This window comes from Artibeus jamaicensis, unplaced genomic scaffold, assembly GCF_021234435.1.
Source record: "Artibeus jamaicensis isolate MK-2021 breed Jamaican fruit bat unplaced genomic scaffold, CSHL_Jam_final scaffold_474, whole genome shotgun sequence".
Lineage (NCBI taxonomy): Eukaryota > Metazoa > Chordata > Mammalia > Chiroptera > Phyllostomidae > Artibeus > Artibeus jamaicensis.
The window spans coordinates 50107693-50177274 of record NW_026522046.1 but is presented as its reverse complement, the minus strand read 5'-3'; the positions used below and the strand labels follow the sequence as shown (position 1 = coordinate 50177274).

The 69582-nt window shown below is 52.8% G+C and overlaps 1 protein-coding gene across 6 annotated transcripts; it reads left to right on the top strand.

Annotated features, from left to right (window-relative positions):
- Nucleotides 1-32545: 32545 nt before the first annotated feature.
- BACH1 (BTB domain and CNC homolog 1) lies at nucleotides 32546-68912 on the top strand. 6 transcript variants are annotated; one of them, XM_053657698.1, is made up of 7 exons: nucleotides 32558-32635; nucleotides 49314-49456; nucleotides 50520-50643; nucleotides 52426-52719; nucleotides 55020-56351; nucleotides 57903-58109; nucleotides 65434-68912. In XM_053657698.1, exons 4-7 carry the CDS (start codon nucleotides 52486-52488, stop codon nucleotides 65887-65889), a joined length of 2229 nt encoding a protein of 742 aa, XP_053513673.1. In that variant the 5' UTR covers nucleotides 32558-32635; nucleotides 49314-49456; nucleotides 50520-50643; nucleotides 52426-52485; the 3' UTR covers nucleotides 65890-68912. The 6 variants fall into 6 exon arrangements, with proteins under 6 accessions (XP_053513674.1, XP_037017210.2, XP_053513673.1 ...); XM_053657699.1 differs by lacking the exons at nucleotides 49314-49456; nucleotides 50520-50643 and having other exon boundaries at nucleotides 32546-32635; nucleotides 65434-65664; nucleotides 66158-68912; XM_053657697.1 differs by lacking the exon at nucleotides 49314-49456 and having other exon boundaries at nucleotides 32564-32635.
- The last annotated feature ends 670 nt before the right edge of the window (nucleotides 68913-69582 follow it).

The following is a 69582-nucleotide window of genomic DNA, read 5'->3' as shown; positions in this document are numbered from 1 at the left end:
TTACTATTGAAAATGGAAGCACCGTGGACATGGCTGGTTCCCAGAGCTCAGCCACGTTGGCTTGTCCTGTCGTCACGGCTGCAAATGTGAATCCGTTAAAGGTGACGCGTTGCCCGGGGACCAGAGCGATTAGGCCCGGAGTGCTCCAAGCCTTTAACGCCCTGTTCCTGTGAGCCAGACTCTCGGGGGGCCTTGGAAACGGAGAGGGCCTGGAGCAGGGGCCCCAGGTCGAGTCTGCAGCCCGTCTGGGGGAGCCGAGCGTCCGCAAAGGGCTCCGTTCCGGAGTCTGTCCAGCAGGAAAGCGGAAAAGTGCTTCTGTGGTCCAACGATTCGGCGGCAGTGGCCTCCTGCCCTCTGGTGTGGTGGGAAACACCCGGATGGAGACCCAGGCAGCGGCCACGGTCCCTGACCGGCCCGCTCAGGGTGCCAGGCTTCTCCCCAGGTCCCCTCCCAAGGGGACAGGAGTGAGGACACAGAGCCAGGCAGGCCTAGGCCCTGCGCGGGCCTCCTCGGTAGTTTTGGTGGCCTGGACACTGGACCGCCAGCCTTGATTACCTGTGTCGGTGTCCAGAGTGCAGGGGCCACGTCGCTCTGTGTCCCTGCAGACTGCCCGGCAGGGGCAGGCGTCCCCATGCTGAGGGGTGCGCCCCAAAGGCGTGTGTCCCCATGGGACACACGGTCATCAGCACAGGCAGTCCCCCGCTCTGCTGCGGCTGCACCACACGCCCACTGCCAGCAGACAGATGTCGGCGAAACCTCGGCCACCGGCACCGCGTCCCGTTGGGTGCAAGTCGGTGGTTCACGTTCATTCCCAGCCAGTCTCCACGGCCCGAGCCACCCACACCAGGATCCGGGCTCAGGGCGGCTGCGTGCGGACCCTGTTTGCGCTCTCCAAACACCAAACTGTGGGGGCCGCCGGAAAGCCGCAGCCGTTTCCCAGACCAGAGGGCCGGGTCGCAACCCACTTTCCAGAGTGACAGCTGGGAGGGACGGGGACCACAGAGCTGCCGGGCCGTTCCCCTCCAGCCAGACAGCGCAGTCAGACGGGGACGACGGGCGCAGGGATGTGTTCACAAAGCCTGTGTTTTCCTCCTGGCATTTGCGGCTGTTTTCTGTAGGTCGCCGTTTCCTTAAATGTTGCAGCAAGACCACTGCGAAAGGCTGTGTCACGTTGCTACATCGGAGCGATGGAGTGTTACAAAGATGCAGTGACGTTGTGACCGGCAGGTGCTTTTGCAAAATGCTCCATGGCTAGGCCTACAATTTATTACTTCTAATTCGAATTCTGCGTGCATGAGAAATGCTTTAAGAAAGAGAAACTGCCCCGCGAAGTTTTATTTAAGGCTTTTAATAACTGTGAGGAGAGACGCTGATGCAGAGGACACACGGCAGCGAACAGTTACTAATGGAGACAGTTGTGCCTGAACAACAGTAAAGAAAACTACGAAAAGAAAGAACTGACTGCGTAGGCCGCCTCGTTCGCTACAACGTGTCTGTTCGTTGTGAAGAGAAATAGTTATTTTATAGGGCTATTGAGGGCTTTATCCGCCCCCCCCCCCCAGTTTTACATGACAATCAGTGTGTGTTGTGCAGCACTTAGCACAGTAGGTCTCTCCGGCATCCGGTGCCTCATACAGATACAATTTAAAAGTAAATCAATCAATAAAAACAACTGTCCCTGTGATGAGAGCTCTCGGCATCCCCTCGCTTCACAGCTGCCCCGCGCTCCACGGAGCGGCACTTGCTGGGGTCGTAGGGAGCACGAGACACCCTCGCACCCTGGGCTTCGCTTCCACTGCGCCCGGGTCTGTCGGAGTCAGGATTCCTGGAACGATGGTCACTGCGAATCGTGGGATGTGACGGCCCCGGGGACCGGGGGTTTCACGGAGGAAGCGACGGAGGCCCGGAGAAGCGTGTCCTGCTCAGAGGTCCTCAGAAGGAGCAGCGTGTGAAACCCGGGTTTTCGGAGTCAAGTTGTCTGTGCATTCCAGCAGCCCCAGCCGCTCTTCTAAAGGAAACACACACGTCTCCGCCCGAACCGGCGCGGCAGCCCGGACCGGAGGCTGAGCAGCCCCGAGGCTCCGCTTCTGCAGAACCGGAATGTGCTTCTGAGAGAGGGGTTTTCCTCAAAAAATACCTGTGAACACCTCACCGTAGAAGACACAGAGATGGCAAATCAGCTTGTGAGGAGATGTGCAAGCTCGCGGGTCACCACAGCCACGCACATTAAAACAGTGCGACACCGTGTGGCGTCTATCAGAAAGGCCGAACCCCAGACACGGGCAACACCAGGTGCTGACGAGAACCTGGGGCGACGGGCCTCCTGCTCAGGGCCGTGGGACCGCGGCACGGCGCGGGCACCTCCCGGGGGTGGCACTTTCTCGCGGATCCGACACACTCTACTCTACGGTCCAGCATCGTGTGCCTTCCAGCATCGTGTGCCTCGGTGTTTTCCGGAGGGAGGAGCAAACGTGCCGTCACGAAACCTGCACGTGGGGGTTTAGAGCAGCTTCGTGTGTAACTGCGAAACCTGGGGGCAAACCAGACGCCCCTCAGCGGGCGATGGGTCAGCTGCGGTACATCCTGACCGCGGAGTATGTGGTTCAGGGGTTAAAAAATTTAAATTAAAAAAGCTACCAAGGATGGAAACACATGGAGTCGACTTCAATGCGTATTACTCATGGAGAGAAGCCGACCCGAAAAGGCTGCCCACATACGATTCCGACGTTCTGGAAAAAGGCAGAACTAAGGAGCCGGTGAGAAGGTTCGTGGCGGCCGGAGTTCGGGGCCGGAGGGAGGGGTGGGTGGGCGCCGAGAGGTTCGAGGACAGGGCGTGGCTCGGCCTGATACCAGGGCGGTGGCCGCAGAGCCGCCTGGGGCTGCTCAGAGCCACGGGACATGCACCGAGGCCGGACCCTGGTGGACACTGTGTGGCCACGTATCCACGTAGGCTGATCGCTGGCACAAATGTCCAGTATATTAAAATGTGGTTTTAAAAATAAAGAGCATCAGAAATTACAAAGATATGTGCACTTCACATTTAAAGCTCACATTTTAAATTGTACAAGTGAGAAATGGGAATCAGTGTTTCATGTCTGACGAACTGGCCCACGTCGGGAGTCCACATGCTGAGGAAGGGGAGGAGGCGTCGGCGCGACCTTCGTGTTGACCTCGGGGGGGAGGTTCACGGTCTCCCAGCAGAAGCGCCCCGGGGTCTGCCTCCATCGCTGTTCCTTATAACTTGGCGCTTGTTGAGTTAATTTTAAAAATGCCAATGTTATTTTATGCAGCATCCAATTAGACATTTCCCCTTTACCAGATAATGGTTCTTGTTCAAAAACAAAAGTAATCATTCAATTATAATATACAAAGTCCAGCACAAATCACGCCCCTTCTTAATTACAAAATCATAAGCATGTAATTCTGTAACACACCACTATCACACTCAAGCACACCACACGACATGGGTGAAATGTGCAAATTAGAACTATAAATTATTACACCCAAATCGCTGCCCAGCAACCACACTCCACCAGGCGGGACCCTGCCTGATGGACCCTGTGTGTTATTAAATGAGTATTTTTCCCAATAGAATCTTTGTCCTTCGGTTACATGAACTTCTAATTGGGTAGTCAGCAAATTTTATGTGAGTTACCTTTCTCTTGTTATGTGAACAGACATTAAGTTCACTTGTTATCGTTTTTATTTTCAGTTTACTCACTACTAAGTAGAGTAACACTGGATTTTTACTCACAAGAGGAAGGGCTTATTTCCCCATTTTCATCGTAGTTCCCAAAGTGCTTTTTTTGGGTGATTTCATTTCTTCTTCCAAGAACGAAATGGGCTGCGCTTCCCTCAGCGAGTGTTCGGTGTCCTGTTCACCACGGCGCTTTCTTCAGTGTTGGGGGGGCAGCAAAGACAGTCGTCCCTTGGTCCCGTCCCAGGGCTGGGGAACCCAGCGCTCTATCCAAGCTCTTGAAACAGTGTAATTTCTACCTGTCTCTCCTCTGATAAAAAGGCAATTTGTAGGGAGTTTTTATTTTTTTAAAGGTTTTATTTATTTATTTTTAGAGAGAGGGGAATCGGGGGAGAATGAAGGGGAGAGAAACAGCAATGTCACTGACCAGTGGCCTCCCGCTTGTGTCCTTACTGGGGACTGAGACCCGGGCCCAGGCGCAGGGGCAGCTGGTGAGGTTTCGCTGACGCCCAGCAAACTGAGCTGCACAAATCAGGGAAGTGTGTAGAGAGCTTTCGAACTAAACCGTTCCGCCTGTGCTCGGACTAGAATTTCTGTTGATTGTCGTCTTTAACATCAACATTTCTAAGCTTTCACATTTTTTCTGTAATCTGACTTGTCCAGTGAAGAACAAAATAAAGAAATCAGAGCTTGTTTTTTTTTTAATAAAAAAAAACAGTATTAATGATGCATACATTCAAAAAATTATTCAGTGGTAACATCTACTTTTCCTTAGTTTTTATGTAATGAGATTGAAGATGTTTTGGTATCTTATTATAGTTGGTGTTCTCAGAAATTTTTACCTTTGAACAATCAAAATTCATCCAGAAAATGATACTTAAAGGTTGTATGATTGGGGTTCAGCATAAGGATCTGTTTGAAAATGATTTCCGGCCTTTTCGAATGCTGCCTTTTTCCATTATGAAAGTCCCATATTTTCATTAGACATATTTACAATGTGCATTAAAGTGTACAAACAGGCGAGAAAACATTTTACAAAAGGCCCGTGTCTGGGTGGACCCCAGCAGCTCGGCCCACAGAGTCTCTGCAATTGCTGAAGAACGAGCTCAGGAGCCCAGTGGCACCGTGTGCAGCGAGCGGGTTGGTGAGAAACGCTCACTTCACACCTGTTTTCTCGCCTTGGTCACGCACGGCCCCTTCCCCCGCAAGGACTGGAAGGGGCCTGGTCTCTAAGGGAGCCCCGCCCAGCCCCGCCCTCCCCACCTGGGGCTGCTCTGCGCGTGGCTGGCGTGTGTCCTCTTTGGAGGGTCCAGCCTCTGTCTGCTTCGTCCCTGAGACTCGCTCTGTCCCTCACCCTCAGCTCCCACCTGGAGAACCACCTCCTGGCCACCCTGGGGACGCTGGGCAGTCACCACACTGGGCCTTTGTGAACGGCCTGTTTACCAGACTCTGCTCCGACTCTCACCAGTGTGTGTGGTCTCGGCAGAGATGGCGGTGGACACCAGGTGTTTGGTGGCGCCCTGGAGCAGGTGATGGCCAGGTCTGTGGGTCGGGGGGCAGTTCAGCCACAACCCCCCCCACACACGGCAGCCTTTGGCTGCAGCCAAAGTGGGGGGGCGCGTGAGTGAGAGTGGGTGTGAGCTGAGTGTGCACACGTATGCCCGTGCATGTGAGTGTGTGCCGGTGGGTGGTCATTGTGCACGTTCAAGAATTCCGAGGGAGAAAGTCCTGGCCGTGCAGGACGCTGCTTGAGATGGGATGTCACATCAGCCGTTCATGACAGAGCTGCCACTGTCACTGGCCAGGACTTGCTCTTTCCTGCCCCGCCCCATTTGCTTGCTTCCGTAAAGCCACCCGCCACGTGTGTGCCGCCCACGGGGAGGCCTGTGGCCGGGCCTCGTGGGCGTCTGCACTGCCCCCCTGCTGCTGAGAGAGGGAGTGTGGGAGCAGGCCCTTCCCTGGGCGAGGCCTGAGGGGACAGCGGGGATGGGGCACTCATGTCCTGGTGAGACAGCAGTCGGGACTGCCAGCCAGACCACGCCCGGCTTCCTGACTCACAGTGAGATAAAAGCCTGGGGTGTTGGGGCCGCGGCTTCGGGGAAGTTTGTTACACAACAGGGGAAAAGGAAGGCGCTGCTCCTGCCCCAGATGCCTTCGTTCCCGTGGTTTCCCCCGCAGCGTTCGCGTGCTGAACGGGAGAGGTCGTTTCTAACTACACCGTCTCCAGGGTTGGCCCCCGGTTTTCTCGTCTACTTAATCTTCCACATACACTTAGTATCATTTTGTCAAGTATCTCCCAAAGTCTTCCTTGTTTTTGAATTGATTTTTTTGAAGGCTGAATCGATCATTTTATAGCTTCTAGGTTGTCCGTATAGAAATATTTACTCAACTTTTCTTTTATGTCTCCTCAGTAAAATTGTAATGCTTTCTTCATGTCTGTTCTGCATATTTACTCTTAAGATGATTCCTAATCATTTGTTTTTGTTTTGCTATTATACTTTTTTCATCTTTTTCTGTTATTATGATTTGTGTATAAGACAGCGATTCATATTGATAAGTGACATTTTTGAGCAGCTGTTTTACTCAGTCTCCTTATGCAACCCTATAATCTTGGAATAATGAGAACTGTGCCTCTTGGTCCTTGCCAGTGTGTGGACTCCTTACTTATTTGTATCATTGGATTGCGTTGGATTTTACTTGCAGGACAATTAATTACAGTAGTGGTGGCAGCACTTATGTTTGCTTGTGAAATTTGAATGGAGAGTTGAAACATTCAGTCTTAAATTTGATGCTGTCTTTTGAAGTGATTAAATATGAGAACTGATCCATTTTGCTTTGTCTCAGGAATAGATGTTTGACTTTACGTCATTTTTTCCTGCACTTACTGAGATGTTTACTTGATTTTCTCATGTGAACTAATACAGGTGTTACAGCAGACTCTGTAACATCAAGAATGCAGTTAGTGAGGAACTAATATTCCACAGGAGCCAGATTCGCTTCTATGCACAGCTCTGTGACAAGTGTCACCACACAGAGCTGTGTCCTTCATTGACGATGAAGTGGGAGCCTTGGGCCGGACACCATGACATCAGCGTCACTTCAGTGCCTCTGTGCTCTTGCGTGGGGCCCATTTTCCCAGCGCTCGTGTTGTGAACTCAAGAAATGGCACAAATGATGCAAACCATCCGCCTATTTGGCAAAATTGCCTATAAGAAGATTTATACAGAGACTTATAAATAAAAATTCTTACTATGTATATTGCTTCTTTTTAACTCTGAAAAGATACCCCGTTAAAAATATTCTTGCCTATTGAACGAATCAGACGAGGTCGGGCGTGTTCAGGGTGGTACGGCCGTAGGCTTGTTAAAGGTTTCCAAGGAAACTGAGTCTTAAGCAGAGACTAACTTGTGACGACAAGTGGCCTTTGAGTGGCAGGTGCTGCTCTTCACCCAAGCGGGGTGCCCGGGGCTCCTCCTGCAGTGGGAAGTCCCTGTAAGTGCTTAAAGGAGGGTCCCCAGTGACGTGACCTGAACATGAAACTTCTGGGTCAGTAATCCCTTCCTCCCCAGCTGCGCCGCGTTGGCCGTCTGCTTCCATCGTCCTGGGCAGAGTCTCCTGTCCCCTGGGGACTCGGTCGGACTCTCTCAGGTTTTGCAAATTCTCGGAGACCCTCCAACCATTGAGGGGTGTGGTTTTTGTTCACTTTCCTTGAATCTGCGTGAATTTGGGACTGCTTAGATTCTCAGAGAACCGCAGAAAGAGCGCTGTGACGTCTCAGGTGAGGTCACACGGGATCAGGTGGCAGTTATTTGGGGGCTTCTGGAACTGTAGCTGGTTCGACCAGCCGCAGCTGTGCTGTGAGAAGCCCCACGCGGAGGCCATACTGCAGTGTGCTGGTCGGAAGCGGGGCCCTCCAGGCCAGGTGTCGGACACCGGCAGCGGGTCCCCGAGGACACCAGCCTCTTCCCCTCGAGCCCCAGACGCTGTGAGCAGGCTTGCAAGGAGACCCCGGCGTGTCTTCTCCACGTGTCCCCACTCCTGCTGCCCTGGGTCCCGCAGGTTTGGGACCACAAGGGGGGCGCCGAGCCTGGTCTCCGTGCCCGACGTGGGCAGATGCGCCGCCTGCCAGCACTGTGACAGGCCACCGTCCTGGTGATGCGCTGGTGTTGCTTGAACGGCTGGCGAGGCCGTCCCTCCTGCCCCCTGCTGACCGCTGGCTGCTGCGTTCTGGCCGAGACTCGAGGTGCTGTGGTGCACTGGAGTCCCGGGGTGGGGGGGCTCCCACCCGGACTAGCGCAGCCTTCCTCGGACTGCACCTCGGCACCAGTAACTTTTCTTAGAGCCTGTGACCCAAACCACCAGCTTTACATGCGGCCGTCCACGGAATCACCCACAGCTTAGGAATCACTGGGTGAGCTTTTTTCTCCCCAGTGTTACCCCCGGTCCACGGTTTGGCTTTCGGGATTTCCTCCTGTTACTCGTATTTTTCGGAGCAAAACACCGACGATCGGGCAGGCTGCCTCACTGGCCCAAAGCTGCGTGCGGAGTTGGCGAGTGGCAAAGTCAGGACCGTGGGGCTTCTGTCGGCTGTCACCTCTGTCCCACTGCCTCTGAGAATGTCAGCGTCCCTCACAAAAGTCACAGTTTTGTAATAGCTCAGTGAGCGCCTAATGAAAGTTGTTTTTAAAAATACTTTGTTACTTAAATTGCAACATGGGCAAAACTCAGTTCTGGGATTTCCCGAAGGAAGGGACCTTCATGAAATGTTTCTTCCTGTGCCGTTTCTCTTAGGGCCAAATTTCTTTAAATTTCTCGTTCCTACTCACGATGTCTGTAAAATAGGAAGGAAGAAACCATCACCCCACCTTCCCCAGGACTTAAGAGTAAAAGGCTTTAGAATGTGACGTGGAAGAGAAAGTGTAGACTTGGGAATCAGACCACGGCTCTAAACCTGACTTTGACACTGAAGACCTGCTACTTTGGGGAAGGGTCCGGAACAGGTCCCTCTGTGGGTCGTGTGTGGTCATCACAGTGGCCGTATGCTGTGAAGAGCCCGGGTCTGGGAGCACAGGGCCCAGGAGACGTCGGTCTTACATAGAGTGGTGCCGTGCCTGGTGTCCACAGACGTGGGACACCCCAAGTGGGCGTGGCTCAGTAGGAACTTGGGACACGATTCCTGCCCCCGCCTGACTTTGCCCCTCTCCTCTCCGAACCGGTCCTGACTCCGAAACTGCGCCACCTGGGCAGCACGCCCCACCTGCTCTTGTTGGGTTTCCTTTGCTTCATCACTGGCAGGAAAATCTTATTCTTTGAGATTTCCTCCGGGACATGATTACTTTCAGTAACTACAACTTAACCAATTTTCAAGGATTTCCTCTTTTATCCTCTTTTTTTTTCATTCCTAAGGATTTCCTCATGCATCTTCTTTTTTTTTTTTCATTCTTAAATGCGTTCCTTTGTTTTGGGCTTTTCTTTGCATGCTTTTGAAGAATTATTTTTTAAACTATATCTCTCGTGTGTGTGTGTGTGTGTGTGTGTGTGTGTGTTGTCGATCACAAACATCTCACCTGTGTGTCACTGTTTGGGGCAGTCCTGCTTCATTTCGTCGGTAAGGTGACAACCAGCTACGTCCCCACGTCTGGGGCCAGCTCAGGTCCGGCCTCTCCTGTCCCTCGCGCCAGTGGCAGGTCTGCCTCCTGCCGGCCATCCCCAGATTCTCGGTGTCCTTACCCGGGAGTCTTTTCCTGCAGAGAAGCCTGGTCATATCTGCTCTGTGCCCTTCAAGGTCATCCTCAGAGTCTCGTAGTGTGAGGTGGTCCTGCCTGTCCCTCCAGCCGTTGCCTGTCCTCTGTGTCCTGGTCACACTGCCAGCTTGAGAGTCACCTGAAGGCCTTTGCCCGTCCCCTGCCCTGCACTTGGCTGGTCTGCCTTGGGAAGCTGGTTCTCCCCTGTCGGTCCTTTCTGCCTGTGCCCCCCGGGGAGGGCCCAGGACATGGCTGAGACAGAGCTTTCTCGGGCGCCTGGGTCTGCAGCCTGCCACAGGCTGCTCTTTGAAAGTGGTGGCCCTCGACCTTTTTGGCACCAGGGATACTGACTTCGCAAAAGACACTTTTTCCACAGACCGAGGAGGGGGGTGGTTTCGGGGTGATTCAAACACGTGACGTTTACCGTGTACTTCATTTCTATTATCAGTACATTGTGATGTATAATGAAACACACAACTCACTGTAACACAGAAGCAGGGGGAGCCCTGAGCTTGTTCTCCTGCAGCTGGATGGTCCCCTTTGAGGGGGTGGGGACAGTGACAGCCAGAGTGTGCTGTTAGTGTCCGGTCCACTCCGTAATCTTGTCTTGGTTGCTGTCACTGCAGAACACCCTTCTTCACAGGGACAGGATGTTGGGAGTGGAGGTGGGTTTCCTGTGCTTTAGTGGCCGTCCCAGGACGTTCGGCCTTGACCGTAACCCAAACGTACGAGATCAGAGGTCGTCTCAAACACCCTTTTAAGGCCACCGTCACTTGCGATCTCTAGCAGATGACCCTCTGCACAGAGCAGACTCACCTGGCGTATTCCCAGATGGGTCTTCTCTGTTGGGGGAGGTAGGTGCTCACGCACCAGCTGGGACAAAGGCCCCGGCTCGACTCCCTTGCAGTCTCTGCTCGTGCCTGAAACGTGTCGAAACCCCTCTGTTCTCTCATCGCCCCCACAACTCCAGTTTGGCTTTGACTGCGCCCCTTTATCTGCCGGCTTGAACGCAGTTGTCGTTCTTCCCTGAAGTGGCAGATTGAGGTCGTTGAGCCGGGTGAACATGTCACAGGAGTGAGTTTTGCGACCCATTCTGTGCCACTGAAATGTGCTGCCAGCGAGGACGGGTTTTCTGAAGTCTCTGGGGCGGCTCCCGTGACTCAGACACTGGCCGGCGATCTGCCCCTAGAAGCTGCCCCTCCTGTGCGTGAGGAGGACGTGGGTGCCCGGCATCTGTCTCCTCTCAGCGCTGCGCGGACGGACACACGTGAGCCCGGGGCAGGTGCTTTCCTGTGGGCGATGGTTCCAGTCGCGTCCTGCAAAATGCTGAGTCCAGGCGACGTTTCTCCGTGAGCCAGCCCTTCTCTGTGGGTGGCAGACTGCGCAGACTCACCTTCAGGAGCGACCTCTCCGCCCGGAGCAGGGAAGCCAGAAAGCCACGCAGTCCCAGCAGCCGCTTCGCCCCACAGGCACCAACACAAAGTGACCGTTCAGCCCCCCTGTGGTGTGACTGCCCAGAGACTCGGGTAGCTCTGCAGCCGCGCTGTGGGCTGGCAGCCAGAGTCCTCGTGCGCGTCCTCCAGAAAACCTGTCGCAGGGAAGCCAGCCTGGCTGCCTGGTTGTCAGCGTGGGGGACGGGCCAGCCTGGGCCCCGTCCCGCGGTGACTCATCAGTCCTCCCTAATCCCTAACACGCGTGCCTCAGGCTCCTCTGCGGTTCCATCAGTTCGTCTTGTTCTGCTGCGAGCCAAAAGATGGGCCAGTACCACCTTTGGAACTGCAGCCTCTCCTGAAACTTTGCGACAAATGTCCTTAGCAGCAGGAGCAACTAACTGTCCACCAGCAGTAAGGGGCTGCGTCACGTCCGCAATGCGGTCACCCACTGAGAGTGAAGCCCTCGGTGCAGGCACCTCTGAGGCAGCGGTGGCCTTCGGTGGTGGCTTCTGGTCCCCCGTCCATGTTTCCTGCTTCTGAGCAACTCCAGGGGCCTGTCCTTTAATGCACGGCTTGTCTCCGTGCAGCGAAGCAGTTTCGAAGGCTTCGTGGCCTTGCTGGGTGGCTGGTCGCCACACAGTGTACAAAGTGGGCTTGGAGAAGGTGGGTCACCTGCTGCAATGGACCCGGAATCTAAGTAGGACTCTGGTGTTTTTCTTTTAAATGAGCTTTCTTTTTGTTGGCAGTCTCAGAGTCTTCTGCTGGCATCATTTTTTTAAATAACAAGATTCTTGTTCACATTTTAATAATAAATTGTTTCAAATTGTTTCTGGGTCTTCCCCCTTCCCAAAGAAGCCCCGCAGGGGCATCTGTGGTTTGCTCACTGTGGCGGGGGGCTCACCCTTGGGCTGCCCAAACTGTGAGTGAGACGAGAGCGCAGCGTGGGAAAGAGGCGCCGGTGGGCGTGGTAAATGAAGTAACGGTGGACCGTGCCAGACTAACTGAGTGTCAGATTCTGACTTAAAGCCGCCACCCGATGCAGCTCAACTGTCACCTGTCACTCACTGAGGGTCTGATGTGAGTCTGCAGGCAGCTGGTTCCCTGTGGTCCCTCTGGGGCCCGACCTCCCTGCTAGCGACAGGCCGTGTTTGCACGGCGCCCCAGCACCCGCGTCCCTGCACCCGCGTCCCCGCCTCAGCTGCACCTCGGGTCCTCGGGCGTTGGAGGCTTACCGGGAGCCACAACCTGGATCCCGCAGCTGGGCAGCTCCCAGCGGCCTTTGCGCTCCTGTGCCACGCTGAAGCCACCGACAGGAGGCGGGGCCGAGGCGGTGAGGCGGGCGGCGGGCAGCAGCTGCAAACACAGGCGGAGCTTCCCCGGATCTGTGCCCCCTGCTGGCCTGCTCATGGGTGGCCTGGCACCGGCCCATGGCCCCGGGGTTGGGGACCCCCGTTTTACAGGACATGCCCGACTTCCCCAGTCCTGTGTTCGTACACCCAAGCCCCCCCCACTGCATTTTGTATATGTCGTGGTTGTGACGAATCTCTTCATGCCATTGAGGTGTGGGGGAGGGCTATTTAGGAATGGGACCCATTTATTTTATTTTATTATTTTTATTTAACAAACTTTTAATGTATTTAAAATGTATTCCATTGATTATGGTATTACAGTTGTCCTGACTTTTCCCCCCTTTGCCCCCCTTCCACCCAGCACCCCCCACTCCCTTGAGCACCACCCCCACCATCGTCCATGTCCATGGGTCCTGTGTGTAAGTTCTTTGGCTGCTCCATTTCCTGTGCTGTAGTCTGCATCCCACGGCTGTTCTGTAACTGCCTGTTTGTACTTCCTAACCCCTCACCCCCGCACCCATCTCCCCCACACCCCCTCCCATCTGGCAACCATCAAAATGCTCTCTGGATCCAGGATTCTGTCTCTGCTCTTCTTGTTTGTGTACTTTGTTTTTTAGATTCAATTATCGATAGATATGTATGTATGCCAGTTTATTGTTCATAGTTTTGATTTTCTTTTTTTCTTAAATAAATCTCTTTAACATTTCATATAATAAGTGCTTGGTAATGATGAACTTCTTTAATTTGACCTTATCTGGGAAGCACTTTTTCTGCCCTTCAATTATAAATGATAGGTTTGCTGGATAGAGCAATCTTGGATGTAGCTCCCTGCTTTTCGTGACTTTGAATATTTCTTGCCAGTCCCTTCTGTCCTGCAAAGTTTCCTTAGAGAAATCGTCTGACAGTCCTATGGGAAGTCGTTTGCAGGCAACTAACTTCTTTACCCCTTGCTGCTTTTAAGATTTTCTATCTTTAACCTTTGGCATTTTAACCCTTGGAGAAGGCCTCTTTCCATCCGTCTTGTGTGGGACTCTCTGTGCTTCCTGGACTTGCATGTCTATTTCCTTCACCAAATTAGGGAAGTTTTCCTTCATTACTTTTTCAGATAGATTTCCAACTTCTTGCTCTTTCCCTTTTCCCTCTGGCTCCCCTATGATTCGAATGCTGGATTGTTTAAAATTCCACAGGCTACTTACACTATCCTCATTATTTTGGATTCTTTTTTCTGCTTCTTCTGATTGACTGTTTTTTGCTTCCTTATGTTCCAAATCATTGATTTGATTCCCAGCTTCATCCACTCTACTGTTCTTTCCCTGCAAATTGTTCTTTATTTCAGTTAGTGTGTCCTTCATTGCTGACTGAGTCTTCTTTATGCTGCTGAGGTCCTCACTAAGCTCCTTGAGCATCCTTATATCTAGTGTTTTGAACTCTGTATCTGACAGATTACTTAGCTCCATTTTGTTTAGCTCTTTTTCTGGAGTTTTGATCTGTTCTTTCATTTGGGCCATGTTTCTTTGTCTCCTCATTTTGGCAGCCTCCCTGGGTTTGTTTCTATGTATCGGGTAGAGCTGCTCTGACTCCGCGTTTTGATAGTGCGGCCTAATGTAGTCGGCGTCCTGTGGGGTCCAGCGGCACAGCCTCCCCTGTCACCCAAGCTGGATACTCGGGGTGTGTCCTTGGTGTGGGCTGCACACACCCTCCTCTTGTAGTTGAGCCTTGGTTGCTGTTGGCAGGTCAATGGGAGGGATTTACCCAGGCCAGTCAGAGGCAAGGACTGGCTGTGAGCACTGACTACCAACCTCCGCCCCTGTGGAGGGTCAGCTGTGCAGGGGCAGGTGGTGATGCTCCGATGTGGTCTCTGTTTGTCCACTGGTGCACTGACCCTGGGGTTTCTAGGGTGGTGGGGGCCAAGGTCAGCCCCCACCTGTGTTTTACCCAGGGCCACCCTGCTTGAACTATAAAACAATCTGAGACGGCTGCTGCTTGTGCTGGGCTTGGCGATTCCTAGGCAAAGCCAAGCTGTGAGTCTAGGTTGGCTGCTGTCGGTTCTGGGACTGGGGCTCGCTGAGGCTGGCTGCTGCTTGTTTGAGAGGATTTAGGAAGTTGTGAAGCTTGAGCCAAGACCATTCATATGGAAAAGCAGCTTGGGTGGGCCTGTAAATTGGGTGGGACAGAGTCTCTGGGGATCTCCAAGGCGTGTCAAACAGCGTTAGCGAGGTTGATGGAATCTCAGATATGGCACCAGTCTGCTGGCTCCGTGGCTCAGTCTGGATGGATGTAGTTTTTTTTAATTCTGTAGTTGGACTTTCATTCAACTCGGTTTCCGATGGTTCCGAGTGATGGTTGTTCTATATTTTAGTTGTAATTTTGATGTGGTTGTGAAAAGAGGCAAGACCTGTGTACACATGCTGCCATCTTCAGGAATGGGATCCATTTTAAAACTGTGTGATGTGTTAGAAGTATGTGTCATCTCTACCAGGCTGTGTGGTGGACCCCAGACCTTGCCCAGCCGAGAGCCCGTGGCAGTGCAGCCTTGCACAGAAGCCACTCCTCTTGCCGGCGAGAGGCCGCCCCTGCAGGAGGAGCTGAGCTCTGTGACCCGGAGGAGGCGTGGGTGAGGAGCGTGCAGCCCAGGGCCGAGGGCAGGGAGGGAAGGGAGTTTTGGCTTCTCCTGTTCTCTTTGCTGCGTCATTGCGACTTGTCGCCACGTCTGCACTTCAAGGTTTCTAAGTGAAGAAACTGGGGCTTGGGAAAGCTCAGGACTTGTTCTCAAAAGTGGGGGGCACAGGCAGCCTCAGAACCAGGTCAGCCAGATGCTGGAGCCCGTTCCTCCTCGTGCCCCGAGTTCCTGCTGACTCTGCGCCTCAGCGCAGGCCAGGCTCAGGGCGGTGGGGGCCCCAGAGGAGAGCTCGGCCGTTCCTCTCCCCACTCCAGGCTCTGTGTTTGACCAACTCGGCCATCGAGCCAGGATTCGTGTTATGTTTACCCATGTACCAATGTGCACGTTGCCTGTGCGATGCCTTCACAAGTGCATTGCCGTCCCTGTCCTGGGCAAGTGCTATGTGCTTGCATTAAAGCAAATTCCTGTGAATGAAACCATTATCTTTCCTGAAGTTTCATTACACGATTGAAAATCTGTTCCTTCAATGTTCTGACCAGGAGATTTAACACACAGCATGTTTAAACAGCAATAAAAGTACAAGCAACTTTTTAAGAGGGAAATTTAATAATTTTGACTAACCCATCGAAAGCTCCTGCGAGTCAACCCTAGATATTCGAGTCTGAGACGAAGCTGAAACATCTAGAGTGGCTTTCAGCCCCGCGGCACGTGGGGGTGGCCTCGGGGAGCTTTGCGGCCAGAGCCGCAGGCAAGGACGGGGCCACGGTCCCACGGCAGAGCCCCCGGCTGGCGGGCTGGGTCTCGCTGACCAGGACGAAAATACTCAATATGTGCCAAAGGGAGACAAGGGCACCAGCCTTAAAAAACCGGTGCCCTCGCCTGTCTGCCTCCATCGAGAGTCCTGCCTCCGTCCCCACAGCGGCTTGTCCCCAGGGAGCGGGGGCTGCCCCCTGTGCCCCTGTCTCCTCTTCTCCCCTCGTCTCTGGTCGGCAGCAGCCTCGCCCCTCCTGAGATGGACCAAATGTGGCCTCCATCGTATCCATTCCACACGGGGTCCCACAGAAGGAAGGCCATCGAGTGTGGTTGGCGGGGTAGGTGGACGTCTCGTGCCAGATGGACAGCAATTTCGACACTGGAGCGTCACGCGGTGTGCTTGAGTGAGGTACTGCCGCGGTGCAGGACGACATGCGGATGCTGTTGTAATGAAAGGTTTGGTACAGATCACCAGCTCCTAGAAGACGGCGGCACTCGGGCGGGAGCCTGTGTGACACGCATGGATGGCACACCGCACAGTGACTGGACGGCGACACGGTCCACACACGGGACACGGACGGGGATACGCACGGAAGCGCCGTGGGCCATCAGCAGTGCTCTGACGCCTTCCTTTGCAGGACTGGTACAGCTTCGGAGCTGCGTGGAGATTCGGAGAGGACCTGGTGCTGCGGCTCAGTCAGTGCTCAGACCGCTGCAGCCTCCAGCTCAGAATACGCGGTGACCCTCTGTGCCCCACGCCTGTGTAGGTGTCACCATGGTGATTTCTTTCGTCCTTTGACGGATCCGTGAGTCATGGTTCCTTTTGCAGACAAGGTCATGGAAGAGGAGACAGTAGGTCACACAGTGTCACACCGCTCAGGAGTGGCCCTGTGAGCCCCTCTCTTCCCTCCCCCCGACACCAGGGCACGTCCGCACGGCGGATTCCTGGTGAGACGTGCCGTCCACACCCTGTGTCTTTGTGCACACACACCACTGAGCGCATCGCTCTGGAGCAGCCACAGCTGACGGTGTCGAGGTCACTGGGAACACAGAGTGACTTGGAGACAAGGCCTCCGCCCCGTGGACTCTGGGACGGGGGCTTCCAGGGAGGTCGGCCCGCGGCCTCTGTGCCCTGCGAGCAGCTGCCAGCGCCCTTGGTGTCACGTCTCAGAGCTGCTGCCTGATCATTTCAGACGTGGTTTTTCCTCTGACTCAGATTGTGTTGTTCCTCCAAGACAGGGCAATATTTCTCGTTGACTTTTTAGGACGGTAGCAGTTTTTCATTAAAAAAGAAAACAAGTCTTGAGTGTGTGCTGTTTACGTGGCACTCGTGGGAGACTATGGAGTTGCTGTCACATTAGAACACAGACGGAGAATTCCACTGGAAGGACCGAGTCCACGAGAAACTGCGGCCTGTGTGTGCTGGGCAGTGGGGGACTTTGCAACGGCCAAGCCTGGGGGGACGGACCCAGCGGCCTGTCCGTGGGACAGCGGGTTGCGGAGCTGCCGTCCACTCACAGGGTTTGACGCTCTCCGGCAAAGCACCTCGACACTCACAACTGGGCGAATCTTATACCTACCGGACCACGTGGGAAACACTAAGTGGCAAGAGATTATCCTCAGCATACTATCTTTTTTTTAAAAAAATGAAGCCATTTTTTAAAAAACATAAATGAAGTATTTATGTTTCAGGAATGCAGATAAAAATTTTAAAAATACTCATTGAATTTAATATAATTTTTTAAACTCTAAATGTCCTATGTAATCCTTCCAAAGTATCAGATTTCAATCCAAGTTCATGCTCACCAGTCCCCACAATGGTCCCTGATGACCCGGGGCTCCCGTGTCCCTGCCCCACTGTGACCAGGGGCAGCTGTGCGCCCACAGGATGTCGCACGGCAAGCGCGTGGGACTCCTGAGGCCACGCCCGGAAAGCAGCATGGGGCCCGCCTTGCTCCCTCCTGGACGACTCCCTGTGTCACTGTCACGGGGATGTCCAGGCAGCTCGGAAGAGGGACCTGCAAAGCCTCCTGAGGACAACAGCAGTAGGTGAATGGTCATCTCAGAGAGGGTCCGAATCCCATCCGGCCTGCAGGTGACCGTGGCCCTCATGACGTCGGGACTACAGCCTCGGGAGTGGCTCTCGGCCGGAGCCACCAAACCAGCGGCTCCGAAGCCTGACCTGTGGCCACTGCGGACGGCGAATGCCGTGGCCCCTCTGAGCTGCCACCTCTGCCACCGCTGGGCTACACCGCAGCACCTGCCCGACGCAAAGCCAGCTGGTTATTGTTCCTTTAACTCCAGGCTTCCAATGGTTGGCTCCCCCCCCCATAGATTTTAGAGAGAGAGGAAGGGAGGGAGGGGAGAAGGGAGGGAGGAAGTGAGAGAGAGAGAAAGAAACAGTGATGTGAGAGAAAAACATCCACTGGTTGCTTTCTCATAAACACCCCAACTGGGGATTGAACCTGGGTATGTGCCCTGACTGGGAATCGAACCTGCAACCCTGGGATCGATGGGACGATGCTCTAACCCACTGAGCCACACTGGCCAGGGCTGGTTATTCACTTTCTTTATACCAAGAACCTTGCTCACATTTTCAGAATAAATTGTTTCAGAATAACTTATTGCTCTGTTATGTTTCTTTATTTAAAAAAGACATAACACTATATTGAACGTTATAATTCCAACTAGTGATTATAACAGGAATGAATTTTTCAAAAACTAATTCAAGCCAAAGAAATCAGAAGACTTTTTAGTATATAATTCCACTTACAAGAAGTTAAAAAAAGGCAAAACTAATTTGTGGTGTTAGGTTTCAGTATAGAGAGTGGTTATCTTTTGGGGACTCAGGCAATTATTGGGGAGTCCTATCCATAGATTTAGATGTGGTTATGTGGGTGTGTGCCCTTCGTTAAATGCTTTAAGTTTTAGACTTGATGTGTCCATTTTTCTGTATGTATGCTTTATTTGAAGACAAGGTTTGTATTAAATTAAAAGAAATGACGAAGGCCTGAAGCAGGGTGAATAGAGAGCGGGGAGAAAAGCGCCTGAAATTGAGAATGTTTCAGAGGCAAATCGACAGGATGTGGTGGCTGGTCGGGAGGAAGCGGAGGCACCGCCGGTGGGCACAGGTGGCCTGGAAGGAGGTGGTGGACACCGTGCGTGGAGGCTGAAGAGCAGACACGGGGGAGCCTGGCTCTGGTGGGAGCGAGAAGAGATGAGATTCGGAGATGAGAGACTCTGGGACCGTGGCTTTGCCCAGGGGAGGCTGGAAGTAAGGACCTGGAGCTCAGGGGTGGGCGAGGGGGCAGAGGTGGCGTCGCCTTGGTTCTGACAGAAGCACTCGGGGCCTCCTTCGGAGGGACGATGATGCCCCACACGGTGGTCTGGCAGGCGGACGTGTCCTTCAGGGCTTCTGGCTGCTCCTCCTCACGCCACCTCATCTGTTCGGCATCAGTTGGAAGAAGGGTTCCTGCTTCACCCGATTCCCCCCGGAAAGCTCTGGCTGCTCATTTCGAGTGTGTGTTTTGGGGCGTTATCCCCGGACCCTGGGCACGCCCACGGCCGTGTGGTCGGTCCGTTCTAACTGTGTGCCACTGGGGGGCAGGCTGCCTGCCCTGTGCGTGGGGCTGGTCGGGCTCCTTGCACGTGCACGTCTGTGGTCTTCCCCGCTCTGGAAAATTATTCAGGCGTTACAGCTTCAAATACTGTCCTGTCTCCTCCCTTCCTTCGGGGGCTCCAGCCACAGGTGTCAGGCTGCTGGGCCAGCCCCCGGCGGCTGACGCTCTGTTGTGTTCTGTTTACGGTTTTTCATTTGGGTAGTTTCTATCACTGTGTCTTCAAATGAACTAATCCTTCCCTCTACAGCACCTGGTAGAGGCGTCCGATATCGTGCTGTCTCTGGGCCACACGGGAAGAAGAGTTGTCTCGGGCCACCCATTAAATCCACAAACACTAATGAGAACTGATGAGCAAAAAGAAAAAGGTTCTGAGTAAATTTACGATTGTGTGTCCATAGCCATCCTGGGTCACAGGTGGACCGTGGGTTGGACACCCCTGGATCTATTAATTCCATCCAACTGATGAAATTCTCATTTAAAATACGGTACTTCCCTAAAAGTTGGATTTATATCTTTTTACTGTATCCCGCTTCTCTACTTAAAATGTTTATTTTTTCCTCTACCTTCTTGGACATCTAAAAGATAGTTATAATACTAGTACAATACCCTTCCCTGCTAATTCTGTCATTTGTGCACCTATCATTTCTTGATCTGTTTCTATTGATTGGTTTTTCTCTTTATTATAGATCGACATGTTTTTCTGCTTCTTCGTATACCTGGTAATATTTGATTGGATGACACTCGTTGTGAATTTTACCTTGTTGGGGTGCTGGGTCTTTTTGTAATTCTCCTAAATATTCTTAAATTTTATTGGGATGAAGTTATGAAGACAGGCTGATTCTCCCAGGGCTTTGAAGCTTTCCAAAATGAGACTAGAGCAGCCTTTGGGTCAGAACTTACTCTGCCTGCTACCGAGGCAGCAGCCTTTCAGGAGCTCTGCCCAGTGTTCCACAAACTCAAGAGATTTCACCTCTGGTTCCTGGGGCCCGGGATCAACCCAGCCGCACCCGAGTGCCGGCCTTTGCTCCCCTTGCCCCTCTCAGGGATTTTCTGCCAGCGTCTCCCTCACAGGCACCAACAGCGCTCGGCTGACCGCTAGCTCTTGTGGGGACCCTGCAGACTTCTGGGTTCTCTTTGTGTGTCGCCCCCTTTCCGCAGCCCCCAGCCCCAGCCCCGCTCCCCGCCTCTGCTTGGCCACGGGGCGTCACCTGGGCTCACGCCGCCCAGGGCACAGGTGGGGCTCATCGTCTCGTGTGTCTTCCCCCCCTTGGGGAGCACGGTCCTGCGTCGTCAGCTCCTGAAACAGTGGTTCTCTATCATTTTCTTAGGTTCGGGCCGTTCCTGGTGGGCGGCTCGTGTCTTGCTGTGTACAGTGCACACCCACACTTTTGTTAGCGTGCCCTTGCTATGTAAGCGTTATGCCCGTGTATGGTGCACATCCCTGTTTTTCCCTCAGAAATTTGGGCAAAAATGCACATTGGACACGGCAAAATACAGCAAGTACCGTCCCCGTTACTGTGTCTTGATCATACACAGAAATCTAGACGTCGTCTCCGGCAACATTTTTGTTCCTTTCTGCTTCTGAAAAAAGGTGTGTTCAGAGAACCGGTCGGTTCCCACCAGCAGCCTCGTAAAGCCTGCATATTTCTGTTTGTGAACAAGCAGCCAACAGGCCGCACCTGCGTGACTCTCTTCCCTGAGGATGCAGAAGACGCATACCTGGCGTTTCTCACGTGTCCTATCACTGGATTCCATCTGGGTGACTACTGCTGTTTCGGGACAGAGGGTTGGCGCTCGCCCTTTTCACTTTTTATGCCTCTTCCGCAGCTGCCGATACTGATCTGTTCACTCTGCTGGCTGGCAGGCGGCAGCGGCCAGTCACGGCTGGATTGGAGTCCTGGCCCAATGACATTCCTTGAGCCCTTAATGCCTGGCCGGACACTGTCTTCGGGGCTTTTGCAAGGACATTTCACTGACCTCTCAGGACACCCTTCCCACTCGCAACGCTGGCATCGTGGGGACGAGCTGTGAAGTGGTGGCCAGCATCAAGGCCAGAGCACCTGAGTGGAAGGCTGGCCTCACCCCTCGCTAACCTCGTTTATTGGGGATGCTCCTCCGCCTTCGCCGGCCTTGGGTTCTTCGTCTGGGACGGGAGGACTGGGCGGCTGTGCAGACGTGAGAAAGAGCGGAGGAGGAGAGTGGCACAGTGCTGGGTGCACAGAAGCAGCCGTGCAGGGTGAACCCTGAGAATAAAAGGGATGTTGCTTTAGGACGTTCAGACATCTGGGGACTTGATCAATGGAAACGTACCTCATGGACCTTCTACTTGAGGGGGCAGTTGTAACGGGTCGGGCCCCCACCCCCTGGTGGCGAGCTTTGAAATGCTGTGGGGCCCCCTGTGTCGGGCGATGCTCCCATGAGCTGGACACCCAGGTGGACCTGTTCACGGAGCCGGGGCACTGGGCCTCGGTGGGCACAGGCTCAGGACTCGCTGGTGGCTTTGCCGAGGCACCAGGACTCTAGCGCACGTCTCGGGCCCTTCCCTGCAGCCTCCTCTCGCCCTCCGCTTTGCCTGCGTTCAGACTTGCATGGGGCCCATGACTCCGCCAGTCTCTCCTGGCTCCGTCCCGACTTCCTCCCGAGCAGGCACTCCTGTTCGCACCGCACTGCGTGTCCGGTCCTGTCTTGGTGTCTGCCGTGCACAGAGCCTGGAGCAACACCCTCGAACTCATGTTTGGCTCACGCTGCCAGTCATGCTGATCTCACGGTGCACGGAGCGTTTCCGGCGCCCACTCTCGGGGAGACTGATGGTGGCTGCCAGGGTCCCCCCTCCAAGTCTGTCTCCATCCCGCCAGCGGCTCCTTCCAACTCCATCCACTTAATCCCCCCCCCCTCGTTTTAACACCGGAGCCCCTCCGCCCACTCCCCTGGCTTTCCCTCCGGCCAGTTATTTGGGAGCACGCTTCACTTGCCCCTTTTCTCTTTCTCCTGCAAATCTGGAACTGCCCTCCTTCAGCCACGTCCCCGGGGGTCTCGGCGCTCGCTCCGCTCTCAGCTGCAGCTCCTGTGAATTCGGGTTCTGAAGTCCTCTATACAACCGTGCGACCCACAGTGCAATTTCCCTGTCCCTTTGATTCCTTCGTATAACCCCACATTCTGTGTCTGCTTCCTTGAACTTAAACACTCGTTTAGTGTAATGCTGGGGAAATAACCCCCTTCTTTGGCCCTCTGGTTCCCCGTCGCGAAACGGGTGGGGGGCCTGCAGGCCCCCTGCTTCTCCAGGGTCCGTGTTATGCTGCTTCCCTTCTACAAAGACCCACGTTAGCACCTGGTCTCGCTAAGTGAAAGGAGGCCCGAGCAGGTCTTGTTTTTGTGAGAAAAGGCAAAGCCAAAAAGAGCGGTCAGTGTCTCAGCAGCTGTTCCCGAGGCCCCGCAGCCTGAGCGGCAGAGTGGCCGCCAGGCTCCTTCCACAGGAACCTCGCTCAGCGTCACCCTGGGCGGTGTCCGGAGCCTCTGGGCCTCGTCCCCACTTACTCCGTGTGCCCGAGCAAAGGCGTCCGACGCCGACTGCTGCTCAGCTGTCCCCGCTGCAGCTGACGGAGCCTGGCCCAGGAAGCTCTGCCTGTGGGTAAAGGGGGGAAGTCTGCACCCACTTGGCTGCCGTGAAGACTAAACACGCCAGCTCCGCAGTGAGCTCCCGCCCTGCTCCCCGCACGGAGTCCCTACTGGTTCGTCCCCCACTGGGTCAACTGGAAACCCACGATGGCTCTGCTTGTGTGACAGGAAACGACACACTCCCGAGACCGGAAACAGTCACGGGGGGCGGGGCAGGCTCAGAGAAGTGGGCGCGGCCCAAACCAGAGGTGGCCCCGAGGACCAAGCACTTTGTAAAGCAGCCGAAAAGGTACGTCTGCCTCTGTCTGGGGTCCGGTTTCCCAGAAGTGGGCCCCGAGACAAGGATGCGTTGCGGGTCATTTATCCCTCATTACTTCCTCCCGGAGACGTCGGGAGGAAGGGAAGAGGAGGAACAGAGAAGAAGGAAACGGGGAAGGGAAACGCCAAGCAAGGGGGCGGCACTGGGCGGACCCCACAGGGACTTGGAGAGGGCGGGACGGGCGTCGGACCAACCCGCACCGGGGGACCCGCTTCCGCACCCTGTGCCCCGCCATCGACTGTGACCCAGGGTGGCCTGGCCCCGGCGCTCCTGGTCTGCAGGTCAGTGAGCTGGGGGAGCCCTGTGATGCTGGCCACTGGGAGCAAAGCCCGTGGGAGCTGGAGCGAGCCTGGGGGTGGTGTGAGGGGTCGGCAGGGCCTGGGCAGCCACCCACGTTATCCTCTCCACCCAGCCTGTTGCCTGTGAAGTTGCTGCTGCCGGAAGCTGCTCGTCTGGGAGCACAGGTCCGTTCTCTACTCTGAAAACCAGAGTCCAGCCAGCGAGCCACTGAGATTTAAATTGAATTCGGATGCAGAGCTGCCAGACGGCGTCCTGTTCACGGGTGACTAGTGTCCCCATCAATAACCACAAACCTACATCTAAATCCTCGGCTCCACCTTCTTGCTGTTTCACTCGACTTTCTGTTCTTGACTCCGAACCAGCAGATTGTGGTGGGCGGGACCTGATCTCCCCTCTCTGTAGCTCTTATCTGTCTGTGTGTCTAACACGTTCTTGGCTTCCCTCATAATACAGCCGATCCTTCTGTGACTTGTTCTACCTACTGTTCTAAATGCTGTCTGGGCGACCTGACAAAAAAATTATGGAAGAACAAATCAAAGCCCCAGAGCCAATACTTTTAAGCGACCAAGAGACAGCCAACCTATCAGATGCACAGTTCAAAACACTGGTGATCAGGATGCTCACAGAACTGGTTGATTTTGGTCACAAATTAGATGAAAAAATGAAGGCTACACTAAGTGAAATGAAGCAAAATGCACAGGGAACCAATAGTGATGGAAAGAAAACTAAGACTGAAATTAATAGAGTGGATCAAAAGGAAGAAAGAAACAACCAAACAGAAAAGAATGAAGAAACAAGAATTCAAAAAAAAAAAAATGAGGAGAACCTTAGGAACCTCCAGGACATCTTTAAACTTTTCAACATCTGAATTATAAGGGTATCAGAAGGAGAAGAGGAAGAACAACAAGTGGACAACTTATTTGAACAAATAATAAAGGAGAACTTCCCCAATCTGGCAAAAGAAATAGACTTCCAGGGAGTCCAGGAAGCTCAGAGAGTCCCAAAGAAGGTGGACCCAAAGAGGAACACATCAAGGCACGTCATCATTATATTAGCCAAGATTAAAATGAAGGAGAGAATCCTAGAAGCAGCAAGAGATAAGGGGACAATCACCTACAAAGGAGTTCCCATCAGATTGTCAGCTGATTTTTCAAAAGAGACCTTACAGGCAAGAAGGGGCTGGAAAGAAGTATTCCAAGTCATGAAATGCAAGGTCCTACATTCAAGATTGCTCTACCCAGCAAAGCTTTCATTTAGAATGGAAGGGCAGATAAAGTGCTTCTCAGATTGGCCCTTCCATCAAGGGCTGATCAAGTTCAAGAGTTTCCCTTCTTGAACAAGAAGATCAAGTTCAAGGAGTTCATCATCACCAAGCCCTTATTATATGAAATGTTAAAGGGACTTTTCTAAGAAAAAGAAGATAAAAAATATGAACAGTGGAAAGACAGCAAACTCACAGTTATTAACAACCACACCTAAAACAAAAGCAAACTAGGTGGACACCTAAAACAGGAGCGGAGCCACAGAAATGGAGATCACATGGAGGGTTAGCAACAGGGGAGTGGGAGGAGGAGGAAGGGGGAGAAGGTACAGAGAATAAGTAGCATAGACGGTAGGTAGAAAGTAGATGGGGGGAGGGCAAGATTAGTATGGGAAATATAGAAGCTAAAGAACTTATGACACATAGACATGAACTAAAGGGGGGGAGGTGGGTGGGAGGAGGTGTGCAGGGTGGAGGGGAATAAAGGGGGGGAAATGGGACAACTGTAATGGCATAATCAATAAAATACATTATAAAAATTAAAAAAAATAAATGTTCTCTGAACACGGGCTCATTTCCTGCCTACTGTCATGGTAGCAGTGAGTGTGAGTGCAGGCACAAGTGGGGTTCAGGGGTCTCGTTCTGGGGTCCTTCCACTTCCTCACAGATGATTCCCCTCTACCCGAGTGAACCAGTGATACTCAGGACGAATAAACATGTGGTGCCTGAATGTGTTGGTTCGGAGAGTAGGCCGCCCACCAAGCTTCTCCGGCCCCACAATCCCACCCTGCAGGGCCCGAGTTCTGCCACCAGGACCGTCCCAGGCGATCGTGGTGCAGAAATATCTCCTGCAAGTCACACTTCATGATTTTTATAGAAATGACCACAGATCATACTTTAAAAAGGATATAACTGCACACTGTGCAATGTGAAGCTTTTAAACATACTTATAAATCAATGTAAGAGAACAATATCGAAATTCATGGATTCGAGTTTATTTACTTGTATTAACTTGTGGGATCTTCAGGGCAACTTTCAGGCGGAAGAAAGGGCTCTCGGTCAAGGGCTCTTGGCCCGAAAACTCAGCTTCCTCGTTTTGAAAAGGGGGTTATTTCTATTTCATCTACCTTAGGGAGTGGTCTGAAATGAAATGATGGCCGTGACGTTGGTTTGTAAATCATCAGGTATTAAATGTACACAAGAGCAAGGTTAATGGTGCGTAGATGTGTCTGAATCCTTCCTTGTACTTTTGTGGCATTTGCAGTACTTTATTTTTCTGCTGAAAGTGGTGAATTTATACTTCTTAGAGTATTATTTTTAATATCATACTTAAGGATGGACTTTCAATACAAACCTCACTGAATAGATAGCACTTGTTTTCAAAGACTGTGCCAGCTCTTGGCCATTGTCTGAATGAGACAGACCGTGGGCGCCCGGCAGTCTGTCCGGGTGCCTCTCGGGCCCTCACACTCTCCCGGCCGCTCCCTCCTCCAGACACTGCTGTCCATTGTCCTGTCCAACTGCACTTGAACCTGACTGGTAGGTTTCCATGAGCTCATTCTTGTCATAGCGAAGGAAGTTGTCCATAATGTGGCATAATGTGTTTGGCCTTTAAAACCACCTTTATGTTAACAGGGAATTTCAGAACATGCAAAACCTTCACACCCCAGACACTGACCTCCAGGGCACGTCAGGTTCCCACCAGAGAAGGAGGACAAAAGTCCATCTGCCTGGATGCGGAACAGAAACGTTTTAAGTGGATCTTGTAATTAAAACGAGAGAGGCAGGCATGCTTGTGTTTTCCTCCCTTCTGTGGTGCGGGTTGTGCAGACGGTTTAGAGCTTGCCTTCTCATCGCCAGGGGTGACTCCAGTTGCGCTGGAGCTGGTTTCGGGAGCCCGAGGGGCCACGTAGAGACAGGCACCCAGTGTCTGTCCTGTTTCCCTGAAGGGATTTGAAAAGATTTCCAAATGCACTTCTCCCGGAAACCTTTTTAAGCCTGGAGGCAAATTTCTATTCTTCTATTCAGTTTAATATGATGCTTTTAGAACTTTATTAATATTACTTTGAACGCTTTAAGAGCTCTCCTATGTAAAAGGAGGCTTTTACGTAGATAAAATTTGCAACTTATTTGTATAAAAAACATTCCCTTTTACGAAATATCATTGGCCGCTTTCTCATTCCCGCAGCTGCACTGCACGGATGCCGTGCTCCCAGGGGCTCTGCCGGTTTCAGTTCATGCGACCTGTTCATTATGTGCAGGTTTTGACTATTATAAAGTGCATGATAAAAGGGAAGAGTTTAAATTTTCAGAATGATCCCAAATAATTTCTCATGTGCTCCTCGTGTTTTTTTGGCGCTCAAACCCATGACATTGTTCCCAAAGACTGAAGCTGCCTTTCCTCCCTCCTTGGCGCCTGTCCCAGGTTTCCAGAGGTTCGCTTCCTGGAATGTTATGGGAGCGTTTTCAGGGGCTTACCTGCGTCTCTGTTTTCGTATTTGCAACCCCGCTTTGCCTGAGAAGGCAGTCCTGAAGTCAATAGTAACATTCTCCACAGTCTCGTTATAGGATCTCCTGATTGCCCGCTGCGACTTGCGACACCGTCACGCTGCTCTTCACAGCGAGTCGTCTGCCCGCTCTGGGGTCCCACGTAGAGGCCGCGTGTCTGCACAGCAGCCCGTTTGCGCCCACACAGCCAGAATGCGGGGCTGCAGGGTCCTCGTGCATGCGCCTTTAAACCCAAGGGCAGCGCGGCCTGTCATGGCCTGGGGTGAAGAGGGGTGTCAGCTAAGAGTGTTCCTGGCCTCTGTGCTGGAGACGCAGCTCTGGAAGCTTGACCGTGGGAGAGAAGAGGCCCCCGGCCCTGAGGGGTGGCCGGCTGCTCTGCGGCCAGCCTCTGCTTCCAGCCCAGGGCTGAGAGGAGAGCACTCCACCTCCCCTCATTCCAGGCGAGAGGGCAGAGAGCAAGCACTCGCGGCAGCGGATTTGGTCTTTTTTTAATCAGGAAAGGCACAGCTTCCCTGGAAGTTCCATGAAGGGCATATTTGCTACATCTGGTTGACCAGAACCAGGTCACATGGCGAAGGGAGGAGGAGGGGGTGTTTTATGCGAGAAAGGAACAGGGGGAATGGACATGCGGTCGCCAATGAGCAGTCTGTCAAAAGGGGATCTAGGAAGAGGGAAGTCCCTGCTGTCACAATGGACAGTCTGTGAAGTGGGCGCCACCCAGACCAGCCACCTCGGGCGGTACCCATCGAGCTCACCTCGAACTCGCAGGGACAGAGACAGCTGTGGGCACATCCATGGCGCCCCATCTTTCGGATGCGTGTGCACCGGAGGCTGCAGAGGCAGGCAGAGTGTGCAAACATAACGTATCAGTTTACCCTGTGAATACTGCCGGCAGGTGCACCAAACGCCAGTGCCCAGGCCCCGAATGATGTCTCCCCGGGGGCCAATGCAAGCATGAAGCCAGAGGAGAGGGACGTGAGCGGTGGGGTGGGGGGCGCATCTGGTGGAACTGAGCCACAGAAGGCTGTGGCTCCCCTCACATCCTGCAGGTCAGGGCACTGGGAGCAAAACGCTACGCCCTCAGCCAAGGCGCCTTCACCCCTGGGCAGTGCCAGGCACGCCTTGCTTGGGTTGGTGTCTCTGACTGACTTCATAGGCCTCAGACGTTGATGAACAGCCCTGTTCTAACCTCACATGTGCTAATATGTTCACTCTGGTCACCCCCAAGTCTTGACCTGGTCGATCAGCCAGGGAACCGGCAGGTAGCATGTGGGCCACTTGGCGGGGTGAGGGCGCTGCCCTGGGGCTGACCCCAGTGTTGCTGGTGGAGGTCTCTCGAAGGAGCTGGGGTCCTTGATAGACCAGCGTAGCCACAGCCAACCTGTGACTGGGCAGGGTGACAGCTGTGGTCCGCTGACACCTCCCATCACTCCAATACACCCCAAGTGACGGAACAGGAAAAACCGTCCACGCTGGGCCTAGAAGCCTGCCTCGAGTGGCCCCATGCAGAGCAGGAAGGGCTGGCCAGGGACTCCGCAGTGGCTGGGGTGCAAATGCAGCCTCCCCGGGGGATGGGTCTTGTTCTTTATGGTAGCATGCGAATCTCTGCTGACCAGTGGGTCTGAGTTTATAGCTTTCAAATGTCAGAGGTCAGCCACTGTGCTATTTCCAAAGCATGTCCTGCATGGGTCGGCTCAGTCCAGGCAATGGGCTGTTGGGCTGGGCCATGGCCTATACCCCTTTTTCTTCTCTGGGGTTTGAATACCTCCTCCTCTCACTGGGGTTGCTCGAGCCTGACCCTCCAGTTCACCTGTCACTGACTTACCGGGTTTCCTTTTTTACCTGGATGCTAGGGACCTAAAGCTAGTTCTGCAGCTCCCTTTTGTCAAGGTGTGTATTTTGTGGCATGCATTTTTAGCTTCTTCCTGGCTCCATTGTATTTTCTTTCCATTATTTTGTTTTCTTTTATTCCCTCTTTCAATTTATATGCACATTTCTCATATTGAAGTGCAAGTACATTTTCTCAACCTTGGCTTTGTTGACACCATGGGCCAGAGAGTTCTTTGTTGTGAGTAGGGAACAAGGTATCTTTATTCACAGTGTTTTAACTGTGGAGATGTCCTGTGCATTGTAGAATGTTAGCACCTTTGGCCTCTACCCACCTGCACACCCCCGACCCCATATCAATACCAGTATCTCCTGGGGGTAAGTTCAGCAAAAGGAGGGAAATCTGGGGTACAGCTAACCTGTAACTGAGGAATGTCTCAAGTGTCATCTCAGATCAAGGAGATCGATACAGGTTTGCAATTACACAGTGATTTCACATATTCTCTTTTATTTATCTGAACTTTCCTCTAAGCCCTGATCATTGGGGGTTGTAGTTCTTTTTACAAATTTAATTACATTTTCAAACTCTATTCCATCGTCAGATATTTTAACCAAAACACCCTGAAACTTAGTGGCTTAAAACGACAATCATTTATTATGTCGGGATTCTGAGTTGAGGGGTGTGGCTGGGCTGGAGTCACGCATGAGCTCGCCTAGATGAGCACAGCCTGGAGGGCTCATGCCCACGACGCATGTGACACTGACCATGGCTGGTTGCTTTCCGGGGCGTCATGGGCGTCGGTGGGAGAGGCGACGGGCGTTCCCCTGCCGGGCTTCTCACTGTGTGGTGGCAGTTTCTGAGAGGGGGAGTTCCAAGACAGATGTTTTGGGAAAGAAGTGGAAGATGCCAGTCTCCTGAAAGGCTAGACCCAGAACTGCCACAGCGTCCCTTCTACTGTCCTCTTGTCACAGGGCCAGACCCATTTGAGGGGTGGAAACCAAACTCCCCCCCTCAGTGGGACGGTGACAGAATTTTGCGGCCACCTGCGGCCCCTGTGGCTCCAGCTGATTCAGAAGTACCTCCCCATTTGGGCCCTAAGTTGAGCCACTTTGGTTGTTGTTAAATCTGGTATCTGAGCAGCACGTCCGTCCTGCTGAGTTCTTCTGCTCTGACACTGTCCTCTGCCTTTCCTTTTTCTGCTGCTTAAAAAAAAAAAAATCTCAGACTGTGGACATCTCAAGCCTGAGGCTACAGTCCCTTCACCTTATCTTTTATTTAGGTGTCAGGCAAACATAATGGCCAGTTTGCCCATCTGCTCCTTTTCATGTTCAAATAAAATAGGTTCACTTTGTACAAAAATCTTGTGGCCTGGGGGCAGGGGTAATCCCTATCACCTTTGAAGGAAGGTATGTCGATCGGCCGTTTTGTTTTTCAAGTTGGTGAGACTGACTCTTATTCTATCTTGACACCCCTCCACCACCAGTTTAAAGCTAATTTTTATCCTCCCGTCCCCAATTTTGTTGATTGAATTCTTGAATGAACATTTAAAGACAAAAGGAGCCAAGGCCACTGGAGTTGGACTGAGCTCTCTAGAATTAGCTTGTGAAAACAAACCCACGATGTAGACACCTTTACACCGTCCATTCAGCCCATGGGATAAAGTCCAAACTCTAGGCAGGTGGGTGGGGCCCTTCCCGTTCTGACTTGGTTTTATTTCACTGTCTAGTTTCATTTTCCTCCTTGGCCTTATGACACGAGTTCTAACTGGGGACCTCTCCGGTGTGGCCTAAAGACCATCTGCGTCACTGCTACAGCTGCACATCCTTGGGTCCCAACCGGACCTACTAAGTCAGACTCTTTGGCAGGGCCCAGGAATCTGCATTTCACAAGCATCCCAGGGTATGGAATACATTAACGTTTGAGAGTCACTCCTAACTCTCAACGCCTTGGTATTGTAAGACTTCTCACACTACGACACATCGGGTAGAATGTATCGCCACCATCACCCAGGGGTACCCGGCCCATGGCTCGCACACAGCCCGGGATGGCTGTACATGTGGCCCAACGGAAAATTGTAAGTTTACTTAAAACATTATATTTTTGTGATTATGTGTCACAATGTATTTAATGTATGGGCCAAGACAACTCTTCTTCCAGTGTGGCACAGAGATGCCAAAAGGTTGGACACCCCGACTCCTCCCAAAAAGGAGGGTCTGTTCTTTTAGAAGAAACAGGCCACCGGTGGGTGGAAGGAGAATAAAGCCTCAAGAGCTCACTGTGTATAAGGCTCCAGTCCTTTCAGGACCTGTGCCCAGCTGCCCCCCCCTTCCTCACTGAATATGTCTGCGCCCCACCACGAACGCAGGCAGCCTAGAATGCCCCCGTCTCCCTGGACTGCTGGACCCCATTCCTTCTACTTAAGTTCCAATGCAGACATCACCTCCCACCTGCATGGAGGTCACAGGGATGCCCACCGGGTGCACCCCCATACAATTTTACTCATGTCATTTTCTTGTGTATTTTGGATGTAACTCAAATGTCCCCAAATGTCGGAACCTGTGAGTGCAAACACAGCTACATTCGTGATAACCCTCGACTCTCATCTTGGTCGCCTTCGGCCCCACCACAACCCCCTCCCCGGAGCTCTTGTGTTCAGGACTAAGTCCCAATATTCTGAAGCTGCTGCTGTTCAGCCACCAATCCCCACCGTCCCACTCCCGTCTCTTTCTCCCCCTGAACTCCAAAGTCAAGGGCCAGATCCCTTTGTAACGTCCTGCAGACCCCAGTCAGCTTGGTGGCTCAGAGTTTGCCACGGGCACATCTCTTCGTAGAGACACGACCCTTTGGACTGCAGAAGTGCTGAGTGGCTCCTAAACGTAACTTTAAAACTGTCACCAAGTGAATAAGCGGCAGAAGACGAAAGCAGAGCAGGACGCTGGCATGGGCTCCGGAAAGCCTCAGTGGAGGGAAACCTTGTGTCTCAGCAAGGGGTCGCGGTGCTACCGAACGCCGGGCACCGGGACGCTCTCCCACCTGCGGGTGGCAGTTTCCGGCGAACCTGGGCGCCCCGCCCCCGCCTCGGGGACAAGACCGGGCTGCCGGTCTCCTCCTTCCCGCCCCCAGCAGGGAAGGAGGCTTCCCCGTGTGGCCGGAGCTTTCAGCAGCCGACTGAGCGGACCCTGTCACCGCCTCCGGAGTCCTACTCCGACCCCGCGCCGCGCGTCCCCGACCCGCGACCTCGGTGTGAGCGTCAGTCCGCACAGCTACAAACACCCGGAGGTCTGCGAGCAGTAGGCGGCCTGGCCCTCGCAGCTGTGGGGCGGGGCGAGGTCAAGGGAGGCGGCCTGGGGGCGGGGCCTAGGCGCCGCGGGAAGGGCGGGCCGGGGTCTCGCGAGGAGGCCCTGGGGGCGGGGCCTCGGGAAGTGGGCGGGGCCGGCGCCGGGGGTGTCGGCGGCCGCGGGGGCTGAGGGGGCGGAGAGGGAGGGGAGGGACCGGGCGGCCGGCCGCGGGGAGGCGGTGAGTCACCTGACCGCTGCCCGCCCGGTTCGCTGGCCGCAGTCAGTCGGGCCGCGCCGCGCCTCGGCTCTGGTGAGTGGTTCGGCCGCCCCGCGCCCTTTCCCTGAGGGTCCCGGCGGCGACGCGCGGTGGGGGCTGCAGGCCTGTGCGGGGCGGCGGCGCGGAGTGGCCGGGCGGAGGGCGCGTCGCCTGGCCGCGGGGGTGGTGGCGGCCCCGGTTCCTGGAAGTGGCAGTGTCCGCCGGAAGGTGCGACTCGCCGGCCTGCGGTCGTTGACCGGCCGGCGCCGACCTTCTCCCGGGTCGGGCGGGGTGGTTACCGGGCGGAGGCTGCGCTCTGGGGCGCCGCCGCCCAGCCCGCCTGCGGGTCACCGGGCCCGGCCTGGCCGCGGGGATTCCGAGCACCGCCCGCGGCCCTGCGGACTCCGCGCGGTCCTCCTGCCCCTCCCGGTACCGCCGCGCGGTGTGTGCGGCGCGGGGCGGCAGCAGGAGTGTCTCTCGGGCCGGGCTCCGCCGCGACGGTCCGGCGGAGCGGGGCGCGCGGCGTGGGGCGGACACCACGCGAGCCGTGGCTGGCGCGGTCGCTGGGTGCAGCCGTGCGGGGAGCCTGGTGCGGGGGCTCGGGCGGCCCGGCGGTAGTGACTGGGAAAAGGAACAAAGACTCTTTGTGCGGAAGCTGCTGTTGGAGAAGGGTGTCTGGCCGGGATCGGGGCCCTGCGGGGCGGGTCCGCGACTCTCACCGGCCCCTGCGGCCTCCCGAGGGTCTGCTCCCACGCCGGGGCGCGTCTCGGGGTCGTGCGGGGGCCGGCGGAGGCCTGCGGGCTTCCTGCGGGTGCGCGGCCGGGGCCGGCCGGAGGCACTTCTGCCTCGGATGGAAGAAACCGCGGCGGAGAGACGCGCAGTGACTCGGCCTCGCGTCGGAGGGTCCTAGTTTCGGGGTTGCATCGCGTGGCGTACTGTTGCTGTTCTCCACCTCGGGCTGTGGCGGTGGTTCGCCGCGGTTCGCTCTGTGGGTTGGGCAACAAGGTAGCATGACTCGTTAAAAAAGTTGGGCTGCTGAGTCATTTGTCCCAGCTCGCGAGGGGACCGGGAACAGCTGGTGCGGGCCCTGGGTCCGGGCCTGCGCTCCGGAGGGGATCCACTTCTGGGGGTGGAAGGGGGCCCAGCCGAGTGCCTGTTTGACGCAGGCAGTCGTGGGTGAAGTGCAGGGTCGCCCCGAGGAGGCGGTCAGGTAGCGCCCAGGTGGTGTGTGCTCCGCGGGCAGGTGCGTCCCGGGTGAAGGCGTGTTGGTGGCGGGGTCGCTCACGGGAGAGCCACCGAGAGCGGTGTCGTTGCAGCATCTCTCCTGTGCTTGATTTTTTTGTTTCCCTTCTGTGTTTTTTTCGTTGTGTGGCTTATCCATTTCCAAAAGTGAACTTCATTTGTTCTTCGTAAGGATTCTTTATGAGAGCGCGGGAGACTTCTCCTTGCTGCTCGGCCCCGCTGCCCACGCGCTCGCTGCCTGGTGGCAGGACCGCGCGCGGGGAGCGGGAGTCGTCTGGGCGCAGGTACCAGGTCTCTTTGAGTCCAGCCAAGGAAGAGCTTCCAGTGGAAAGCAGACCCGTATCTGTGCCTTGTCTCAGTTGTGGTGCGAGTGTCGTTCCATTTGTGACCCTTGCTTTGTGCTTTGAAATAGGTCCGCTGCTTACCAGCCCATTGCTGACAAAGTTCAGGAACGGGAAATGGGGGGCGGCATCTGGCCCTGACCTGTGGTCAGAAGGGTGACGGAGTAGTTCTCGGGTGGTAGTTTATTTACATTCGTATTTGAAAAAATGGTTAGGGAAGTTTTGTTGTTCTAAGTTTGGGACTAGAAAAGATTAGAAGTCTCGTTTTTTAAAATAAAAAATTAGGGTCTCTAAGGTGGGGTGCAAACTTACTCATTTAGAAGAAAATGTGAAAACGTTGATTTTTAACATTTAACTTTTATGTAAAATAAGAAAGACATTAACTTCAGTCACCGAACGTGCATGCCTCGTCGGTGCGTTATCCTCTCGTCTTTCGGGCCCAGGGACAGTTTACTGACCACTGCCAGTACCAGCACTGTTTCAGAAAAGCCCCTGATTTCCTGACTTGTTCAAAATGTTCTTAACTTTCACTTAAGTTTTAGTTCATGTGTTGTCGTATTCTTTTTATACTTTAAAGATTAGAAGCTTGAGTGTAGATTTCTTATTATATTGTTGATGTGGGGAATGGAAGTACCAAAAAGATAGATTTGCCCATTACATTGGATACCGTGTATTTTGAATTTGGAGACAAACCAGGAGGTTGACTTGTTTAATGTGTATGACCCGACATGTAGTGACACATGAAAGGGTGCAGCGGGCACACCTGAAGATACCTACACATTGGAGTGTGCTTTAGATATAAAATTCTCTTAAAATTTCTCTGATTGTCACTCCTTGCAAGTCTGCCTCTTTGGGGCCAAGCGCACACCCCCTCTAGCAGTGATTAACAAGAACAAATTGAGCAAATCCCTTGGCAAGTGGCATTTCCCTCCTTAGGAGAATGAATGTGCTTTTTAGTCAGAAAATCAGCCTTCTGGGCAGCTGGGGGTGTGGGGGTGATTCGTACTTAGGAGTCAGTGCAGCCTCCTGGGCCGGAGGCCAGCTCCCTGTGCCTGGTCTGTGAGACATGATGCTGGAGATGAGGAGTGCCGAGCCCGTTCGAGTGACCAGTGTTCGGAGTCTCTCCACGGTGCTGATTCAAGGTGTTCAGGAATCTTAGAATCTTCTGAGTAATACTCTGTGAATGTGGTAATTGCTCTAGCCCTACAACTTGCATTTCCCAAGGGTTCTACTAGATGGAGGGTGTGTTTTATGAGGTGGAATCAGTGGTTTTTGAAACAATTTTGATTTTAAAAATATGCTGAATATAGTAATCTACCGGAGCCCAAGATGTGGTAAGTTGAGCACTGTTTGCCAAATGCGGGCCCTTCGAGAGAGTAGGTATTTCAGGACTGCAGACAAAATGCAGACTCACACCGGTGTGGAACCCGGGCGTTGGGCGCCTCGGTGCAGAGCAGAACTGAAGCCCTGGGTGTGCCCACACAGTGCGCAGGTGCGCAGTGAGCAGAGTGGCTACATGTGGGAGGTTGCAGCTAGACTGACTGAGGTCAGGTTCTGGCTTGGTCAGCAGCTTTGAAGCCCTGGACAAGCTGCTTCACTTACTTGTGCCTCATCTGGAAAATGGGGATGTGATAATGCAGTCTGTACTGTAGAGATTGCTTGCAAACAAAATGCATTGTTACGTGTTACATGGTTAGAGCATCCATACATATCAGGTGTTGTTACCTGTCCCTCAGAATCAAGGACGGGTTTGGTGGCACAGCCAGGCTCTGCAGCCTCCTTGTGCAGGATGGATGAGGGGGGAGGTGGAGACAGCAGGTGGTGAGCTACTGGGGAAACCGCTCAGGTGGATGGTTTAAGTCAGACAGCCAAGCTCCCAGGGCCAGGAGGACTCAGGCAGCCACAGCCAGGTGTGCTGGAGCCGGTCAGCACCAGTTCGCTGGAATTGGTTTTTGAAGGAAAAACACACTTGCCGCCTGCCTTTGGTCGGCTCCCCACACGAAGGTCCAGGACGCTGTGGTTGGGCAGGCTCGACCGCTCCACCCCCGTCTCTCCCATCAGGATAGACCTCACTCCTGAGCAGTTTGCGGGGAGCGTCTGGGCTGTGAGGGTGCCTGCCAGTACTTCTGAGTTTTGCCTGTTCTCTACATGATGTATCTGTGCTAGCGAAGGGCAGTCATCTGTGATAAAGTTTCATCCTATGGCTTCTTGCACCTGTTGGTGATTGAGAAAGGTTGTGTCAATCGTTTTAGCTACCCTTCCTCTGCGAGGGTGAGTTTCTTGGCCCTGAGCAGGTCCTCCATCGTAGATCCTGGGGTCCAGTCCACGTGCCGTGGCGGCGTGTTCGGGAAGGCACTGGCGGCTGCACTGGCTGTACAGTGTGGGCTCATTTTAGTTCTGTATTTTTGAAACTTTGGAATTTTTTAAAGTGGAGGGGAGAACATTATGTGTTGTATCTATTAAGCAGTGTTAAACGTGTACCGAGTTGAAATTCTAACTTGATCAGTTAGAATTCTGCTTTATGTTTTCATCGTTGGTATAAACATGGAGGAAGCAGCTGAATTTAAATCATTCTTTTAGTTCATCTCCTGAGATGGAGAGAAGATTTGTGACTTTTTTTTTAAACCTGTAATTGACCTGGAGTCGAATTGAACAAAATGTGATTTGGATTGTCTGGGTGTTAAACGTCTTGTGCATCTAATACTTTTCCTTGAGTGTCATTGCTCCTTAGAACAGGCCCTCATTTTGTGTGGGTCAGAGGCAGTTTGGAGAATATTGACAGGATGGTAGAAACAGTCCCTGAGCAAAGATAAGCAGCAGAGCCGCAGCGGTAGCCAGTGTCCTGGTTGCTGCTGCCTGGCCGCCATTCCTTCATCGGCACTGGCACTGTCTGGAAGGTGTTGCCGTAAGGCAGCCAAAGCTGTGCGCGAGTCATGCTCTTTTAAAAATAAATTTAAATCGTTTTCTTAGTGCCTTAGGAAACTCATTCAAAAGAATTTTTTTGTAATAAATATTCCCAACTTGTGTCTGACAAAGTTATTTTTACTTGTGTATTTGTCATTTTTTGCCTTGGGTCAGTTATAGTGGGTAGTTTCACTCCACGTCCCTGTCCCCATTAAAGGGGAATTGCACTAAAGAATGTTTTATATGGGGGCCATTTTTTCAGTTCCTTTTGACAATGCCCCCCCCCCCCCAAGATTTCAGACTAGCCAGAATAGTTAGGGAAATGTCTTGTTCTCTCTCCGCCCCCACGTTTTTCTCCCTGTTTTTTTATACTTTCTTTTGACTTGTCTCCATCATCTCAGATCCAGCGTGGATGTTTTTGGCTCACAGAGGCAATTGCGTATGGAGTGGGGACAGCCGTCCACTCAAGTCCGTGTGCTGGCGCCTTCACATCCATGATGCTTCATTCCCCTTCTAGGGTGTGCCGGCTTCTTCTGGGAATCAGGGAAATCAGTGAAGAGAACTTGTTATAAAACATGTAGCTATAAAAAATTGATTAGTATAAAAACTTTAGTCCTGGCTGGTGTGGCTCAGTGGGTTGAGCACTAGCCTGGGAACCAAAGGGTCACGGGTTCCATTCCCAGTCGGGCACATGCCTGTCTCGTGGGCTGGGTCCCTAGTAGGGGGCACACACAAGGCAACCACACATTGATGTTTCTCTCCTTCTTTCTCCTTTCCTTCTCTCTAAAAATTAAAAAATATAATCTTTCAAAAAAGATGTATTAATCTTTAAATAAATTTTTTAGGTTGTAATTTTTGGTTGTCATTTTGTAGTAAGTGTTTTGATTAAGATCAGTAATTTCATTACTGTGTATTTTGCACTTAAATATTATTTTAAAAATGTGAAGTGCTTATTAAATCTTTGCCCAGGACACTTTTCATTTTCAAGGTACCTAAGATCTCCTATTTACTCTGTTTTTCTGACAAGTGTTCCCAGCATGGTTTAGGACTCTCTTCAAGGTAGAATTTATCACTTGAATTAGAAGGAGAAGTAATAAGTAAAAAAGCCGTTTTTTAAAAAATATATTTATTTATTTTTAGAGAGAGGGAGAGGAAGGGAGAAAAGGAGAGAAACATCATTGTGTGGTTGCCTCTCATGTGCCCCCTACTGGGGACCTGGCCTGTAACACAGGCATGTGCCCTGACTGGGAATCAAACCAGCAGCCACTTGGTTTGCAGGCTGGCACTCAGTCCACTGAGCCACACCAGTCAGAGGGAGCCATTGGCCCTGTTAGTCACTTTTTCCACATTAGCAAAAGACTTTTGAAGTAGAAATCATTTTGCCCAGATGGCTAGCGCTGCGCCTGTCACCCGAGAAATCAGAGGAAATGCCCGTAAGATACAATTTTTCATTTTTAAAAAACGTGTTTTGCCTCAGTGCATGTCTGTGGTTCTGGCCTGTCTTGTTGTCTATGTCCCATGGCAGGAGTTCGGGGACCCCTTTCTCCCTGGAGCAGGTGGGGAGCTTTGCTCAAGGGGCAGGTCAGGGAGCTCGGGGTCAGCCCCCCCCCCGCTGCGGGTGGCAGTGTGGCACGTGCTCCAGCTTCTGTGGTGTGGACTCTGAGCGGCTCTAACCCCAGGAAGAAGTATGGAGTGATTGTGCTTTTAGGTTTCAAGGCACTTGGGTCTCCTCTTCCAGTGCCCGCTGCCCCTCCCCAACTTCCTCACAGACACAGGCAGCTTTCGGTGTGTGGAGATGGCAGGCTCGCTGACTTTGTTTCAACATGTGCGGTCACACTTGATTTGTGAGACAAATATGTCTCCCTTTATATGCCAGGAACTGCCGTAGATAGAGGTGAACTGGGCTTTTCAGAAGGTACAGTCTGATGCAGACCGCTGCTCTCGTGTGTGGGGTGTGCCTCGGGACCAGAGAAGGTGAACTTGGGAAAGCCTCTGGAACGTCACTGATAAATGCCTAGTTGAGTTGGGGAGGCTGCTCGTTCTGACCAGCCTCTTGGGAAGCTTAGCAGCGGGGAGGAGTAGAGAAGGGAGAGAGATTGGTCTGGGGAGGTTGGGTCTGTGCACGTAGGTGTTTGAAAATCGGGTCAGTGAGAAAAGCTTGAAGATGCAGGGCATGTCCTCAGTTTGTCTGACGATGACGACCACAAGTTCAAGTATCACCAGCGAATAGGACTGGGTTTCCCAGGAGAAGACCGTTTTCCCGGGGTCTCTGTGTGTCAGTTTCCCTAAAGCCTCCTGGTGGAGCCACCCCGACCCGGCCTCTCTGGGGGCTCATGGGCCGACCTGGCTTGTGAGCCCAGGCCTCACGCAGCCCACGTCAGGGGGGTGGTGTCCAATGGGCAGAGGTGGGTCGCCATTCCTCCTGCGTCGGGACCGGGTCTGCTGCCCCAGAAACATACTGTGCGGGCGGGGAGCAGGTCTGTGCGCACAGTCGGTGGTCGGGCGTGGGGTGAGCGGCCCCTGCCTGCTGCGCACACTGCTGAGGAGGGAGAGTCGGCGTCTCCGGCGGCTTCTTTCCCTTCTATCTCATTGCATTTGCTACAGTGACCAAGTGTTAACTTGAACGTCAGATCAGCCAGATAAATGTTTTATTTAAAACTTACTTAAAAATTGGAAATGCCTATTCCCTCTAAGAAATTACAAGTGGAAGGGACGTGTCTCCTTGGCTGTTCTAAACAGTTGTGAAGTTCTTTGCCATTCTTTTGATCCTTTCAGGGGAAGGAGAATGGATAACATCTCACTGCTTCCGAGTGTGTGACACACCAACAGAACCACTCTCTGAGTGTGCAGGGCAGGCCACCCACCCCGCCTATGGCTCTCAGGGAATCGGGTGCAGAAGTGGACACCGCTCTCCCTCCACACACACAGCCCCATCCGTGGGAGGGAAGGCTGTCTTGGGTTCAGTGTGCCTGCCCTCCCATCCCAATGGTGTCCTGGTGGCACTCCCAGACTCCCAGAGGGCTCTGGCGTGTTCAGAGGACTTCCTGTGCGGTTCTGGTCCCTTCTCAGTCCCAGGTTTCGGTGCTTTGTATGTTACACGAAAGGCAAACAGATGACGTAACCGTGTGAACAGTGTTGTAAGTTTATGAAGGAGAAGTTAATTGCTAATACACTTTTCTACTTGAGGATGGCTATAGAGGCTGTGGCAGACGGTGAGGGTGGGCTTCTGATGTGATGCTTTTTAAGGTGGAGTTCAGAAGAGACTCGTAATATGGCCAAAACTATTTCTGTCTCAAATAGAAATATAATACTTACCTACTTAGTTGTCCCTCAGATACCATCTGAACTGACAAATATTTCAGTTTTTCTTTTAACAGGCCTCAAGTTATTATTTGACTACATTTTGCAATTGTTATGTTTTGGGAAGTGACTGTGTTGAGGGTCAGGTGGACAGTCCACAGCTCGGAAACCCGCATTTTAGAGGCGGCAGTTTGACTCCCAAGTCACCACCACTCACAGTAAGTGGGCTTAGACATTTTTGTTTCAGCTGCGTACCAGGGTCCCGTAGCACTGTGGGGGCTGTCGAGGGTTAGTGGATCGGTTTCTAAAATAAATCATCGTAATTTAATCCTTCTCCTTCCAGAGTTTCAGATCTGTGATTCATGCAGTGTTCTGATCGCTCCCCTGCGACTGCTGCCTTGTTACAATTATTACTTAACTTTTCTTTACTCTCAATCCTTTCTTGTGACTCAAATGAATTATGAGTTGGAGTGAGGCGGTGTTCAAGGAACAGTTGGGAATTTGAAGGGCACTTTTTTGGTGGTGGTTTTTTCTTGTTTTTTTTCCCCTGTTACTTTGCATACTGTACACGTCAACTCTTAGAGACTCATTCTGACCTTGATCTTGTTTTAGGGCTTTTGCTTCTACTAGGTAATCAGAAATAAATAATTTGGATTGTGGTTATAATTTTTATAGTTTGAAAACAAAATGTGAAGAATCTGTAATATTTCCATTTGAATGCAGGACATGGACACTTAGTGCTCTGTGGGGAAAGTCACTTTTGGTGAAGTCTTCTCTAGCGTCCTGTCCTTGAACTTCCCGTGTGTTGTCAGGTACGGCTGTAGAGTTGATCTCAGTTCAGCGCAGCTTAGTGTCGGGTCCTCTTAGCACTGATGAGATTGTTTACTCCTAATCCAAGAAGCGTTCATAAGAAATTCATTAATCAAATATTGAGCAATAAGGGAAAATTTGCTATTTCTTAAATAGAGGGTTGGCCAAAAAGTTTGTTTGTTTTTTTCCTGTGTGATGGCTTTAGTTGTGCTTAGTCTTTGATTTCATGGGAAACAGTTTTGTTAGATTTGTTAGATTTATTGTGACAGCTGTCGTATCAGCGCACATTAAAAAAGTGATCAAAACTGGCGAATTTTTGTGCCGCCATTTTAATATTGAAGATGGAAGAAGGTATGCAACATTTTCTTTGTATTATGCTTTATTTCAAGGAAGGTAAAAAATGCAACGGAAATGTAAAAAAAGATTTGTGCGGTGTGTGGAGGAGGTGCTGTGACTAATCATGTCAGAAGTGGTCTACGAAGTTTCTTGGTGCTATTTTGGCCAAATAAATCTTTGCTGTGGGGCTGTCTTATGCACTGGAAGATGTTTAGCAGCACCTCTGCCCACTAGAAGCCAGTGGTGGGAGACAGCTGACATACTCAAAATAGCCAAATCAATGAAGTTATTGGTGAAAATAAAGATGCGTCTCTTATTTTACTGCAAAAACTAAATGGATTTTTTGGCCAACCCAACACCCTTTTACTCTGTTTAGCATTGTTCTCATCACCAACAGGATACCCGTGGCGTTTCCTGCCAGTCCTTGTTTTCTCTTGTCTTCGTTTCTACCTTCCTCCTTCCCGCACAAACACACATGGGACACACATGGCACTTTGGTCACAGAACATGAATTGAATGTACTCTTTGGACCTGGAGGTAGAAGACCTTGTCACCTTTAAGCCTCCGACCCTTCGAGGGCTTCAGCGCCTCTGCCTGCGGTGGCGGTGGCGGTGCAGTGGGCCATGTGGGTGCCTGGTGCTCTTCTGGTTAGAAAGGCTGTAGCCTTGTGAAATTTGCAGTTTTCTCAAGCAGACTCGGGCAGTTTTCACATTGTCTTTTTACTTTGTTGAGATCTTAGGCTTACTGAATTTTTATTTTTATTTCCCTTTTTTAAAAGATTTTATTTATTTTTAGAGAGTGGGAGAAAAGGAGGGAGAGAAAATTCAGCCAGTTGCCTCTCGCATGCCCCTATCCCGGGACTGAACCTGCATCCCAGACATGTGCCCAGACCGAAAACTGAACCAGCGACCTTCACCTTGTGGAACCACACCCCAGGACCTTAGCCACATCAGTCAGGGTGACTTTTTACTTTTAAAAGTTTAGGAATCTCTGCATTGTGTAACTTAATTTGTGGGTTTGTAGAACCTTTTAAAATGCAGTTTTCTTTCGACCACTCGCATCACAGAGGCAACAGTGACGATAAAAGGTGGATCTGTGCGAAGCTCGGTGCCGTGAGGGGTGCTGGACCACCCAGGCCTTAGAGCAGGTGTCGGTGCCCCGCCGTGGGCCCTGGAGAACGACGTCCGCCACCTCACGGAGGGCCACGCGGTGCTCATCGGGTTGGCACAGCCTGCCTGACACCCGAGTTCTCCTGTGTGTTCCCGCGGCGTCCTGTGGCAGTGTTAAAACAACCTGAAGTTGATTTTCTTTTGCATTTCATGGTTCTGTGTATTTTTTTCACACTCAGTCCTTTCCAAGGGCTGTGTGAGACAAGGGGCTGGGGGCCGCCTGCCCGTTCCCGCCGCACCTTGCCCTCCTCTCGCTGGCAGGGACTCCTTCCCAGCCGCGTCTTCGTTCTCCCGCAGCTCACCCTGCCATTGGCTGTCCTCGCCTGGTTGACATGAGGGTGTCGTGGGGGCTGCCGTGTTCACTGTCACCACGAGCTTTCAGCACAGTGACAGCTGGAGGGAATAGTCAGCGGACGTGGCCCTCAGGGGAAGTACATAGGAACTGCGTTTCTAACGAAGGTCCGCTCTTTGTTTATAGTTGTTGCCTATTTAATATTTTGATTGCGATGTAATAGGTGTTCGTGATTAAGAATTTAAATGCAGAAATAAAAGTTACCTAGAGGTACCCACTGTTAACATTTTAGTATATATCCCAACTAAAGGTGGAGGAAGTAAGGTTTCTGGACACGTTAAGTGTGAGGTGTCCTCTATCAGTAGATGAACAAGTGATGATTTGCGTGTGCGTTTGGATACGTGAAGCTGCGATTAGACCAAGTCAGGGCATGAGTGTGCCCAGCAGTCCCTGAGCGAGTGTGTCCTCACCGTAGGTCCGGGTGAGGTCACCCAGGACATGTGTGCCAGCAGGAGGGGGCATCTCAGGGCTTGGCCCTGGGCTCTCCAGCATGTTCGGAAGAGGAGGAGGACCAGCAGAGAGCTCGGCAGTCAGAGGGTGCGGTGGCCTGGACACTGACTGCGGGAGGGGCCCCGAGTGGCCTGCGGAGTGTTGCTGGGAGGCCGTGTGAGGAGACCGGGGTCATCGATCCTCACAGAGGGTGTTCCTGGGGTGGAGGGAGAGGCCTGACTTTGGCGGGGTCATGTGACACTGGGAAGCTGGGAAGTGGGGAAGGTGTGCCAGGAGCGGCCCTGTTGGGAGCTCGCTGAAGGGAGCAGGGCGTTTCACTGTAGACTGCAGGGTCCGGGGAGGGTCCAGACGCGTTCTTCTAAGAGGAGAGTCGGAGCAGTGTGTTTCGTGTGATAATAGAAATAATGGAAATGCTACATGTTCATTTTTTTTTCGTCTTGTCTTACTGAGACTTTGCAGAAATTTGTTCATTTTATCGGTCTTCTCAAAGAATCAGCCCGTGGTTTAGTTCAACGGTTCGACCAAAAGCAAACGTGCGGTTTGGCACCGTGAGTGGATTTCCTGTGTGGGCCGTGGCTTCCGGCAGGCCCGGTGGCAGGTCTGCGGTTCCTCCCGCACAGGCGCCGTCCGGCCGGCCCTGGTGTGTACGGGGCGGCGTGGCCAGCCGAGACGTCTTCTCCGTTGTTTTCTGCCTTCCCACCTCCTGGTTTCTACATCGGCATCCAAGGTTTCCGTTAGAGGTTGACCTTTTTATCAGATTCTTTTTCTCTTTGTAGAATCTTCAAAAAGTTGCATTTAAGACTTACAACCAAGTTGTCAACAATTTAGACTTAACCGAGTTTTACTTTTTTTGGTCTACTCTCTGTTTATACATTTTTTTAGTTTGTGTTTTTAATCAAAATGATACATGTTTTTTTTAAAAAAATACAGAGATTTATCAGAAAGAAGCCTCATCTGCTGCCCCCCATCCCACCTCTGATTCTGCTTCATGGTTAATACTTATGTTTATCCATTTTGCTTTTTAATTCTTTAGGTGCTTGCTTACTTCTGTGTCTCTAAGATGTTTGTGCCTGTTTATCTGTGAACTTCAGACGTGATCTGTTGGTTTGCTGTTACCAGGGTTACTGGTCTTTGTTTCATTCTGCCATGCCGCTCACCTATGTTTATGACTGTATTACTTTTACTATTTTACTTCTGTCCTTGGTTACCTCTACAACTCAGAATTATCTTTTTAGTTGTCTCATTCATCTAAGTAAGCGCCTTTTTGCCTTTGGATATTATCAGTCATGCAGACATACTGTTCCTGTAGACAGCAGCTAGAAATGAGTGGCCGGAGGGAAAATGAAGCAGGGGCCCCTCCGTCACAGTCTAACGAAGAACTTTAAACAGGAGGCAGAGAGGGAAAGGAAGTCATGTCATGACTCAGCAGTCCTGAGCCTGGTCCGATAAGACTGTGGGGGAGGGGGGTCAGAAGGTCACCAGCAGGGACAGCGCGGGAGGAGGGGAGTCCTTGGGACTCTGGGCTGGGAAGGGGCGCCACTGTGGCAGTCTCACTACTGGAGACAAAGAGCCTTTACTAGCCGAGAGGAACTGTGGCTGCACGTTACTCCCACGGTTTAGTGGGGAAGAAGGAGGGGGGAGCCTAGAAGCTGACAGAGGTATAATAGCTCCTGAACCCCAAAAGTCAGTACACCCAGATCAGCAGAGTGCCCACTTGTAGCCTCAGCTCAAGTGTATCAAACAAGCTCACTGACGGCTTCACGTCCCTCTACGTGGGGCATTCAGACCTGCCCAGCACCTGCTTGTGTGTGTTTCATGAGTAAACTCTCTCATTTCTGCCACACGGGTCCGTCTCGCGCTGGAATCCGTGTCTTGCGAGTGAGAGAGGAACCCAGACACAAGCTCCGGGTGAGTGGTTGGGGCCCTGACTCTGGTCTCTCCCTGAAACAATACCTCTGTGCCCTTCAGTTCTCTGGGATGGCATCTCCCAGCCTCAGCTGTACGTTTATTTCACTGGGGTTCATATACATTCTATTCTCTAGCTGTCATTAAGCCTTACATTATTTGTCTGGTCTGAAAACCAGCTGACCGTGTTCGTGGTGTTCCGTGTGCGGTGCTGAGGCTTGACGGCCGTTCTCCCTCCCTGCAGTCTCACCGTCTGCCTGTGCCCCCAAAACCTTTCCTGGCATCGAACCCAGGTGTCGGCTAATGATTGGCGAGCACTCAGTACATGCCAGGCCAGTGTTCTTAGAACACTGTGCATGTTCGTGTGCCCCTCGGCCAGGCCGGGCTGGCGTTACGCGTCCGGGCTCTTCTGCGCTGTCCGCTCAGGGACCCCAGGAGCAAGCGCTGCTGCCCCCTCTGTGGGCTTGGGACGGAGGGGTGGAGTCTGCGGTCCACCCGCTGGCCACTCCCTGATGACCTCTGCCCTCTTCGGTGTGCCTGCAGCGAGTGCCCACGGGGTGGTGTAGGAATGAGGGGACCCTTGGAGGAGGCTGAGTCTGGGAATTTTTACTCCTTTGGGGGAATTTTTTGGAATTTTTATTCTTTGCTTTTCCCTCTCAGTTTCTTCTGGGAGCTCTGAGCTGAACAGGACGTAGCTACAGCACAACCCTCTCTGCTCCTCAGCTGCTCATCTTAAAAGGCCTGCAGTTGGCATCGTGCTTAGCGGTGAGATGCTGAACAGGGACTGAGGCATCTCGGCCTCCATGGTGCCCTCTGTCTCCACGCTCACCATGGGGTCACCGTGAGAGGGACAAGAGGAAACGAAGGCGGGGAAGAGGTACAACTGTCTCTGTGTGCAGGTGACATGACTGCCCGTGCGCAGAGAGAACCCTAAGGAGGCTACAAAGCCACAGTCAGAAGCGATAGGTGAATTAAGTAAGCTTGCAAAATGCCACAGTAAAAAAGTCAGTTTTATGTTTAGAGTAGCAGCAAAAAGCCAGAAAGTGAAGTTAAACAAGTCCATTTATAGTAACTTCAAAAAACAAACTACTTGGGAATAAATTTAACAAAAGATGTGCATGACTTCTTTGCTAGAAACATTGGGAAAATTCTGAGAGAAATGGAAGAAGATGTAAGGAAATGGGGAGACGTGCCATGTTTGTGCGTCAGAAAACCCGGTTGTTGGAAGTCAGTTCCCCCAGGTGGGCATGTAGATTTATTGCGGTCCTAATCAAAACTCTGCTGGCTCCTAAAACTCAGTGAAAAGAAGAAAACAGCCCAGTCAAAGATGGACAGAAGAATTGAACAGACGGCGTTTCACGAAAGAAGATGGATGAATGGCCGGGAAACACACAGACAGGTGCCATCAGGAAGTGCACACGGAAACCACAGGGAGGTACCACAGTGCGTGGTCGGGGCAGCCCAGGTGCCACGGACGCCCCAGGGCTGGTGAGGTGGGAGCAGCCGGACTCTTCCACTCTGCTGGCAGAGTGTGAAGTGAGGCCGTTGCTTTGGAAGATGGTTTGGCAACTTCTGAGAAGTTAAACATAAACCTGCCATAGCACTCAGTCCCCCGCTCCTGGGTGTTCATTTACCCAAGAGAAGGAAGTGTGTCCGGGCAGTTGTTCGCTGAAGCCGTATCACCGTGGTCCCAGACTGGAAGCAGTGCCGCTGCCCACCTGCATCGCGATCGCCGTCCGTGGTTAAGTGGGTAAACGAACGGTGGAAGTTCCACCAAAGAGAGAGTTATCGAGCAGCGAGAAGACCCGAACTACTGATGCACACAGTAGGGTTGTCATGAAGCTGCGGGAGGGACACCCGAGCCAGAGGACGCAATGTGTGGTTTCACAGAAGACGCACACCAGTGAGTAGTGACACAAAACAAGTTGTTGGTCACTGGGAGCCAGGGGAGAGAGCGACCTCATGGGGCCTGTGGCGTCTCGAGGGGGGACAGCGATGTCTGTCTTGACTGTGCACGTGTACAAGTGCCAGAACTCACTGAACTGTATACCTTAAATAATTGTTCTTTGTATTCATAACCTGAATGTGGATAAATAAAATAGTAGTGGACAGGTACATGATAAAAATATGTACTCAGTAAATTAGCTTTATTGGTATGGGCCAGTTCCCCTTGCTAGTTCATATTTTCTTAACGTAGTCCTATTCCATTACGATGTCATGGTCCTGTCAGGGACCAAGTTGCTACTAAATATGTTAAGCAAATAAAAGACTTCATTGTTGTTTAAGTTCTCTGTACAACAGTAAGAAAATGTCACAGTGGAATCAGTGTTTCTGGTTTTGGTTCTAGAGTTTGGCTTCCCTGTGTCCCTTCTCCTCTTTCTTCCTTTCTTCCCTTCCAAGCTGTTTTAAACTCACCGCCCAGGAACGTCAAAGTTGGGTTTGTTGACTTGGGGGGTAAAAACCTACCTTTTGTGTCTGACCTCTCGGCGGGTGAGTCTGTAAACTTGTTTGCACTCTGTGACCATTCAGACTGCTCCCCTCTAACTGCAGCTCTGTACTTTAGGTATGGAATTACACCGAGTGAATGTAACAAAGATCTGTGGATATGTAATTTTTAACGTTAGGAAGAGAAAGTGGAAAAAACCTAACCTTCCCTGTACGGAACCTAACATAAACATAATGCTGTAACGTCCTGAGCTGCGAGGACTACAGACACCCCCCCCCCCTTGCTGCCTGTGGTGCTTGCGGCACGGAGTCCGGCCCGGAGCACCAGCTCGCTTTCCCCCTTGTCGCTGGGAAAGTGCCTCAGCCGGTGTGTCGTCCCGTGAGCCTATGACACAGGGGGACTTGATGGAGCACTTCCGCTTTCCATTTCCATTCAGCCTGTTTTGGTTCATCCGAGCGCCTTATCTAGTCATACTTAAGACTTTTCTGTACGACCGAGAGAGATGGATTTCGAAAATGTGGTTATCCGATATGATGTTTAAACAAGGGTGATGTTTAAGATCTGCAGCTGAAAGAAAATAGCAAGTCTCGGTCACGGCGTCATTCTTCCTGGCTCTTCCCGCCAGCCGAGTTAAGTCTTAAAGTGTTGGAAAGAGGGCTGACTGACATTGTTGTCTCTGATTTAAATGCCCACAGACTTTTTGATGTTATGGTTCTTTCAGAATTGGGAGTGGTAACAAGAAAAGCCCTGTTTTTAAAGAAATTCTTTCCTGTGCACATCTCCACTTAAGTTAAAAAAGTTCTTATAAAGGCCCCTAAAGGAAAGACAAAGGACCAAAGGTGTGTGTACGCAACGCCATGGGGCCTTTGCCGCCCCCCCCTCCCCGCTGGGTGTCTGAAGATGGCATGCCCTGGGTACCTTGGGGGCCCGCAGCTGGGTCTGGCTGGGAGTGTGTGGTGTGCAGGAGGCAGCCAGGGGAGCTGCAGCGGGGGGGGGGGGGTGCCCTGGCCTGCGTTGGACTGGGGTGGGAGGGAAGGGCGGCTTCTGGGTGCAGGGGGCGGTGAGACCTGTTGTGAGGGTCCTCCTTCCGCCCAAGGCGTCATTTTTCCTTCGGGCATCTCTGGGTTCCGCTCTTCCTGAGCGAGAGGCCGCCACCGCTGTACGGGGCCTGCTGTGCCGTGCACACGGCGGGCGCCACTGGCCAGTGAAGACGCGGAGTGTCTGGTGAGAGTCTTGTCTTTTCTGTGGGCCTTCGGTACCACATAGTTTGTGGGCCCTCCGTGGAGGACTTAAAGGCACCGTCCGTGAGACTTGAGGCCGTCCACGCGGGTGGACTCGGTCCCCACACGGCTCCTGCTGAGTTCCCGCCGCAAAGGGCGTGGCCGGGCTCCACAACTGCGCAGGGTTTTGATGTTAAATGGCCCGTGAAATGACTAACCCGCGATGAAGTCACAGTGTCGTTGCTCCCTTTCTGTAGGACTCTGAGAGCACAGACCTCAGGTGTGCGCTGCAGCACACCAGTGCAGCTGAGTGGAGGGCAGGACTTATTTGTGAAGGGGGCTCAGGAAGCTTTGACCGTCTTCATCCTTGGTCAGCATCACCGATCGGCAGTTTGCTGAGGTCAGCAAACCTTTGTTTTGAATTTTAACGATAGCTTATATATTTCTGAGAATACAGGAAAAATGTGTAACAAAAGAACCCAGATCTTGTGTTAGTCAGGGACCAGAGTCTGGGGTCCGGGGGAGTTGGGTCTCACCTCGCAGGTGTGCGAAGTGTGGGAAGGTGACCGGTGTTGGAAGGGCCTGTGCCGTTCTTACCTGTTTACTCACGGCTTAGTTGCACTGCTGGGGAAAAAGGGATCAGTGACCACTCGAATGGTTTTCAGAATTAGGAAAAACGACTTTCAGAGGGGCTTTCTCTGGTGCTCTGTGCCCATGAGGCAGGGTCGCAGGGCGTCGTCCACCCGAGGCAGCTGTGGTGGCCGTGCCCACAGTCGCCCAGCCTTGCTGTCTGGGGTCCCTTGTCCTGCAGGGACATTTCCAGCGCCCGCTCCTTTCACTCGCTCCTCTGGCCCCGGAAAAGCTGCGCAGGGCTGCGCTCGAGGGCCTGTCTCCGTGGCGCACGCAGGGAGGTAGCAGACTGCGCTGTGCTGGAGGAAGACGTAGACAGTCTGCGGTGTGGGCTTGTAATGAAAACACCAAGTCACTCATTCAGAAGCAAGTCCCTGCATGGGACCAGGTGCTGTGTCACAGGCTTGAGGTTAGAAAGCGAGTCAGGCAAGGTTTTGACGTTTAAGCAGAGACCTCAGCGTTTTGAGGTGTCAGCCAGTGGAACAGTAGAAGCTGGGCAGTGGGTGCAGCCCGGGCCCTGCGGCTGGAGGGGGGTCGGTGCCTGTGGGGCGGGGGGAGGAGGGTGAGGCTGGAGAACAGCATGAGAGGGAGTCAGAGACTCGAGAGAACGTTGGATTAATAGGTAGAAAGTCTGACCATGCAGGTCTGAGGACCTGCTGAGGGTCTAAAATTGATCATATGAAGTTTGGAAGACACTACAGGGTTTTTGGCAAGGGAGAATCCCTTTCGTTTGGAGGAATAAGTGAGATGGTATCGATCGAGAGGGTTTGAGGGGAAAGGAACTTTGTTACTGTCATTAATAGCAGCTGATATTTACCCTTCCTTTGCCGCAGGCTGGACAGCACACTGACCCCTTCACCCGCACCGTCCCAGGTAGCTGGCACGACAGCCCAGCGGGCGCTGCTCTCAGCTCTGTTACGGGTGAGAAGAGCCCGGAGGGCAAGCAGCTTGCCTCAGGTCAGTGGTCAGTGAGCCGTAGGGCTGGGGTTGAACCGGACGGTGTGGGACTCTGACCCCTGCACCGTGGGCCGCTTGGCTTGTGCTTTCACGGCGAGAGGTGAGGGTTTAGTAGTGAGTGGTTCTTGAAACGGAGGGGGTCACACCTGGACATTTAAAAATAGAACGGAAACCAGAGCGCTTTGCACCAGTGAAGGTGAAGTATTGGTATGTGGGACTTTGTTTCCCCTTTTATTTTATATAATTGTATCTGTGCGTCTGTGCGCTGGGAAGCAGTTGCAGAAAGTGAACTGCATGTCTGTTGACCAGCGAGTGCTGGCGTGGACAGGCGTCGCGGCGGTGTTGGTGGTGAGGAGTGGGTCTCGGTGTGAAGGGGCGGTGGCAGCCACCGGGTGAGAGACTGCGCTCGGGGGCGTGGGGAGGGTGTGCCCGGGTGTGGGTGGGAGACCACGGTCGTGGTGCATGTGCTCCGTGCGGGTGCTCCGTGCGGGTGCAGGGCCTTCCGCGCTCCTCCCCACCTGCCTCTCCAGCTTCTCCTGGCTGCAGCCGATGGGCCTTGGGGCCGGCACCCGACATCCGTGTCTCACAGTCAGCCTGTGAGTAGTTGTCGCCGACTGCTTCTTGGCTACAACGCCAAACACCTTGAAGATGAACACTCGAGCAGGATGGGGCTTTGGGGTGCGTTTCACGCGTTTGTGCCTCGGAGGAGGGATTCCCGGGGACCTGGCCTGGGCCGTCTGGGCGTCCTTGTCCTCGTTCTCTCTTCACTCCTGTTTGGAGGGGAGAGCGTCTGAGAGCAGTGACAGTGGCTCAGTCACTGAGCACGTGGGGGGGGGACCTTCCTGCTTCAGGCAGTGACTAAGGTGTCGGAGAACGAAGGGGCCGTCACAGGAAGGGACCCGGGTCACAGGGCCACACGCCCCGGGCACTCACCACCCCACTGGCGTCCGGCAACAGGAGCCCTCCTGCCCTCTCACCTCCAGCGTCTGTGGGTTTGAAAGCGTGTGTTGCGTGTGATACCAGCAGTGCCCGCGTGAACACACAGTGAACAGACACACAGAGGCCGGGGCTTTTTTGCAAGTAGTGTGTATGTGATCAAAAAATGTCTGGAGGCTGCCCTGTGTTGGTTTTTGTTTTAAAAACACACATTTTGGTAACATTCTCTTGTGTTTTATCATTTTGAGAAAACCGGGAGCCTTTCTGCGTGTGAGCCGTGTTTTCAGTGATGAAAGAGTCTCGCTTGTCCTTGCACTGTGTCGTGTGGAGTCGGGCTCGGGGCAGGAAGGGCTCGTTAACACGATCCGGCCTGACGGACTTGAGCATTTTCTTGGAGAAGTCACTTTCTTCCCAGGGTCGGAGGAGCTCTGCCTTTGGTAGAGCGAGTCCCTTGTTCTGAAGCCCCCAGCCCCCTCGCAGCTGGGACCTCGGGCCACCCCCACGCCCACGCCCACGCCCATTGCGGCGCAGGTGCCACCCATGCATTCCCCGACCGGCTGCCGCTCCTCAGAGGCGCTTCCCTGGTGTGGGATGTCTCTGTCAGAGACCGTTAACCCTCGGTTCAAAACTCCTTCCTCCTGAGGACCTCGCACCTGAACTGGTTGGAAGAAGGGCCGCAAAGACCCGCTTTGGAACGACGTAGATCGGATAGGTGCTTCCAGGTTCTCGGGGGCTTCGTTTTTATCTTTGCTGTCGGGAAGTGTTTCGCTGTACCTTTGACACTGCCGTTTTTAGAGCAGGCGTAGCAAGACTTTAACTCAGTGCAGTCTCGCTGTCTCCCCGCAGGGTCGACGACGGCGAGAAGAATGCGCCCACTGGGCCTCGCAGCGCCGTGCGTGACGCAGGATGTCGCTGAGCGAGAGCGCGGCCTTTGCCTATGAGTCCTCCGTGCACAGCGCCAACGTCCTGCTCAGCCTGGACGAGCAGCGGAAGAGGGACGTGCTGTGCGACGTCACCGTGCTGGTGGAGGGGCGGCCCTTCCGCGCCCACCGCTCTGTGCTGGCGGCTTGCAGCAGCTACTTCCACGCGAGGGTCGTGGGCCAGGCCGACGCGGAGCTCAGCATTGCTCTCCCAGGAGAGGTGAGGCTGCCCCCCGGAAATCACCCTGGTTCTACTTTAATGTGACTTAGCTGAACCTCTGTGGTTCATTAAGTCGAAAATGAAGCCGTCTTGTTTTGAGACTCAGGAACAGTTCCTAGGTTCTGCAGCAGAACATTTCTTGAACTTTTAAAATAAAATGATGACATTTTGCATGTAAAATCACTAATTTTGGATGTTCAGAGTATTTTATAGAGCAGATGAAGAACTTATATTATTTCTGATACGATGACCAAAGCAGGGCTCAGCAAGTGGAGTCAGGACATTTGGAGAGGCCACGCCACAGGCGGTCCTCTCCCTGGGACCTCTCCCTGGGACGGGAGCTGGTGCCTGGGTTTGGGGTCCCGTCGCTCCTGCCATGCGCTACGGCATATCCCCGGGGAGGTCGGTGCTCCGAAGTGTCCTTGTTCCCTTTCTCTCCTCGTTTCTTGAGATTGTGACCGTGCAGGGGTAGGAGACAGACCGTCTTGGGCCACATTAGAGAGTCTGTTCTCATGGATCTTCCTCTGCCAGCCTGGGGCGGGGTTCTCAGCGTTTGCACCCTGAAACCTTTCCTGGGCTGGGGTGGGCTGGCTCCCTGACCCCAAGAACAAACAGGACACGTCAGTTGGGGACTGTGCCAGGAGAGCTGGGGGCCTGGCACAGCCCCCAGTTGGGGGGACTCAGACGAGAGCTCGTTGAGGGGAATCCGAGAAAGTGCCCGAGCCCTGTGTGCACCAGGCCTGCGTGGGCCGCCTGCGTGGCCAGGCGTGTGTGCGCGCCTTCAGTCATGCCCGCCGCTCAGGGGTGCCCACGTCAGCTTGGTGTCAGAGGTGGGAGCGGGCCAGGCAATGCCGACCACGTGACAGGGGAGGTCGGCTGTGCGGTAGCCACTGTTTCTAAAGGGCAGCGGTGAGTGTCGCAGTGGGGGTGTGCCTTGGTGAAAAGACACAGATCACTAACGTAGAAGCCATTTTTGGTTATTTCAGTGTATTTTTAAGAATTGTTCATTGAAGTTATATTAAGATACTTGTAAATCACAAAAACATAGGTGTTTCTTGTACACTTCGGCCAGTTTCCTCCAGGGATAACATTTTGCAAAACGACAGTGCAATACCATAGCCAAGACACGGCCATCAGTACAGTCCGCCTTCTTTCTCAGGTTCTTTGGTTTTAGATGCACTAAGCTGTGTGTGTGTGTGTGGGGTTCAGTCAGACCCCTCCCTTGTGAGATCCATGTGTCCACCACAGTGGAGATGCTGAGTGGTTCCAGGCAGCCACTGATCTGTCCTTGTTTTATCGTTTCAAAAATGTTATATAATTTCAATCACATGCTGTGTGACCTTTTGGGATTGGCTGGTTTCCCACTTACCTTAATTCCCTGGAGATTTGTCTGGGTTGCATGTATCAGTAGTTCTTTGTATTGCCCGGTAGTGTGCCAGAGTGTGGATGTATCAGTTTACCGTTGAAGGAAATTAGGCTAATTCTAGTTTTTGGCTATCACAAATAAAGTTACTAGAAGGACCTGACCACAGTGGCCAGGACACGCGGTGGCCGTGTTTTTGGCTTTACAGAAAACTGGTGGCCTGCCCATCACACTTCCCACCGGCGGCCCCGCAGCCCCCGGTTCTACTGCGTCCTCAGCAGGGTTGCTGCTGTTGCTGGTTTTCTATTTTATGTCATTTAGAAGCTTAAAGGTTTTGTTACCTTGAGTCTGTGAATCTTTGCCAAACAGTGTTAGGCATGAGTTTTACACTTCACTTTGTTCACTTTTTAAATCCGAATCTTTAAAAATTTTATTAGAGGTTTTGGCATGAGATAAAGAAAACAGTTACTATTTACTGTGGATCAGGACTACTGTAAGTCCTTCAGATATATATTTTTTATCTTTAGCGTTTTCACTTTTCCGGTTTAGGGCATTTGGGGCTGGGGGCACTGACTGCGTGGAGTGGGGCTGGCCGGGGGTGCCTGGGGCCTGACTGTGCATCACGGTCGCCCTGCACCTCTGAGGACTGGTTTCTGCTGATGGGGGAGAGTCATGCTGTTTGTCTTTGTTCCCTCACTCGAGCACGGCACAGCCCCCGTCACAGTGTCAGTGAGTGCGGGCTCTGTTCGGAGTGGGCTGGTCCCAGGAAGCCAGTGTGACCGGCCGGCTCTGCCCGACTCCCTTAGCGTCTCCACAGGGCGGGGCGCCTGTGTCCTCATGCTCACAGGTCAGTTCTTCATCTCTGCCCCTCCCCCTCGTGTGCATCTCCTGGGCAGCTTTCAAATGATGCGCTTGTTTCTATTTTGTGTGTTAACAGGTGACGGTTAAAGGATTCGAACCTTTGATTCAGTTTGCCTACACCGCTAGACTTCTCCTCAGTAAGGACAATGTGGATGAAGTGTGCAAGTGTGTGGGCATTTTAGGGGTACATGACATCGAGGAGTCCTGCTTTCAGTTTCTCAAGTTTAAGTCTGTGGACGCCACTGCAGAGCAGCAAGAATGCCCAAGAAAAAAATGCTTCCCACCACACTGTCAGAAAACAGACCTTAAAATTCCACTTTTGGACCAGAGGGATTTAGAAGTTGATGAGGCGGAGGAATTTTGGAGACACAAAAATGCTCCAGCTCCTCAGTGTAAACTCCGTGAACATCAAGGGGACCCAAAAGTACCGCCTCCTCTGCAAGACAGTGCCAGTCAGACGTGCGAGGCCATGTGCCTAGAAGGGGGCACCGCTCTGGCTCTGCCGTCTTTATGCCCCAAGTACAGAAAATTCCAGAAGGCCTTCGGGACCGACAGAGTCCGAGCCGTGGAGACGGGGTTCAGAGACGTGCATGCTTCTGTTCGGCCGTGTGAGGCTTCTGCAGACGAGTGTGCGGGGGGCGTCCAGGACTGTGCAGACGTGCCGGTGGCTTTAAAATGTGAAGAAAGCAGCCCAGCGATGGAACGCACAGACACCGGGGAAGACCCTGCTTCTCAGTGCCCACCAGCAGCGGCCGAAGTGGCTCCCCTCCCCCACGGCTCTTCCACAGACCCCCCCGGGCTCTACTCTCTCTCCCTCCTACACACCTACGACCAGTACGGTGACTTGAACTTTGCCGCTGGGCAAAGCACAGCACTGTTAACGGAAAAGCCTTTGTCGGGCCCCGACTTTGGAGGAGAGAAGACCGTTGCTGAAAGCCAAGACTTACATCTGAAATCTGACTCCAGCCCCAGGGAAGAGAGCGGCCTTGCCCGGAGTAGCGTGGAGCGGGAAGTGGCCGAGCACCTGGCCAAGGGCTTCTGGAGTGACGTTTGCGGCATGGCCTCTCCTTGCCCAATGCAGGTGTCCCCTGGCCTGGCCAAAGCTGGGTCGGAACAGATTCACCCCCAGAAACGGTCGGAGTGTCCCTGGTTGGGGATCAGGATCAGTGAGAGCCCAGAGCCGGATCAGAGGACTTTTGCCACATTAAGTTCTGTCGGCTGCCCTTTTATGAGCACCCTGAGCGCCGCAGGCCGGCCCGGCAGCGTGGACATTGGCACCGACGACTGTGCCTCCGGGCCCCAGCAGGAGCCCTGTCCGTACGCTTGTGTGATCACCTTGGGAGACGACTCGGAGACAGACACTGAAGGGGACAGTGAGCCCTGCTCAGCCAGAGAGCAGGAATGCGAGGTGAGGGGACGCGCGGGTGCGGCTGGGCCATTGTTTGCCACCGTTCCTTGGGACTGCTGGTGTCAGCTCCTGGCGCAGCACTAGGCACCGGTGCAGGCCCAGGGAGGGGGAGACCCGCACACGGACCTAGTGGTCTGTGCCAGGGTGTGACAGGTGAGGGCTTTGGCGTCCCCAGATTTCCCCAGGTGTGTTATGTTAGCTGTGGCGCGGAATCACACCCGGGCTGTTCGACTGTTTGTGTCCAATGCCATGTCCCAAGAGGAAAAGAATAATGGTTCTGAGGTGACTGCAGGCCCCTCCCGGGAAGGGTGGCCTCAGGGCTCCATACCAGGGCCTGGGCTGGTCCCTGGGAGGTCGCTGCCCCTGAGGAGTTTTCTCTGAATTAGTTTTTCACAGCCAGTGTTGTTTTTCATTTCCCCTTAATCCTTTCGGTGTTAATTTAGTGAACGTCTTAATAATTTAGCAGGTGCTGTGTGTAGCTGGAATGGCGTCTGTCCCAGTAGGCACGCTCTGCGCACTTCGAGTGCAGGGTGTGTGTTTGATGGCTGCTCTTTGGCAGACAGTCCTGCAGTCCCGTGACAGTGGGGACTCGCACTTCCCTGCACCGGCCCTTGGTTTCGTAGTTGGTGGGCAGCGCAGGTTTGGGAAGGACAAGGGGTCGCTCTTCACCTCGGCTCCTGGAGGAGGCGACGGGCGATTTAATTGGAGAAGCTGTGTGTGTGTGTGTATTCCATTGGTAGGCTTTTGTGTGGTGTTTACAAGTCCAGGGTTTGGGACTATGAGAAGTTTAAAAATAGAACATCGAAGAAAATTAGAAATCATTTTGTTTCATTTGTGTAGCAAACTAAGTAGGTTGCTAGAGAAACTGACCAGTGTGTTTGTGTTTTTGCTCATTAATATAATTAAACTGTCCCACAATTTTGTCATTAAAAAATTTCCTTTTCCAAATTGATATGTATTGAAAATGAATTATAATATTTACAGGGCTTTTCTAATTATTTCTACATTAGCAAATGAGATGTGTAGTTTTTAAAACAAGTTAAGTGAAACTACCATTTCCTGACAGAAAAATACATTTTTTGAAGTGCTTTAGAAATATTAGAGTAATCATACTAGTATTGAAAAAGAACCACACCTTAATGTAAATCAAAGAATAAAGTAGATTTGTGGCAGGAGGCTGGGTGAAAACACATCATAAAAACACTTTAGAAAGAGGCATAAAGATATTTGTGGGGCGTTAATATGTCCTCATAGGATAAATTCTGTCTTTTTATTTTAAATCTATTAATATTTGTGTTAATGTTTGATTTGCTTATAAAAATACCTGCTTCTCAATTTATTTGTCTTCTGAACCCTCTTTAAAAGAGACTAGAAATAGCAAAAAATATCAATCTTTATTATAAGGAATTGTGAAGTAATTGGGAATAGAGACCACTTTTTTTCTAAGTCTAAACGAAGGTTTCTGGGAAACAAAGACTTGTCTTTCTCTTCCTGGGTTTAAGTGTAGTTATAAAATGTAGGACAACAACTAATGCTCATTTCACCTTCTAGGTGAAACTGCCATTTAACGCACAACGAATAATTTCCCTCTCTCGCAACGACTTCCAATCCCTGTTGAAAATGCACAAGCTGACGCCGGAGCAGCTGGACTGCATCCACGACATTCGGAGGAGGAGTAAGAACAGGATCGCCGCCCAGCGCTGCCGCAAGAGGAAGCTCGACTGCATACAGAACCTGGAGTCGGAGATCGAGAAGCTGGTGAGGGCGGGGCTCCTGCCGCTGTCCCCCAGGTCCCCTCCCCTCCTCCTGTCCGTGGAGGAGAGAGCATTGCGGTTTCTAAGTCAGATCGTAGTGTTCACTTATACCTCAGTTTTAAATTCGCCAGTCACCGTTTTAAGCATATAAATTATATGACATTTTCAGAAAACTTAGGAAGCGAAAAAGAGGATGGTCACAGAATATTTTACTTATGTAAGTATTCTACATATTATATGCTATAATGTGTAAGTTGAGAGCAATTTCTGGGAGCTTTTTAAATGATTTACAAGTTAAGGATAATTTTACTGTCTACCTAAGTCTTAGTGGTTGAGTAAAGACTAAAGAAATTATGAGGCACTGGGTTTCTTGGTGCTGTGTTTGGCATTTATGGAACTTAAATGGTTCAGTTGTTAGTTTAAATAAACCATGGACTTGAGTAACTTGTTTGGTTGATACCAAAACAAACCAACTTGGATCTTGTATCTAAGGGAAAAAATTCACATGCTGATATGAAAGGAAAATCTTAAGATCTCTTGAGACCCTGAGTGCGAAGAATGCTTACTTTATTGGATCTTAGTTTCTATTCCAGGATGGAAACATACATTAACAGAAAAGTGGGTGAGCTTGCACCTGTTTCTCTGCCCCCTAGTGGCGAAGGAGGAAGGGCTGGAGCTGGGTTAGGACAGCGGAAGCCCGCCCTCAGCGTGCAGGGCGGGTGCGTTATTGTAGCAGATCTTTAAGCGTGAACATTCTAGCTGAGTTACAATTAAACAATGTAGAAAAACGCTTTTATATACCTTCAAAAAAGTGGGAAAAATTATGCATTTTGTATACACTTGTGCAGAAAGAGAAAGATATACACCTGTGTGAAAAGACGTAGCACGGCTGTGCAAGGATGAAGTGGAAAGCAGATATTTTGCCAGTGAAGGCATGAGGAAGGTTAGAAAACCTGTGCGAGTTCACAGAGTGATCACATGGTTGGGCTCAGAGAAGGAAAGTTGTGAGTTCAGGCGTGTTCACCCAGTGTTCAGTGTTCAGGGGCGGGGTTGTCAGTCCGAACCAAACACTCTCGAGCTCTTTCACGTGCTCCAGCTTTGAACTGGACACCCACCTGCCGTTAGGTGTGTTGTGCCTTCTCGATGATTCTGTACTGAAGGGCAGAGATGCTTTTTAGACTCTTGGGTCATGTCGAGCTACTTGGAATCTGCATAAAACTATACTATTACCATTGTTAGACCTCCGTGTTTTAGGTGTTGCTTCCTCAGTGGGTGATAGCTGCAGGTAGAATTTCCTCCTCTCCTAAAAACAAACAAAAACAAACCTTTAGATCAATCAAGTCTGTTTCATAAGTAGCGTTATTTATAAATGGATGCTCAGCAGATGTATTGGGGAGTAGCCGTTACCTTTTAGAACGAGTCCACTTCCCGGCTTATAGGTCTTGTTTATATTTTTTGATGGACGTGAGGTGTTGGGTGCTGGACACGCGCTCTCCTTGCTGCATCTCAGATCTCTGGGAAGGAGGGGCTGCGCCCCTTCCTTCGGACTCCCCGCCCTGTGCCTTTGCTTCAGCAGAGGGGGTGTGGGCGACCGTGTCTGGAGGGTGGGATTCTGGCTCCAGCTCCCGCCACTGGCACTTTGTAGCTGTGGGCAGGCTGTGTAGTGTCTCTCGGGTGTCTCGTCTGTGAAATGGGCTCATACTCACTCTCGCTCCCCAGAGTGGGGCTCGTGCAGATGAGACGAGTTAACCCAGCTGAAGAGCTCAGGACAGTGCGAGGCGCATTGTGTGCTCCCAGTGAACACTGCCCTTGTCGGTCTTCCTGTTGCTGTGCTATCTACTGACCTGTTTTCAGTTTTCTCTTCCTTAGTTTCTTCTTTCTTCATTGCTCTGCCCAAACCATACACTTCAGGTTTGGACCCCCCCCTTATACTGCCTCTCTCAGTCCAGTAAGGTTCCTTTCAAATTGTCAGGAGTACCTGCTGGTTCTTTCCAATGCAAAGGCATGTTTGGTTTCCCAGCAGTTCTTATAAAATAAAAAGCTAGACTGGTCAGTACCTTGTTTCCCTGTGTTACTGATCTGGACTCTTAGGCTATAAGAAATAAGGCATCTGAATGGATGATGGATGGGTGGTGGATAATGGGTGAGTGGGAGGATGGATGGATTTGCTGTGAGGGTGGAGGTGTGTCATTTGGAAGCCAGAGGGAGCCCGGCCTGGTGAGCACAGCACAGGAAAAGGGATGACCGCCAGGCGCCACGCACACCTCTCAGAGCGCATCGCTGCCCCTGCACAGCCCGGGTGGCTGCGGCGCAGCTCCTGGGACCCTCCTCCTCCAGGGACTGCTGCAGAGGGGACTGCAGCTTTAGTTCAGCCAGTTAGTCCACCAGGTTTGGACTGACACCTGTGCATCCGCTCTAAATTCCCAAGGAGGAGAGCGTGTCGTCGGCCCATTCTGGCCAGGTGTCCTCCCCTGACTCACAGCAGACACGCGGCTGCTCTGAGCCCACCCCTCCGGCAGGCAGGGCTCACAGGCCCGATCGCCCAGGTCTGTTCGCCGGGTGTGCCCTGCTGAGCTCTCTCTGTCTCCTCCTCTCCGCAATAGCCCCGGAGGAGACAGCAGGGTTACTTTTTAAAGTCAGAGTGACGAGCCTCGTTTCAGCTTTCCTGAGCTCTGCTCTCAGGTCTGGTGATATGTGCAGGCAGAGTCCACTCATGAAGTGTAAGGGGCGTGTTACAAATTTCCACCCTGCTTCAGTGCCTCCTGAGGATGAAACTGAGCAGAACGTGCGCCATGTGAAAACTGGAAGGCGAAGAATCTGATGCCTGAGATACGTACATGAAGAACTTTCCCTGGACCCTGGTTACTGGTGGCACTGCGGATCTCGTCTTCCGTGAAGCGAGGCGGGGAACCAGTCCCAGCCGCACTCCTGCCTCTCGCTCGGAGTCGCAGCACGGAGAGTGGAGGCTGCGGAGGAGGGGCCGTGCCCTCTTTTTTAGTTGAGAGCCCCTTTTCGACAGCATGGCCGGTTGGCAGGCAGCACCCCCAGTGTTCCTCGTCTGGGGGGCGTTCTGCAGCTGACTCCAGGGAAGCTGCGTGCTTCATAAACAGTCATTTTGCTACAGCCAGTGATTGATCAGATGAACATAGGAATAAACTCACAGTCTACATTGCCCAGTCCGGTAACAGCCAGCAGAGGCCCCTGCTCCGTGGGCCCTGTCTCCGGCTGGAGGCCGTGACCCTCTGCCGTTGGTCCCGAGAGAGCAGCCTGGGTGCCTCAGTACGCTCCAGACTGAAAGGGTGTTCGTCACAGTGAGGATGAATTTAAAATGTCTTCAGGGTGGGTCAGGAGGATAATTCATACAGAGGACACTTTTATGGTCTTAATGTGCTGAGAAAGTCAAAGGGTGGTGTCAGTTCCAATTCAGTAAGTTAATGAGTTGCATTTTTCAATAAGTAGTTCTGTCAGGAGAGCCTTTAAAAAGGAAGCTTGTGTGTCAATTCAGTGGAGGAGTGGACGGTGGTGACTTCAACACGTATTCTGGATCTGAGGGTGCGGTGGAGGCTGGGCTGCGAGTCAGCACTTCCTGTGAGACTGGGCGTGCAGAGGAAGGGCAGGGACAGGATCCAGGGACGTCCAGCCTCTGTGACGTGTCTGGCTCACAAAGCTCTTGTCCTTGTGAGACTCTGCACGGGGCCCACGTGTATTGTTTACCGGAAGATTGGTTCGGAAGTTCGAAGACGCGTATCTCTAATTCCGTTTAAGCCTCCAGCAAAGGAAATCCGGAATGAAGGGAACCTTGCTTTTACGGAAGAGAACGAAATTACTGCCATGTGTTTCTCCCACAAGTTGTCCGATGCCGACCGATGCCGACTCAGAAGGGGTCAGCAGTGGGACAGTCACGGAGCACTCGACGTGGTGTTCAGACGCCGCTCAGCCGCACCGCCTGTGCCCGTGGTGGGGCCGCAGGACTTGGCGCTCGTCTGTCCCGACTGGCATTTGTGGTGCGGACTGCGTGACTTCATCAGAAATGAGTCTGTTTGGGGCACACTCACTGGCTGCCCTCCCACGTGCACACTGCCCTCTCTCACTTCTGGGGGTGCCCGTGGTGTACATGGGAGGGTCCGGGGCACGCACCCTCTGTAAAAGGTCAGGGTCATCCGTGTTGTGCAGGTTCAGTGCTGAGGACCTGCTGCACTGCCTCACACAGGTCAGGCGCTGGTTGTGGTGCTTTGGAGGCAGACGGCTGGGAGCTGGCACGTGGTGGGTCCCTGGCCTGGGGAATTATCGTCCCCCCTGGTGGGCACATCGCTCCTTGGGGTGTGGGGTGAGAATGGAGGCTGCCTGGGGGCAGGTGCAAGGCTCAGGGGCCGCAGGGACAGTCCAGCCACTGAAGTGCCCAGCACCCGTTCGGGTCTTGAGAAGTGCTCGAGGTTGTACTTTAAATAAAAGCGGTTCTCTTTCTCTGAACACCTGCTGAGCACTACCTTCAAGTATTAAGTGTTGTCCTGGGTACCAGGAAATTAAAGATGGATGTGATACAGTCTTTGTCAGTTAAATACTTGTACAGTCGTTTCCTAGGGAGCCAGGTTCATGTATTTTGATTATTTCTTGAGATACATCTTTTCCCCTCACATTCTAAACATTTCAGGCTTTCGGAAAAGCTGAGTGAATAGGAGGATAAACAACCTCATGTGGATTCAGCGGTTGTGGGCATTTTTGCCACACGTGCTTTATCTTTCTTTCTGTGGGTCCGTCCGTCTGTCTGGGCAGTGGGTGTCTCCCTCCCTGGCCTGCCTGTCCCTCTGGGCCTCTTCTGACCGCAGTCGGTTCATCCCCCTTCCTGCCCCGCCCCGGCCCGGCTCTGTGGCTCTCTCTCCTTTTCTGCTGTGGATCATTCGGAACCGCATTCTGACACTTCACCCACCTGCTTAAACATGCCGCTACTGAAAATAGACATTCTCCCCTATCTCCATCACATCGTCACCCAGATCTTTATCACGCCCGAAAGAAGTTAAAAATCTTCGCTATTGTGTGTGGCTCCTCTTCACGTCACCTGCGTCATTTCCCAAATGCATTTCACACACGTGCTTGTTGTTCAGACCGGGGTCCCATCGTCATGTAACTCACTGGGTTATGTTTTTTAGTTGCTTAGTCTAGGACAGGTTCATTCTTTTTTCACAACAATGACTTTCTGAAAAGTCTAGGCCATGTTTCTCACAAAATATCCCACTTTCAATATTTGCTGACTCTTTCCCTTGGTTTTATCGAGTTCATCCCTTCGTGTAACAGCAGGCATTTGAGCAGTTCCACTGAGATCCGACGCCTGCTGGTGTCCGGGTTCACAGTGCACCACTTTGGGGGCGTGGCGCCAGCGCCAGGCTAATGGCCAGGTCCTCGCCCCCAGTGTACTTGTTGCGTTTGTGTGGTTCAGTAATCTGTGTGGCTGCTCAGGTGCTTGCGCGTCGCTCGTTCTCTAGACAGCCCGCGTTCTCGTGGGCGGCCTGCACGGCGGGCCGTGAAACAGGGGGCTGACTGCCTTGTGCACACACGTTGTTCCTCCGCATCCAGAGCCTCCCTTCCTGGCTCGCGGTCCTCACCCCCTCCAGGCTCCGTTCGTGTCACCGCGGGCTCACGGGGTCATTTCTTTCTCATTTAGGTTGTTAGAGTCCAGAATGGTTATTGATCTTTTTTGTGTTGACATTTTTTCAAACTTGCCCAGGGAGAGTCCCCTCAAGCCAGCTCCTGTGGCCTTTGGAAGTGACCCCATCAGTGGCTCTGTGCCGTCTGCAACGTGTCACAGGCTCGCCCAGGGCGCTCCGGTTCCGGGATTCGGGCGGCCCTTTCTCTGAGACTCCCTGGGTGCTCTCCGCAGATGCTGGACTTGGGAAAGTGGGCTTGCTGCCCGAGCCCGGGGAGAAGGGGACATGCGGCGTGTGCTGCTGTTACCGCAGCCCGCCAGTAGGGGCGTCCTTCGGCTCTCGGCCTACCTGGCGCATCTCTGAAGAGGGGCGTTTTGTGGACAAGAAATGAGTCTTTTATTTAATGGCAAGTTTCTGCCTAAAATGTCTGGGTAACAAGTGTAAGGGGAAAGGAAGAGTCAGAGTGTGATATCAAAAGTAGCTGTTTAAATACTTGTCATCACCACTGCTACATAGGTTCAAGAACTGAAATAATATGGAACAGAAATCTGTTCGCAGTGCTGTCTGTTATCACCCAGGTCTTGGAAATAATGGCACGTTTCAGCCTCAGCCCCATTCCCGCTAAGACACCCAAAGAAAAACCACCGTCACCCTCAGTCAGCTTTGTGCCAGGAACCCGTTCTCCCACCCAATGCGCCACGAACAAGGTGGCCGAGTTGGTCCGCGGGCATCTTCGGGCGGCGGTGCCCCAGGCCGCCGTGCTCAGGCCACACTGGCCACTGTAGTCCAGGGCGAGCGTGGGTGGGGGGAGATCCAGCCGCGGGTTCAAAACCCTCTCCCAAAGCCCCGTGTGGGCCGAGAGCCGGGGGAGCGTCCGGCCTCCCAGCCACCAAGGGCCAGGGGCCGCCACGATGGCCTCTGCCCCTCCTCCCGCCGAGTGCAGGAACCAGCGAGGCTGCTGGAAAAATTCTGTGCTAGACTTTCATGTAGAAATAAAAATTAGTTAATAATAATAACAGCAACAAAAATAATTGACAGACTGACCCCCTCCCCCCCACACACCCCAGTTCTTCCCACACACTTCCCACATCAGTAACGCTGACCTTGGTGTCCTAGGCCTGGGCATGCGCAGCCTGAGTCTCCCTGTCACAGGGGCTCGGTGCTGCTCCAGCCAGCAGCCTGTGTGACAGTTCTGACTGATGTGCTTGTACTTTTTTGGGTTCTGCTTTAACCAAAACATCAAGTGCACACTTGTTTAACTGTAATCCGTAAATCCAGAGAGCCCTGAAGACTCTACAAGTGTGTCACACGGTTTTGGCCCAAAACGGATGCAGAGAACATTGGGCTGTGTTACTTTACCTACTTTGCACATTATTTGCTATTTGAATATGTTTTATGTAGAAATGTCGAGATGTCCGATAGTGAGGTGCTTGCTCAGACCCTGCCAGAGGAGTGACGTGTCCCCGCACCACTCACCCGAAATCCGAAAGGTCCTGAGTCCCAGCGTACACATGCCTAAGAGTTTGGGGTGAGGGATAGGGACCTGAGGTGTTTATTTTTCAGTTGAATTGAAAGGAAGAATTCCCCGTGATCTTGTTTAGTGAGAGGATGCTGTAGATACGAACGTTTGATCTCTTAGAAACATTGGTTGAGCCGATAAACCCAAGTCCTGTGTTCTCTCCGCAGCAACACGAGAAGGAGAGCTTGCTGAGGGAGAGAGACCGCATCTTGTCCACGCTGGGCGAGACCAAGCAGAGCCTGACGGGCCTTTGCCAGCAAGTCTGCAAGGAAGCAGCTCTGAGTCCCGAACAGATTCAGATCCTCGCCAAGTACTCGGCCTCGGACTGCCCGCTGTCCTTTCTGATTTCCGAAAGAGGAAAGAGCACGTCTGATGGTGCTCTTGTGTTTCCGCCCAGTGTGAGTGTCCCCGAGGGTCCTCCAGCTGCGCCGCCCACGGAGGAGGGAAGCCCCTGCGGCCCCAGCAGGAAGGGCAGCGGGTCAGGCTGCGCTCGGGGCCCGGAGTCGGGGCCACCTTCCCAGGCGGCCTGCGAGCCTGCCGGGCTCACGGAGCTGTGTCGGCCGGGGGCAGGCATCTCGGACGTCTGTCAGCAGATGACAGACAAGTGCACTACTGACGAGTGAGCGTGCATCCGCTTCCTTTGAACCGTCGAGTCTCCTACTGAAGTTCTGACGTTTGTCTTGAAACCTCCTACGGGCACCTGTCTCTTAACAATGTTGTTTCTACCCCTGGCCGTGTGTGGGCAGGGGACTCCCGAGCAGCCGGCCCTGACTTTCTCAGCCCCACTCTGTGCTCCGCAGGAGCTGCAGAAACAACCGGCTTCCTGTGTGCGGAAAGTCACGCGTGAAAATGTAGCGATGACTCTTGGTAACAAGTCTTTCCCTTACTCAGACCAAACATGTGAGTGAAGACTGTGTCCTGTCAAACAGTGCGGCGCCTTGAAACCTCTGCACACGGTTCCTGCTGGAGAGGCAGCTGGGCACGGACGGGGAGCCAGCGGCCTCAGCAGTGTTCCGACACCGGAGGAGACGGCCCCGACGGAGGAGCGCTGGAGAGCTGCTCGGAAAGGGGCGGCCGCCACTTGGGCTGTTCGGGTAGAGCTGTGTGCCTGCAACCTGGAGCTTCGCTCTTCAGGTTCAGCTGAACACAGGGAGTGGGTGGCCTGCACGGGACCCTGAGCCACACTGGGACTTGGGACGCAGGCAGGCGGGCAGCCTGGGGCAGAGTCCTGCCCCTGGTCAGTGTTGACGGTAGAGGTTCTGGGAAGCTGGCGTTCTCCCTCCTTCTCTTCAGTCTCCCACATCTGGGTCCCTCAGGGTCTTTGTTTCCTGGCGCTCTGTCCCTTTGCAGGAGGAAGTAGGACTGGGGTTCAGCGCCCGAGTGCGTGCTGACTGGGCTGCCGTGGGCTCCCTGGATGCCCGAGAGCTCGTGTGCCCGAGAGCCAGGCGTCAGGACAGAGGCCTGCCTGCGCGGTCAGCGGCGGCCGTCCCCCGTCCTCCCGGCTTTGAGGTCTGACGGTGCACTTGTGAGCAGCATCGTTACGGACGTAAATGCCTCTAGAGCAGTCACGTGGGTTTGTGAGACAGAAGGAGACTCAGTCTCGTTTCGCCGTGGGTTTGCATTTGGACCCCAGATTGAGTGTCGCCCTCGTCCCAGAGCTGGTGTGTTGAGCACGCAGGCCATGTCCACTCAGGCATTTTGTAACGTTCTTTGTGTGTGTCCAGCCCTACTCTAAAACGCTGTTTTTCTCATCCGAGTGCTCGCCCCGTGACACTGTTCGGTGGTTCTTGGGCAACCGGGTGTTAGACGTGTTTGAGAGTCAGGTGAAAGCTGTAGGTGACCAACTTCCTGCGATTGAAAAAATCGCGTATATCCTCCTTCCCAGAAACCTGCGCAGAGCCCAGTTTTAAAGGATACAAAGGAGAAGTTCGTGGTGTTTGGGTCAGGAAGCACTTCACCGAGGTGAGGCGCCCGAGGGGCGGACGGCGGCTGGGGGCAGCGGGCCAGGCAGCCGTGTGGGCCTGAGTCTGGGGACCACCCGGCATGCTTCCGAGTCCTGTCGGTGCCACCCTTTGTGATCAGGGGCGGTTTGGGGGACAGCCCTAGCACATTCTCAGTGGTTTGTGTGTTATCTCTGCTGTTGGCTTAGCTGTTATGAGAGAAAAGTAGCTGGGCTTGTTTATATTCTAGAGGCTTCTACAAATACACTCAGGAGTGTGTCGGGGAGAGTGGCGCTGTGTGTGCACACCATAAAGTGTGTGTGCACACGCACATCTCACGTACCTGTTTCCTTGATGCTTGTCATTTTAAGGGTTAACTTCAAAGTATAATATAAAAATGTCTCTGGTTTACACAACGTAACTCTCAACCAGCCAGCAGAGCCCTCGGTTCCTACCTCAGCGGCACGCGCACCAGCGCAGACGCCCGGCCGCCCGTGCACAGGCTTCGAAAGCTTCCTTCCCATTCGATGGCAAAGCCTGCTTGTCTCGGAGTCAAAACATGATTTTTAAGGCGTTTCGTTCGAGTTTATCTCAGCATATGAACAGCTTAGCATTAGGGGTTTATTTTAATGTTATTCTGATGATTGGCCCAGTGTAGGATTTTGTAAAACGTGGCACTGTGTGCGTAGCCAGCATGCAATACAAGTAACAACGCTACCTCATTCCTCCCCGGGCTTCGCGTCACAGAGGGACAGACGGCTGCAAGGGTTCCTCTTTGTCTTGGGCTGTCAGGTGGGAGAATTTTCTGTCTGCTGCATAACATTACACATCTATGCCTATTTCACCTTCCGAGCAAGGTTTTTTAAGAATTAGTTTCAAGTTGACTTTTTCGAGGGTGTGGAAGACAAGCGACAGGACTGTGTGCGCACAGTGTGCCTCTTTCCTGCGTGCAGAGTTCCGGGGGCTTGTTTCCGGTCTGCAAGCAGCCAGTCCGGGGCCAGACCCCCCCCACCGTGCGGACTGGCCTTCTCGGTGCTTCCCGGCCTCAGAGCCGTCGTGGCCGACTCGGCAGAGCAACGTCACCGGCGTGTCCCTGTCGTCTCCGTTCACCCGCAGTGGCTGGTTGTGCCCAGCGTGTCACGTCCAGGCAAACGTGGGTGTAACCCTGGGACCTGCTTGTAGCATCCGTCACACGGTTCACTGTCGGTGAGTGTTCGCGAGCTGGGAATAAGAGGCGGCGTGTTCGGTGGGCGGACGAGACGGCTGCAGCCGGACACTCGGCCGCACTGACAGCTTGGGAAGAAAATCAAACAACGGCAATGTTATAACGAAGTCTCAGGTGAACTTTTCTCAGTTATAGAACCTGTATTTTGAATTTGTAAATATTTTAAGTGTTTTATCAGGCATGTAATAACCTATTCTTTGAAACCTGTCAGGTAAATGAAAATTTAAAGCCGTAATGGCATACTTATTGTAAATAAACATCTGTTGATTTTTTGTATCTTTCTTAATATAATTTTCTAACAATGCAATAAAACCACTAAATTTATATATCCATGTCGTATTAAGATCATGGTTCATTAAAAGTAAACATTCATAGTATTTAATTTATATTTTCTCGCTCATGTGCTCATCCAAATGTAGCCAAATGACAACTGTTAGATGTTGGTGATGAATCAACAGTTAAATAAAATTCCTTAAAACTGCTTCTGATCCAACGGAGTTGTACCTTCCAATTCTGTCTTGCCATCTTGTGAGAGTCACTGACTGACTTCCCTCGGCCGGGCAGTAACTATGGTGACTGTGGCCTCTGAGGGACTCTGATGAGCTGGTTCTCGTGCCTGAAAAGCAGCTTCCCCAGCACGAGGGGCTGGAGGAGGCTCAGACTTGACCTTGGCCCGACTTGCTGGGCTAAATGGAGTAGCGGGGCCTGGTCCTGGGCTGCACAGACTTGCTGGCGGAGCCGCCTCTGGCGCAGGACCGTCCCTGTCCGACCAGGCCTGGGCCGGGCTCTGTAGCCCAGAGTGGGGCCAGGCCACCGCCCTGCCTTGGTGACTCTGAGCCTGGCGGTTTCCAGAGACCAGGTCACGGGGGTAGGAACCGGGACCCTGCCTGTCTCATCTGGGATGCACAGGGCAGCCGCCCCACTGAGAAGACCCTTCCCCCGCCAGGTGTCACCACATGGAGCAGTGGCCGAACACCTCTCCTGGTCCCACACAGGGCCAAGCTGCCTCGTGCTGGGCCCGAGAGACTGGGGCTGTAGGAGGCCTGGCCTTGTCTCTCAGCCACCACCACCCCCACGGTCCACGCAGATTTGTCTTGGGTTCACCCCCATCTCCCTCCACCAGGAGGGAGCAGCGCAAGGGCCGGCCTGCA

Excerpts from the sequence above, each read along its gene's own strand:
- BACH1 (XM_037161315.2), top strand. The coding sequence starts at position 52,486 with ATGTCGCTGAGCGAGAGCGCGGCCTTTGCCTATGAGTCCTCCGTGCAC. Across the intron at positions 52,720-55,019 it reads GCATTGCTCTCCCAGGAGAG|GTGACGGTTAAAGGATTCGA; the intron begins GTGAGGCTGCCC and ends GTGTGTTAACAG. Across the intron at positions 58,110-65,433 it reads AGTCGGAGATCGAGAAGCTG|CAACACGAGAAGGAGAGCTT; the intron begins GTGAGGGCGGGG and ends TTCTCTCCGCAG.